The 72,089-nt window shown below is 42.0% G+C and overlaps 1 protein-coding gene across 1 annotated transcript; it reads right to left on the bottom strand.

Moving 5' to 3' along the window:
- Positions 1–10,483: 10,483 nt before the first annotated feature.
- Positions 10,484–48,155, bottom strand: GPR63 (G protein-coupled receptor 63). The gene is made up of 2 exons (XM_075862184.1): positions 47,884–48,155; positions 10,484–12,673 (listed from the first exon to the last, which is right to left on the bottom strand). The coding sequence occupies exon 2, from the start codon at positions 12,539–12,541 to the stop codon at positions 11,282–11,284; it is 1,260 nt and encodes a 419-aa protein (XP_075718299.1). The 5' UTR covers positions 12,542–12,673; positions 47,884–48,155; the 3' UTR covers positions 10,484–11,281.
- Positions 48,156–72,089: the final 23,934 nt, after the last annotated feature.

The following is a 72,089-nucleotide window of genomic DNA, read 5'->3' on the forward strand; positions in this document are numbered from 1 at the left end:
CCCATGTTTTATACCACAGCTCTGCTTATTGAGTAAAGCTGCTGCATAGACGTAAAAGCCCACTGTTGCACCACAAAATCAAGGTCAGCAGTTAGTGAATGCCATGCTGACTTCCATAACAGGAAGGACATAAAAATATACCGTAACCAACTAAACCACAAGGACGAAAAAGATTTATCCAGGTATATACGAAGGCGTTTGAACATTACTAGGCAGGGACCCAATATAGGACAAACTACACTGCTCATATCAATAAAGGGGTTTTCTATGATATAAAACATTGATGACCAATCCTTAGGATAGGCCATCGATGCATGATCAAAGCTCCTCGCCACCAATCAGCAAAACAACGGGGCAACGGAGGCCCCTTCACAGCAGTACCTGGCACAGCAACATCCATACGAGTGTGGCTGTGCCTAGTACTTCAGTTCCGCTCATTCAAGTTACTGGAGCCGAGCACGGTTGACTTTGGTTATGCCGATTATGTTGGTCCCAGAGGTATGACCGCAACTGATCATACATTAAAGTCGTATCCTAACCCTGGGAAACCCCTTTAATGCAGTCTAAATAATTTATTTGAATACACTTTTTTTGTAAATATTGGCCATATCCAGAAGAGATTAACCCCTTAATGACCGAGCCTGAAAAGGTCTCAATGACCAGCTACATTTTTCAGCTTTTCCCTCGCTTCATTACAGCAGCCATAACTTTTTTTATTGACGTGGCTGTATGAGGCCTTGTTTTATGCGGGAGAAATTGTATTATTTTTTTTTCATAGTTTCAAGGTAGAAAAAAATATATATTTTTACGATGTGAATATAAGAAAAAGCGATTCTCTGCATAGTTTTTTCTTGTTTCATTTTTATCCCGTTCACGTTAAATAACCTGTTAGATTAATTCTTCAGGTTATTATGGTCGCTTAGATACCTAATATGTTTAGGTTTTTTGTTTTTATTTAGTGTAGGGGCAGGGCTGACAACAGAGGGATTCCCCGGTGTTTGATCACGTCACTGGTTTTCCGATGACGAGATCAAAGCACGGAGTTCCCTTTGATCTTGCCACAGTCACGGACCGCAGCGATCCAAGAGTTAAACAGCTGGGGTTGGAATGTTTTCCAACCCCAGCTGTATTCAGCAGGCTGCTCGTAGATCAGGAGCTGTTTGTTACAGCTCCTGCTTAAAGGATGAGAGCTCACAGGAGCGCTTATCAGCCTCTTCTACAGCGACGCCAAAAGACATCACTGGAGACTAAATACATGCACCGCCTACCATCAATAGACGGTGGGCGGCCGTTAATATTAATTATTAATAAACAACTAGTAAGATTTTCAAATCAAAAGGCACCAGAATAATGTTGCAAATTGTGCCAAAATCGTGAAATACATTGCAGGCACCAAATCTATTATGATTATTAATATTCTTATTATACACTTTATTAAAGCCTACCTTAGCAGTGTCTAGAAAAGTGTCTTTAAAAAGGAAGTGGACAGGAGACTAAAGACTCGCTAAAAAAAAAAAGTCAATTGTTTTTTATTTTTTGGGTGAAAAGCATTGGTGTTAACGTATGCCAGCCATGAGGTGGAATAAGGAAAAGCATCTAACATTCCTTGCGACTTGCACGGTTTTCACTGAATTGTAGATCAATAGAAAAGTATCGATGAATCTGCCCTCAATGTTCAAATCTGTAACGAGTTAGTTCTATCACAGCATCAAGCAAAGTGAGCACTGGAGGAATCCAGATTGCGACACCAAACAGTGTAACAGAAAAGACCTTAGGCTTCGTTTACATCTTCGTCGGGGGCTCCATCAGGGGACTCCATCAAGGATCCGGCAGAGATTACCGGAGATTATAGCACAGCATGATGCACTATTGTGTCCCATAAGATCACAGACACCCCGACGCAACCTATTAAAGTCAATGGGTTCCATCGGCAACTGGCAGTGTTCATTGTACAATGGAACCGTTGGTTCCATTATTCCCTTGTTCTGCTCCCCTGTCTGAGCAGAAAAACGGAATGGCACAAGGCAGATGTGAGTCAGTAAAGTAAATACAGTAGATTGTAGACAAGGAGGAAGGGAATGACTATGCGGTTTCTTGGCCACAGCCTTTGTGTGAGACTACATGTTGTGAGAGGGGAGGATGAGCAGCAGGGTGGTGACATCTGATTGGAAAGAGCACACAAAACAGCACTGACTGGCATCACACCAGAAAGTCATTGCCTGCTCAGCATCAGCATAGAAAGAAAAATATTTACAGACATGACAGCTGCCTTAGGAGTGATTATGATTTTTTGTCATTTATTTAATGTGAACATAGGAATGCTTTCAATCAGTATTGCACTTGTATATTCTGATATGTTCATAAACTTACTGCCAGGAAGTCTATTACAAATGGGCAGAAGAAAGTAATATTAAAAAGGTGAGTACATTTATTGTTAACTAAATTCTTCAAACTGTTCTGGCACGGGTGCTTGGAGAGTATCCAGCGCCACGCATAGAGGCTTGGATCGACAAGCAGAAGTAAAAGCCTATCTTCATTTTCTACAGAATATTCGCCAAAAACCTCCCTTACAGTACAGAAACTGCAATCTTTATTACTTTCCCATTTTCTTTTACTTCTCATCCTACATGTTTTCTCATGCAATACATAGAAACATGTTCACAGAGAAAAATAAAATATTGACGTCAAAAAGAAAATACCAATAGCGACTCCCTAGGTAGATATCAATTTTTCTTAAGTATTTCACTTCGTCCCAGACACGCAAGGCAGCATGGCTGCTACTACTACTACTACTCTCATACGGCTTGGGTTACATGTATGCTCTATTGCTGGCAGCTACTACCATGCATTTCTATCTTTTTGCTTGGAATACAGTGCATATTACGGTGTATACAAAGAAAATCTCACTTGAATGGATGGAAGCTTAAAGGGGTTGCCTCACAAAAATAACTTATCCATATGCCCGATAAGATCGGACTAGAGCCATCGATTTATTAGATGGTTGGTTATTTGAGTGGCTTGCATGATTAGCATATAATGAAAATTGGATGATGCAGTGCTGTATGGAAATGTGAAGGCTTTTTTTCCCCTTTAGTTTTATTAGCAGTTTCGTTTATCAAGATATATTAAAGAACAAACAAGAAATTAATAAAGCACATTGGCGGTTCTGGTCAGGTTTAGACATTTTGGTTTTGAAAGAATTGCTTCACAATTACTGACCTGTGTGGTGTTCTAGGTTTGTTAGTGTACCTTGGCTCCAGGTTCTAAGATTTATAGGAACTGTAGGACAGGTCTGCCGCGGCTGCTCTTTGTATTGTTAAATCCGAGGAGTATTTTTAAACTTCTTTCATTACCGGCTCTGCAGGCTGCTCACAAAGAAATGCCTTTACAGTCATGTACTCCTAACAATACCCAGCGTTTCTCTTCTTCCCTAGATATTTCAATTTTATATTCTCTATGCTAGAGGTCTTGGCAGAAACATAATTTCGATTAACTGATAAGTTCTTTGAGGTCATGGTATATGGATTGTTATTGGTCCATATGTTCATATCACCCAGGCCTTAACTGGAAGATTTGTAGGACATTGTGGTCCATTAATTCTTCTTTATATCCTTATGGATCCAGGTGAAAACATCAAAACTATACAGTGGATAATTTATGCTGCAGTGTTGTTGTTAAAAGTGGATTTGCCATAAAACCTTGGAAATCTATAAGAAAATCTTTTAGGCTGGGACTACACAGACTTTTGCTGCACAAATTCTGTGTGACGGCTTTAATAGCAACTTATGGTGGGCGACTTGTACATGCATGTATTCCTATGGACGTCCGCAGTGGCACTACTTTAGGCCGGATTCACACGAGCGTGTGCGTTTTATGCGCGCAAAAAAACGCTGCAAAAGGTCCGTGTCATCAGTATATGGTGCGCGGCTGCGTGATGACACTCTGTTTTTGTGCTTACATACAGATGGTGCTTTTCTGTTTTCATAGTTTTTACCACTGTAGCGCGCATCACCCGGAAGTGTTTCCGTGTGCCGAGCGCGATTTGCACGCACCCATTGACTTCAATGGGTGGGTGCATCGCGAAACACGGGCAAATATAGGACATGTTATGAGTTTCACGCAGCGCACATACGCTGACAGTCTGAACGGCCCCATTCATTAACATAGGTCCGTGCGACGAGCGTGAAAATCATTATACGTTCGTGTGAATAAGGCCTTAGAGCGTAAAAAAAACACAAAAAAAAAAAAACCATGTTTCCGCCTACTCAATAAATCAGTCAGCTGTGCACTCAGTGGGAAGGGATCCCTGTCTATCTCCATGACCTAAGATATTTAGCATTCATACAGTTCGTTAGTCCTGATGTTTTAAAAGGATTGCCCATTTCGGACAATCCTTTTTTGCCCCATTACTAAAAATCTCTGATAGCAAATGTTTAGTCCCCCTGCTGGGCTACCACTGTGGACATCAAAGACTAATAGGTTTTGCAAACTGGGAAATCCCTTTAACCAAAAATCTGATTTAGGTGTTATAGATATACAAAAAGAATACAACACTGGTTCATAAATTTATATTTTACAGAAGTGTCAGAAAAGACCTATACATGCAATATTCACATGAAAATCAACAGAAACTGAAATCATTACAGCAGCGCAATATTTGCCCTTTTTTGTATGAGCATTTAAAGTTGAAATAACAAAATAACATTCATTCCATACACTCTTAATGAAAATTAATAAAATAAGGTAACATGGTGAATCCTTTTTTTTCTCTGTACAATAAATCTAGGTTGTAAACAACATTGTTATAAGAAAGTTATCCTTCTCACAAAAAACAACAACACAACCAGAATTGAAATAAAAGTAAAGTTTCACATTCTCAATAATATTTAAAAAAAAAGGTAAATTCTGCATATCAAGCAGAAACAATTTTGGCAGAGTGGAATAAGGGAAATGTTAGAAACATTAACACTTTCAGAGCTGGAATATGAATTTAAAGTTACCAAAACTTTGACAATATGAGGGGTGGAGGTTACCAATTTCAAAGTGAAGCTCAAAGATTTGTAAGCCAAGGGAGCAGCAAGTGGGTGCTCAACAAATTGATAACCCTAGAAAATGCATTAAGAAACTACAGTTTTCACATACTTGCTGCAATAAATAATAGTACACAATCTAATTCTGAAACACACACTGGTGGCTCAGAATTGGCAATTGTGCTAGAATTGGCATACGTCTGGGCATAAATGGCAGTATCAATGCTGGCTATCACAAACTCTTATAGTAGGGACGGACAAATATGACCGTTTGTTGGAGACAGCCGGGATCTTCTAAATATTTTACAGCATGTCTTATTTCAGAAGTTCACTATCAGATGGTAGATGTCTTTTACATCACATATGGGAGATCCGTTCTCCAGTACGTCTTTAAAAAAAATATATATGAGAATCGGAGTTCAGCACAAGGAGAATAGAAAATTATTTGAAATGACATGAAAGGGGAACTTAGAGATTTATGTGGGGCAATATAAACAGTTTTCCAATAGTTTTCTCTAGTTCTTCGTGTAATTATTCAAGTTTACATATCTACCATAGATCCATGACTTCTTAAGATCACAATCTACATTATCATGAGCCGTATAAGAAAATAAAAAATCTCCATCGGCTTTACTGACAATATAAAGTGCAAATCCCACAGAAGTATAAATTTCCAAAATGTATAACCAATCACAAGACTCCAGTAGAAGATTTTTATTGTTACAGTGCATGGAAGAATAGGCAGTGAGTCAAGAATAATGCTGTCCTTATGACTTTATGTTTAATCAATATAATGATGAAAACTGCTACAACCAAATCCCAGAAGAAGAACGGTCTAATTTCTGTATGAAAACCCTTTAATATGGTGCTCAAAGTTGTCAACGCAATGTAGATAACTTCACTATGCACATCCTAACCACTGCTAGAAAAATTCCAGCAAAAACGTCAGCTATTAATTAAGTATCACAGGGCCTAGCTTAAAGAAACATTCCCATAAAATGTCTTATTCTCTGGCCCGTTGGAAAGGCACATTATGTAAATTGTGGTGAAGGTAATTTTCTTACCGGTGGCCGTATTTGTGAGTTATCCACTCCCTTCTGGTCCTTAGATGTGTCATGTGACCAGCAATGGGACTCTACAACTGTCACAGCGTCTCATGTGTGGACAGGAAGTCAGTTTATCAATTCATTCCTATAAGACTCGCATCAAGGCTGTGATATTAATGAATAGAGAAACTGACTTCTTGTCCAGCAATGGGACTCTGACTGCCACAGCGTCTCATGTGTGGTCACATGACACAGCGGAGGACCAGAAGGGAGTGAATAACTCACAAATACAGCCACAAGTAAAATTACCTTCACCACAATGTACCTCTCTAATGGGCCAGAGAATAAAAAAAAGTGTGGGAGTGCTCCTTTAAAAAAATAAATAAATATATATATCAGTTGAATCCTCACCAATTTTTTTTTTTGCCTGAACTGATCACAAATTAAGTATGTCCACAGCAAGACTTTCCAGCTCAGGAATACATCTAGAATCAAAACTAATGGTATCCCATAGGAAACTATGGGATAAGTTTTGTGATCAGTTTTCATCTAGCGTTTTTGTGGTGGGAAATAGGGCAGGTTGGGCATACATAAGTGAACAGGCTTCTTACCGCCAGATTTTTAAATCCCTATCAACGATAGCATCGTAATGATATTTTACAAGAGTGTGACCAATGTTAAATTACAAGATGACTGGAACTTTTCTTAGTAATCAGGGTTCGACAGTGCTGCAAAGAATTATCAAGTTGTATATGAAGTAATGTTGCAAATGCTTAAAGCGAATGTCTACCTTTAAACACCATTTTAGAGATGATATATTGATAATATCTACGTAAAGGGTAACATTGTAAATACATTGTATTAGGTTGTTGTTCAGGAATTACACCCTGTATAATAGTACAGAGCTGCATTCACAATTCTGCTGGCTTTTATTGGAAGCCCTTAACAGCAGTCTTGTCAGATACACCCAAAACAGCTCAGCTGTATAGTGGGATGGTTTACTTCTCCTATATCACAATGCCTGGTGTAAAGACTACTCTTTCAATAATGTAATTTACCAGAGAAAACTCTGCACAGAGTTTGAGTCAACAATAAATGCTTGGCGATTTCAGCTCTGAGGACTAAAACTGTGAATGCACCACTGGACTATAGTAAAGGCTTTAACTTCGGATCAGTACAAGATAAATAATGCAATGTATTTACAGAGTTTACTCATTTTATATGTAGTTTAGATTCATTGTACTTCATTCATCAAATTACTTATCGTGAAAAAACATTAGACTTTAGAGTGTAATAGATAATTTTGGGACTTCCTGTATGTACGTTGAGGCTACTGCGCTTAAAGCCAGCCATATGTGGATTTAATAACCTAAATTTTTCAAGTTTAAAATCATCCCTTTTAGAAAATGAGATATCCTGAGATAACTGGCTTTAGTTTTTGCACGTTGATTCCAATGTACAGGTCTGACAAAGTGAACAGTGCAATCAAGTAATCTATATTGTATGTATGTGAGAACACAACAATCATCCACAGGTCATACAAAAAATAAGCAGAAAATACAAAATAAATTCCAGTGACACACAAAAAGAAAATTTGGCCAGTACTGGCTCTATAGCACAGGCCATGGTGTATGTCAGGAAAGAGTTGTGCTTTAACAAGATATAACAGGTCTCTAAAAAAGCAGTTCTGATAAAATGGATTTACTTAAATCTATCATTTACAACATTCATGGCAGTAGAAGAGTCTCATGCTTGTCCAGCAGTTATTCATAATCCAGAAGTACAAATGCCATTACTTCACTAGAAATCAAACAGAAAATAATAAAACATTACACTTTCTTGTATAATATAGAAGATTATAATCGGGGCACAAACCCAGACTATGTTGTTTCAGGGAAGGCCAATAAAACAGCTCATATGTTCTTCTACTTTCTGGTAACTAATATGGTAATACATTTTATATGAATACGTTTGTCTTTGATTTGTTTTCAAGGAATTGTGATACTTGGAATATGTTCACATCCGCAAACAAAGGCTCCCGTACTATTTTTCCTGTCAAAATGATTAACACCATAGTGGAACCCCATTATATGTCAATGGGTCCATTGGGCGCTACTGGTATTCGTCCTGCGACGGACTCGGCACTGCATCGTGGCTTTCGTTATAAACTGAAAGGTATGTATACTTTATAACTTTTTTTATTGCAACACTGCATCTAAAATAAAAATGAAGCAGCTTTGCAAATAGTCTTAAATTACTAATAACCCACTGTTTTGTGTCTACAGTTCTTATGCAGAACTTTGTGTCTCCATGGTTGCAGCATATAAACAAACACTGTGTAGTCTTATTCTGCAGTTATGTCCTAGCCTTTTTCATCTGTCCCCTCTTCTACTGTCCGGGAAGGAGGAGGAATAAGGGTATGCTCACACGGCAAACCAAAAACAAGCAAAAACTCCCCCTGATTTTCAGCCGTTTTTTAATCAAACTAGCGTTTTTTGCGGCCGTTTTGGGAGTGTTTTTTCTATTGAGTCCATGGAAAACCGTTTCAAAAACTGCTTAAGAAGTGACATGCACTTCTTCTTATGGGGTGTCTTTTTACGCACCGTTATTTGAAAATGAGGCATAAAATAACGCCCTGTTGGAACAGAACCCCATATTTCCCATTGAAATCAATGGGCAGATGTTTGTAGGCGTTCTGCTTCCGATTTTTCAGCCGTTTTACGGGACGTTTACGACCTGAAAAACGGCTGAAAATAGCCCGTGTGAACATACGCTAAGGAGTGGATTGACACATAACTGCAGACAGACTACGCAGTTTTATTGTAGTCTGTAACGATGGAAGCACATAGGTCTGCATCGGAGCTGTAGACATAAAAATAGTGAATTATTAGTAATTAAGACTATTTGCAAAGTTGCTTCATTTCTTTTTATTATTATTTTAGATGCAATGCAGCAATAAAAAAAATGGTTGCAAAAGTATACACAATAATAAATTATGGTCAAGAGATTCAATAGATTTCAGTAAATATGGTACACTAAAGGGGGTTTTACACTGCTCGAATATCGGGCAGACGAGCGTTCATAGAACGCTCGTTGCCGATAATTGCCCTGGGTAAACAGGAGAACGATCAGCAGATGAACGAGCAAATGCTCGATCATCCGCTGGTCATATCGTTTTCAAAAAGTTCAATGTTATCGTTGTCGGCAGCACATCTCCCTGTGTAAAGAGGGAGACGCGCTGCCGACATGATAATATGTGGGGACGAGCGATCGGAGTAACGACCGCTTGTCCCCATCCATAGCTCCGTGTGACAGGAGCAAACGAGCACCGATCAAAGATGTCTCGTTCATCGGCGCTCGCTGCACCGGCCGACTGATGCAAAAGGCCCTTTTCTGTGCACATGTAGTCCTTTATGTTTCTAATATAGACTGCAATAAAATTTGGTCCCCCAAGTGCTGATCTCAGGGGCTGTGGTTGTAGTGTAGGTAGTGACTGTTTACATATGAAAGCCCACACAGTCTATATGGAGATAACCGAAGTATTGATGACCCACTATCACTGTTCTTGAAAAAAAGGAAGCGACAAGGAACCAACAGTTAGCAACCTTGCATCTTTCACCTCCCAATCTTAGTGGCAATCTCTTTACACAGGCAGATTCCTGTCCATAAGGAGCACTGATCGACGATATAATAAGTTGATTACTTTACTGTATGGGGTTGAACGATTGTTGATACGACAGTTTGGTTCCGATCAGTTTGCATTACTGTCGGCAGCACATCCTCTGTTTAAAGTGGGAGATGTGCTGCCGAGAACGATTATTTTATAGCTTGCATCAATGTGATCAGGTGTTGAACGAGCAATTGCTTGTTGGTCAGCTAAACGCTGCCCTTTTTATACAGGCCAATAATCGGGAACTAGCGTTTGTAAGAACACTCATTCAGTCAATTGTTGGCCCGTGGCCTTTAGAATATAGCGGTGGAGTTCTCTCTGGCAACTAAATGCAAGGTTTCTGGTAGGAGCTCAATTCAACTTTCGTCTAGTGCAATATAACTTACCTTTGTAGAGGATTGCAAACTGACCTATTTTACAGAGTAGCTTAGATACTTGTAGGTAAAGATCGCCAGGTTAAAACTCAATAGGACTGTAGTTTTCACACACTGGCCACTCCTTATACAACAAAATTGCAACTAAAATTCGCTACACACAGAAATTTGGATTAGATTAGAACTTAACAATAAGCCTCTAGGTATAAGTGGCAGGATCAATTCAAGCTTTAGCAATGATATGTTCAGTTCAGTACAGTGCAGTACCAACGATAGCTTGTCAACTGCTGTAGTAATAATTTTACAATATATCCAATTTGAGTGGATCAGTATTAGACATTCGAATTACTTGGGAGTCACATACACTGTTTATACATCTGTATTCTCTTGCATTTAAATCCACAGTAGGAGCTCCACTTATGAACTGCACCATAGATTATATAAAGGAAAACATTGTATCCTGTCAAAAACAACAAATATTGACCAATTTATAATTTCGGCATTCGGTTAGCTATATGTTTTTCAATTTTACAGTATTGAAACCCTGATTATTATGTTTACCATTATAACTGACGACCTACCTAGTGTGTTCAGGCACTTTACATTAAAAGTAAATATATTCTGTTACAAAAAATATTTACGGCCTTAATATTTTCACTTCTAAACACCATAGGGACAGAGGGGTGAGTTAAATTCTAATAAAGTGCACAAACGTCAATCTGCAAGGGGAACATGGAAAGATTAAGTCTGTCCCTTATACAGCAGTCATTAAAGGAAATGGGTGAAAGATATTCAAATACACTACTGATATTGGGGAAACGTATGTTCCAACAACTAAAGATATCCTGCAAAATTCAGCTACAGAACATTTTTTGGCTCAAATCTAATAGCAAAAGCAGCAACATTTGTTTCAGAAAAAATTACACATCCACTGATTGTAGCAGCATACAAGGTGCCCGCAATAACACCAACTGCAGGCCTGGTAAGCATTAACCTGACAGAGTACTTCTCAAATATGGATTTACCATAAATCCTAGAGGTAACATGTTTTTTCATGTACATTGCTTCCTGGCAGAGAACAGAATGCATCACTTTTTGCACAGGGGAAATAGTTGAAAACACATAACAAAATATTTATGGCAGTCACTCTAAGAAATAATTTCACACTACAGATCTGTGTTCCCCGCACACATATATGGCGCTAGGCCGGATTCGTCTTCTTGTGTGTCCAGGTAACTGGGGTAAAAATTTGAAGTACTTGGGCATTAGATCTAAACAAGCATCCCGGAATTTCTTAATCCTCCAGTAGTAGATTATTGGGTTTAGTGCAGACTTGAGGTAGCATAGCCAAAGAAGCCACGTGCTTATCTCAAAAAAGTTGCTCTTGTTGTAGAAGTCACTGTTGAATGTGGCAACAAGGCTATAAGTAGCGAATGGTGCCCAGCAAACTATAAAGACAATGAATAAAATCAATATGGTAGTGAAGGCACGAGTTTTAAAGCTGATGTCTATATTCATTTGGAAAGGCCTTTGAAGGCTCATGAGACCTAGCTTGCTTGCCTGGCTAAGACATATGCTGTCCGGATGGCTATGTATACGGACTGCATTGTGCCGCACAGTGTTCAATATGCCCATAAAAGCATAAAGCATCACCATAAAAGGAATAAAAAAGAAAATCAGAACCACAAGTATCACATATGCTTTATAACCAGCATTTGTAGTGTAGCCAAACACGCACTGTGGAGCTCTAGAGGGTACTTGCAGGTGTGGGTTCCCAACAGCAAGAGGAAAAGCCACACAAAAAGAAGTTGCCCATGAAATCACAATGAGAATCTTAGCCCGGTAGGGATTTAGTTTGTCTTGTTTCTGTACAATAATTAGAAACCGGTCTATGCTTATTATAAGCAGGATGGCAACTCCTTCTATTACAACCAGCCAAAAAAACATGGCAGATACTCTACAGAACACTTCTCCAAAAATCCACTCCGTTATAATGATTGTTATCAAAGCAAAGGGCATGTTGAGAATGGAAAGCAGTAAGTCAGCAAATGCCAGGCTTGCTAGAAGAATGTTAATAGCAGATCGCATGGCAGCTTTTTGGTAGACCATGAGACAAACTACAAAGTTTCCAAGAAATGATAGTAAAAGAATAATAATCATCACGGCAGAGAGTATTATCTGAAGGGGTAAATTCAAGGTCTCATAAAGATCTTTAGTTGCCTGTGTGGTAGAAGAAGTGGTGTTCAGCGGTAAGGTACCAGTTGTGGTCATGGCAACTGGAATGTATTTTGGTGGGAGATCCAAGTTGCCACGAAATAAAGGCTGAGGCGTTGTTAAGTTTGTATAGCCATTTACATATATGATGTGTGTACTATAAGATGTCACGAGATGAGCAGGTGTAAGCATTGCAGAGAAAACCATAATTGTTCAGTCCAGTTGAATCAATGTACATTAGCAATTCTGGAGAATTGTCGCCTTCCATGAGTCTTATTCCACAGGTAATGGTGGAGGAAATGTATATCCATGGCCAATTCCTAGGGTATCTTCTGCACACTGGAAATCAAACAGAAAAGCACATATTTTAATGATACAATATATGCAAGGGCCCTCACAGTAGGCATATAATGTGTATGTTGGCTGTCATTTAGAGTACATGTTAACATGCTAATGCAAATTAAATATTTAAGTGTAAGATTTGTTATAAACAATACAATATAAACATTATTTGTGATTTCATATAGAGAACAATATGAAATGTTAAATACTTTTGTGCCAAAAAAGACAAAAGTATAATAGGTATATAGAAAACAAAAAACACAATTTTCACATTCGGCTGCCAAATGAATAAAACAGACATCATAAATGCAAATGTATTGGATTACCTACCTACAGGCATATGTGCTACGTCTTTCTATAGGTAATCTTGGAAATAAATTAAGTGATAACCCTTACTAGATGGATGTCCCAATAAATAGTCACAAGGACATTGGTCTGCGCACAGATTCGTTGTTAGAATGGCAACAGGAAAAACTGTATAGATCCTCACAAAATATGCCTTGCTATTCCCTATGACAGGTTTTCACCTCCGATCACCAGTTACAAGCTTCTATGACAGTGATCATAGTAATTATACAGTGATCCAAGGCTCCAGTATGAATGTTGAAAAATGGTGGTTACAGCAATAGAGTGCAATATGTGTAAATTCAGGACATCAAACATGATGTTTTTCTATGTTCTTGATCTTCAATCCCTTTTATTTATGCTCTACAAAAATATAAATCAGGCTTGGACAAAGCCCAGGAGTACAGTAACCAATGCGTTTTAAAAAAGCATCAACGTGTAACCTCACTTATTGGATGTTTCTCCACTAAGGTTTATAAAACCCCTAATTGGTGGGTCACTAAAAAGTCAAATTGACTACTAGAATGATCGAATTGGCTACTAAAGTCCATAGTATTTTGTTCATACCTAATAAACAAAAATTATTTGTTTTATACTTATTATTTTACAGTAGATTTTATATTTTCTGTACTGTCTGTACTTAAAGAGGACTTGTCACTAGGTCTTATAAGCGGAACTGGTTAACTGACCTGAATAGTGTGATCTCCCTTATTCCAGCACTGTTTTTTTTTTTTCTTGGACCACCCTCCCCGAGACATGGCCCACTGTTGTGTTGGCTCCTTATATGATCATTTGCTATAGTTAGCCAAATGGGGTGGAGCTAGCTTCCCTGCTTCTGATGCTGACCAATCAGCGCGAGGCAGCTCAAGTGTAGTTCACGCCCTGTTGGCTAACTACAGCAGATTAGAATATAGAGAGCCAACACAATAGGGAGCCATATGTCTGGAACAGGGGAAGCCTAAAAAACCATGCTGAAATTAGAAAGACAGCACTTTTCAGGTCAGTAAATTAGTTCAACTTATATGATCTAGTGAAAGGTCCACTTTAAGAAGGATCTGTCAAATTTATGCTGCCCTGTGATTTATTAGGTTAGGCGCCGTAGTTTAGGAGAACTTACATTTAATAGTTGCAGCACGGTGGGCACGATACATGGCTTGAATTCAAAGATATTTATATATTCATGCTTCCCCGTCCCCCCTTTACAAAGAAATAATATGAAAATATTCCTATTCCTTTAGTCTAGAGGTGTATGAGCAGAAATCCTATCTGTAGAGTCTATACTTCTACTACTTTTATTAAGATAATGCACACATTAAATCTAAAGGACATATATAAAAGGCAAGTTCAATTTATGTAGTTTAGGCTTCATTCACATCTGCGTCACGGCTCCGTTCTGACGTTCCGTTGGAGCTTTCCGTCGGGATGGAACCCTGACTGACACAAACGGAAACCATAGGTTTCTGTTTCCATCGTAGTCGACTACGCTATTGATTCCGTCAAAACAACGGAACCCTTGCACAATGGAGACAAACGGCAAACTGAGACATTGGCACCGGATCAGTCACCATTGAAATCAATGGTGATGGAAACGGAAACCTATGATTTTCGTTTGTGTCAGTCAGGGCTCCGTTCCGACGGAAAGCTCAGACGGAACTTCGGAACGGAGCCCTGACACAGATGTGAACGAAGCCTTCCTTGTTAAAGTACAGATGCTATACAAATCTGCAATGATATTAGTGACTACCCTATCCAACCTATATGAGCAAGTAAATTGCACTCAACCTAATAACGATTACATCTGGATTATCTAGAAGGGGTTAAGCTTCAAAAGAGCTCTTCGAAATGATAGAGACCCCTCAGCTGGGGCCTCATTTGTGGCCCAACCATCTCCATGGCAACCATATAATCCATCTGGCAGGAGTATCCTAAATTCCAGTCATTTCTATCTGTAATAGATGCCCATCAGAAAAAATATAGCAAAAGATTAAGGGAAAAAGCATTTGTACATTTTTTTGAAGTCAAAAGCTGTAGAAAACATTCTGCCGATGAATGAAATCCCCACAGATAATTGAACACTAAGGGCAAGAGAGATAAACAGAGCACAAAGCCAGAAGTGAACACTGCAATATGGCCAATTAATCAAGATAACTCCAGGCAGCATCAGCATAGCATTACCCCAGCATAATAAAACAGTCCAAAACAAAATGCGTGTACGGATAAAGGATAAACACAGCTATAGCAGGACGCACAATGTTAACAGTAATATGAAAACTTTTATGGTTTTGCTAAGGATAGCAGTTGGTCTCCTTTGACCAGTTTCGTCTCACAGGAAGGTAAGCGTGGGTCTAATTTGTTGACAACTAAGGATTTCCTCTAGCGTACAAGTCCCAAGGCATATACGCATTACTATTCCCTCCTTACAGTTCAGTATTGGTATGTTTGGGCTAATGGTCTGATAAACGCCATATACCGTGAAGTGCAGTTACACAAGAACGTTTATAATACTCCAATTTGGGAAAGCCTTCAAATGCCTTTATGTGCCATGTCTAATGCAGATATTAACTTGACTTCTGGTTAAATTCTGACTCCGTAAATACGATAAACCAGGGGCGTATTGCTTATCGCCACCTTTTAACACCATGTTATTTTCAGGTCCACTATTATATGCAGATGAATTTATTAATAAACCCCTTGCATAGACACAAAGTTAAATAATACAACTTTGGCTGCCCTCAGCCACCACTAGAAGGAGTGCATACTTATGTTAATATTTAATTTAATGTATTAACCCTGTGCCGCTGTAGCCATTTTTCAGTTTTTTTTTTTTTTCTTCTTTAATTTCAAAAGTCATAACTTTTTTATTTTGCCATCGATATAGCGGTTTGAGGGCTTGTTTTTTGCAGGACAAGTTCTAGTTTTTAAAATTTATTATACCTTATAAAGTACTGGGAAACTAAAAAAAAAAAATTCCATGTGGGCAGAAATGGGGAAAAACAGCAATTACTCCATTGTTTTTTTTGGGGGGTTTCATTTTACGGCATTCACTGTGTGGTAAAAATGACTAGTTAACTTTAATCTGTGGGTCAATTCGATTACGGCATTACTAATTTCTATATTTTTTTTTTTCATGCCTTACTACTTTGACAAAAAAAAATTAAATTAAAAAAATGTAAAAATGTAAAACAATGTGTCTAGGAGCCAGAACTTTTTTATTTTTCAGTCACTTAAACAGTGTGAGGGCTTGTTTTTTTCAAGGCGACATGTCGTTTTTATTGGTACCATTTTGTGGGAGGAACAGTGAACAAAAAACAGCAATTCTGACGTTGTAAATTTTTTATGGTATATTGTAATCAATCAGATCCCCCCTTTTTATAATGGCTTAGATGTCGCAGTCTCTATTGACGGCAGCATCTAAGTGGAAAACGGCTGGGATCTAACTTTTCTCCGGTTCTGGCCATTGCAGTCAGGTGTTGGCTGTACACCAGTTGAGTATGGAGCAAGCTGGGCCCGTAATGCCGCTCTATACTTCCCCTTTCCGGCTATGGCGTATCTGTAGGTCAAATGTCGGCAAGGGGTCAACAGTATGCTGTAAATGTCAAAGCTCCCCTTACAGCAGATCTGACGTCCTACTATGCTGCCCTGTATAATAGTATGGCAAGAGAGCCAACTTACTATTAGCCCATAGGGAACACAACAATATTATGATGTTTGGCTAAGGCCCCATGCACACGACAGCAAAAAAACTCAGTTTTTGCGGACCGCAATTGCGGTCCGCAAAAACGGAGCCATTCACTTTCATTGAACACTGACACCTTTCCGTAGCACTACGGAAGGGTGTCAGTGCCGTGGAAATGTTCCGGGAATTATGGAACATGTCCGTTCTTTCGCATTTTGCGGGCCGTGCTCCCATACTTTGTATGCGGCTGTCAGTCAGCGGCCTCCCGTGCCCGCATTATCTTAACAATAATTGATGGCATTCTTATCAGTATTTCTTAAAAAAAATTATTAAATCTTAAATAAAAAACTGTATAACAATAAGACATAAAAAGGATGTGCAAAGTTCGTATATACCACATACGTCTACAGTACATCAAGAGTTTGTGCTCTCAAAAATGCTGAACTAGAGGCCATGCAATATTTGTCATTCATACACAAATTTGATAAAAATATATACTGTACACCCCAATCAGCTACTATGCTACCAAAATATAATGTTTTTGAGAATGTACAGGCGCATGTAAAAAATACAATGTAACAATTTATATACACAATCAGCTTCACACAACTTTGTATAAAACAACAATTATTAGCAGAAACTGTATGAAATCTGAAATTTGGGACTAAAACGCTTACTCAAGCAGACTCCTTATGCAATGAAAATGTAGCGAAAAAAAACCCAAAAACCTGTCAGATGTGAGCAGTTCATACATACCACACATGTCTATGTTCACTGTTGTGTGTGATAAAGAAACGCCAAAACTGCAGTAATGCACAAACAGATTTTTTGATTGCATATTAAATTGGGGATTATAAATGTACATACTTTGTCATCACCTATAAGAAGACTAATTCGAATACATAATCAAAAATCCCTAAACCTAATCTAATGCATATGTAATATTGTTTTTTTTTTTTTTTAACTAGTCGGATACAATTGTTTATGGTGACAGTGGGGGAAAACATCATTTCTGACGGACAGAAATTTGTTCCATTAATCAGAAAAGTATTAGATATTCTTCTCTAGTGATAATAGTTATCAATATGATTGTACCATGTTAGGAGTATCACTAGAGAAGTGGTCAGAGGATTTTGCGCTAAAGATCAGGTATGGAAGGGATAAGGACAGTATACACACCCTGCTTTGTTGCGGGTTTAAGCACCCTATTGAATTCAATGGATAGACCCGCAACAGAAGAGATGCGTGTCCACAGCATTAATTGACATGCTGTGGTTGAAGAAACCGCACGTCAATTTATACATTTATAAATGGACGTGCAGTTTTTACGGCAGCATTTTTCCGCAGTGTGGGGACGAGATTTCTTGGAATCCCACCCACACTGCTGCTACTGTAATATGCTACAGATTTTCCGCAATTAATCCGTTACGGAAAATCCGCAGTGTTTATGCTGGGTGTGTTCGTACCCTAAAGGGGCTGTGACACCATTAAATATAAAAAATTTTGTTAGATCAGGAAAAAAAAAACGCTCCTATGTCAAGATATTGCTGTTACATAATTGTTATTGCACCCACTGGTATCTTTTGATTGCCTTCTCAGAACAGCTACCATTAAAGGGGTTGTCCACTACCGGACAACTGATTACCTATCCACCGAATAAGTCATCAGTACATGATCTGCGGGGTCCGACACCCGGACCACGCATCGATCAGCCACTCCGGCTGCCTCCGGACGTCCATGCCGGAAGCAGTTGGGCTCTGGTCATGGAATAGTGGCAGAGCTGCCATACTGCAGCTCTGCTCCTATTCAAGTGAATAGGAGTAGAGCTGCACTTCGGCAGCACGGCCGCTATGCAATGTATGGAGCCAACTGCTTTCAGCCCCGCACATTGCATACTGTGCAATGACATCCGATTCCCGCAGGCAGCTGGAGAAACTGATCGGTGTGGGGTTCGGGTGTCGGACCCGCACCGATGATATACTGATGACCTTTTCGGAGGATAAGTCATCAGTTGTCCAGTAGCGGACAACCCCTTTAACAAGTATCGTGTGTAACAATATTTAGACACACAAGCATTTATTTTTAATATTTTTGACGATTCCAGTTCAAAAATGTTTATGATTTGTATGAGCTAACAGAAAACGTAATATTTAAATCGTGGGACAACGGTTTGAAGGTTTTGGAAACAGTGCTTCTGTTACCTTCATAGCAATGAAGCAGAAGATCACACCAATTACCCAGTTCAGAAGAGAAGTATGGTGAGCCATGTGTTGATTTACAATGACTTTAATTTCTACTCTTAAATAAGCAATTATTCACATGAATGCATTGGCTTAATGCATACCATAGAGCCCCTCATTGTCTTACACAGTCATTGTGAATAGAAATTACAATAAAACAGCTCATTCCAAGCTGCTTTATTGAAGTAACATTTCTCGAAAAAGAAAGAGCTGAATTTGCATTAGTTAGTGGCGAAGGACATCAGTTATGTCAACACTACCCTATATTACACAGCCCGATATGAGCTGTGAAAACAAGCGCCGATCAACACGACAGCTCGTTGATCGGCGCTTGTTTTCACGGCTCATATCGGGCTGTGTAATATCGGGTAGTGTTGACATAACGGACGTCCTTCATCGCTAACTAATGCAAATTCTAATTTCACAAGGAGCAATGATTGCGCATGTATGGGGACGAGCACTCGTTATTACGATCGTTCGTCCCCATACATTTTCATCAGGTAGGCAGCACATCTCCCTGGATTCAGAGGGTGCTGTGCTGCAGACGATTATTTTTAATGCTGCATAAAAAAAAACAGATCAGCCAATGAACGGGAATCTGCTCGGTCATCGGCTGATCGTTGCCTCGTTTACACAGGGCAATGTATAAGAACGAGTGTTCATATGAACGCTCGTTTGCCCGATCATTGGCCCGTGTAGTAGGGCATTTATTCTTTAACATGGTAAAAAAAAAGCTATGGACACCAAGCGCAGATAGAGACATGCCAAGTGCTTATACAATTATTTTACATAATTTACTTACAAAATATATACCACCATGTGCAGTTCTCATATTCATGCCTGTACAGCTACTATAAACAGCCAAATAAATATTCTAAATGTAGCTTTTGCCCATTATTTTCACAATGGAAAATATGGTAAAAGTATTACATTGAAGGCCCTGTTCACATTGAGTTTTTTGCAGGCATAAAAAATTCTGCCACAGAATTCCTTCTGCCACAGAATTTTGAGGCAGATATTGAACTGCCTGTGCTTCTCCCCCCCTCCCCATTTTCGTAAAAATTTTTTGCCCGCGGTCATTGAAGCTAATGCAAGTACCGCGGGCAAAAAACTACACGAAAAAAAACGCTCAGAAACAAGCATTGCGGGAAAGGACATGCCGCTTTTTTTCCCCAGCGAACAGCCAAAAACCACCCAAGAAAAACGCCTCTACCTCCCATTGATTCAGATGTGGTTTTTGTCAAAATCAGCGCCAAAAAACTGTGTGAACTAACCATTATACTGCTCCCCTGCTACCCTCTCCCACACCTCCTAACGCTTCCAGTTCCAATAGCAGCCATCTTCTACTGCAAAGTACTGAAGTACTAGCGGAAAATAAGAATGCAGGATATTTGGATATGCTCAGTAACATTAGCCTCCCCATAATACCCCCCCCCCACCACCACCACTGATCTATATCTCTCTTCTTGAAGTAAACATACTAGCAGTGCTGGAGTATGACTAGCCGCTTCTCTAATCAAGTCAACGTCTGTAAAAGAGGCAGGAGTAGGTCCACTGCAAATAGGACACATGGCAGCTGTGCTGAGAAATAAGGGGGGGGGAATGATGTTTATGATATGTGCCGTGTGTGTTTTAAGGTGCTAGTGGCATTTTAGCCATATTTATTGCTGACACACACACACACACACACACACACACACACACAATAGTAGTATAAGTGTGTGATGTTTAGATTTCAAAAACACACATTAAGCCCCATCTATTGTTTCTTTTGATTAATATAACTTACATTTTATATATGATAATGCCTTTATTTTATTTTTAAATAAACTTTTGCCAGTTTGATTTCTACGTATAAACCCGGACCGACCCCTTTCCCTACTTCCTAGGTAATCCTGTGATCATCGTGGGTGTCTTCAGCATCCCTATTGACACATGAAATTCATCTGCCTCCAAACTCCTATCACTAAGGCTGTGTTCACATCAGCGTTGCTTTCCGTTGAGGGATTCCGTCTGGGTATCCCCTCAACGGAAACCTTACCTTTCATTTGCATCACCATTGATCTCAATGGTGACGGAAACCTTGCTAACGGTTTCCGTTTGTCACCGTCGTGAAAGGGTTCCGTTATTTTGACGGAATCAATAGCACAGTCGACTGCGCTATATGATTCCGTCAAAACAACAGAAACCATTCACAATGCACACACACACACACACACACAGACACACACACGCGATGAGTCAATAAGCAGCCCTGGCACACCAATCTGACAAAAAAGAATGAAGCAAGCTTCCTGGGTTGCAGATCGATGTCAGAAGAAAAACCAATCCAAGCAAAACTTCACACTTTTTCAAATCCACACTCACTTCTACTAAACAGAACTACTTCTCTACTGTCATATCTTCTTTGTCCCAGAACCCCAAACAATTATTTAACACGTTAAACTCCCTACTCCATCCCCTGGTGCCCCCTCCCATATATCTGATCTCAACTGAGGACACTTATTTTAAACACAAGATTGACTATAGGTTGAAGCTTTCTCTAATGTTATCAAAGCAACCCCTCTCCATAAGAGCTCAATGATGTTACCCAATAACGTGCTTCTGAACCATTACTGATGGAAAGCTTTCTACCATACTCTCGAAATCCCATCTCACTGCCTGTGTACTTGACCCATTTCCATCCCTAACCTTACTGTTATGTTTATCCCAGTCCTAACCTACCTCTTCAACCTATCACTATCCACCGGTATTTTCCCTTCTTCTTTTAAACATGCAACCATCATACCCATCTGTAAGAAGCCATCCCTTGACCGGTCATCTTTGTCTAACTATCACCCCATCTCACTACTCCAGTTTGATCCAAAACTCCTTGAACAGGTCTACCTTGAACTTTCCTCCCACCTTTCATCCAACTCTCTTTTCAACCATCTACAATCTGGCTTCCGACCCCACCACTCTACTGAAACGGTCCTATCTAAAGGGACTAATGATCTTTTAACCCCTTAGTGACCAGCCTATTTTAGGCCATAATGACCAAGCTATTTTATTTATTTTTTTCATTTTTCTAGTCGCATTCAAAGAGTTATAACTTTTTTATTTTTCCGTCGACACAGCTGTATGAGGACTTGTTTTTGCAGGATTAGCTGTACTTTTTAATGGCACCATTTTGGAGTACATATAATTTTTTAATTAACTCTTACTAACTTTTTTTTTGGGGGGGGGGGGGAATAGAAAAAAACTGAAATTCCGCCATTGTTCTATGCGTTAAAGATTCATGCCGTTCACTGTGCAGCGTAAATAACACGTTACCTTTATTCTATGGCTCGTACGATTACGACGATACCACATACGTAGAGGTTTTTTATGTTTTACGGCTTTTGCACAATAAAAACACTTTTGAACTAAAATTATTTGAGCCATCATTTTTTTCAATGGCAATTTAGTCATATGAGGGCTTGTTTTTTGTGGGACAAGACGTAGTTTTGATCGGTACGGTTTTGGGATACATGGGACTTATTGATTAACTTTTATTATGACTTATTTGGGGGCATTGAAAAACAATAGCAATTTCGCCATTGTTTTTTTTTGCGTTTTTTGTTTTACGGTGTTCACCATGCAGTTTAAATTACATATTAACTTTATCGTTTGGGTCATTATGGTCGCGGCGATACCATATATGTCTACTTTTATTTATTTTTTACACTTTTACTAAATAAAACCACTTTTTATGGAAAAAAAACAATGGATTTTTTTACTGTCATTTTTATTAATAATTTTTATTTCACATTACTTACTTATTTTTTTAGTCCCACTAGGGGACTTTACTATGCGATCTTTAGATGGCTGCTATAATGCTTTAGTATACTTCGTATACCAGAGCATTATTGCCGGTCAGTGTAAATCTGACAATCTATTAGGACATGCCTCTGGCACGTCTTAATAGGCATATGCCCAGGGCAGACCTGGGGGTATTTATCAGGCCCCGGCTGCCGTGGCACCCCATCAGAGGCCCACGATTGCATTTGCGGGCCACCGATGGGTGACAGAGGGAGCTCCCTCCCTCCCTCTGTAAACAAGTTAAATTCCGCGGTCGCTATTGACCGCGGCATTTAACAGGTTAAACGGCCACGATCGAAGTAAACTTCAATCGCTACCGTTGGGGCAGGAGCCCGCCTCCAGACTGCACGGGACACCTGTGCAGGACTTAGACTGGGCCGCCGTGAAAAGGCGACGGCCTAGCCTAAGGCCCCTTAGTGACCGCCATGAAAAGGCGTATTTGTGGTCACTAAGGAGTTAAACTGCCAGAGCTACACAATCTCCTCATACCTAACTAATTGGACATTTAGTGTCTCTCACTCACACACAACCTACCTGTCTCGACTTCTCTGTTGGTGTCCCTCAAGGCTCTGACCATGGTTTTCATCACCACATCTATGCTGCCAACACACAAATTTACCGCTCTGGCCCAGATGTCACCTCTCTGCTTTCCAGAATTTTTGGGTGTCTAACAGCTATATCCTACTTCACCTCCCGTTTTCTTAAAACTAAACATGGAGAACACAGACTTCATCATTCCCCCCCCACCTCACTCAACCCCCTTACCAGAACTTTCAATCATAGCTAATGACTCCACGCTTTCCCCAGTCTCACAAGTCTGCTGCCTTGTGATAATTTTTCAAACCACACATCCAAAGCCCTTACCACCTCCACCTCCAAAAAAAATTTCAAACCCACTCTTTTCTGAACCTCGAATTAACTAAAATGCTAGCACATGCCCTCATCATCTCTGACCTAGACTATTGCAAAATCCTTCTCTGTGGCTTCCCCCACTCTTGCACCCCATACAATCCACCCTTAACTTTGCTGCCAGGTTAATCTACCTCTCCGCTTGTCTCACCTCTGCCTCTCCCCCCTGCCAATCCCTTCACTGGCTACCCATTTCCCAGCGAATTCAGTTCAAGATATTAACAATGACATATAAGTATGTCCACAACCTGTTCCATTCATACATCTTAGCCTAATCTCCCGATACCTCCCCACACGCAATTTCCAGTTCCCACGAGACCTTCTACTTTATTCTCCTCTACTCACATCATTGTCTCCAAGATTTCTCCAGTGCATCTCCCACACTCTGGAACTCTACTCCAACACAACAGACTTTCTCTCTCACCAACCAAACTTTCAAAAACAACCTGAAAACCCACCTTCTGAGAAAATCTTATAACCTACAATAACCCTGCTGCCACTACTCTAGCAGATGAACAGCTTCTACCCTAACCTTCTGTCTCCTCTCCCCTTTCCTTGTAGATTGTAGGCCCTCGCAGGAGGGTCCTCTCTTATTTTGTACCAGTCTGTCATTCATAAAATGGACATTAACTTTTCAAACGACAATGAAAATCTAATAGTATACCTGATATATATCAACTTTATAATTTCTTACTGTTATAATTTAGTTTAATCCATGAAAATTGTGTGAAGTTACTGCAACTAGGTGACTCCCTTCCCGTAAACTCCTGTGTCCCCCTGTCGTCAAGCAAAATTTGTATCTAGTTACAGAGCAGAGGAGACGGACTGCAGGAAGTGGGGGTGGGTCTCTTCACATGCTTGTCCATAGAAGTCTATGGAGAGGGGAGGAAGCAGGAGGAGGGAACAGAGTGAGGGACACAGACAGAGCCATTAAAAGTCTATAGAAAAAGACGGGGGTTTAGGAGGAGAGCAGGGAAAGAGGATAAATACAGACGCTGCCCATAAAAGTCTATGAAGAGGGGAGGGGGAACAGAAGAGAGCAGACACGCTGCTGGTAAGAGTTATATGCCACCCCAGTGCTGGATTCACAGCTACACTGCTCTTTACTGCTGTATTATCTCCTTCACGTTGCTGCAGCTTCTTTATATATCGGATAGGACAGCATAATTCTCCTTTTCTTCTGTGTGCAGTGTATAGAAGACATGATAGCTGCAAGGCTCCACCCACTAGCTCAGAGACAACTAATAATTATAGAAAGAGCCTGCAGAGGAGAAAACTGCTAAAAAAAAGTGCGGAATACAAGTCATATAATGGCCAGAAATAGTGTTATATTTCATTACACACATATGATAGCTTATTCTGAAAAGTCACCTGAAAAGTAAGGTACACGTTAAGCTAGTGTTTATTTTACTTGTTTTTATTGTCTCGTGCGGTTCTTAAACAATTTTTCATATGTACAGGGCCCTTGAATTAATAGCAGTTTAAAATAGACACTTACTATAAGTCATACGGTCATGAATTAAAGAGCTATTGCAATCAGGAATGACAAATCTCCTACATTTAGAGGTGCACAGTGGAGCAAGGTTGTAGTATTAGAACATAACGTGGAGTAATAGTATTCTATTTAGTTTGGCAAAACAATGGTTGAAGTTAATATCAATTGTAACTGGAATTGATCTTTAGTAGACAGGCTTTTAAAATACTCTTCTCATATTTAGAATTCTCTTTAATAATATGCATTAGTGATAAGTGAATTAAATGTCTTTTAAACTGGCACAGATTTCTGAAGAAATGAGCCAAGGCAAACTAGATAAAACTAGATAAAACACACACGCATTTGTGCCTCACATCTACATCACTTCAGCTTCTAAAACACCCGGCTAGTTTTTAAATTGAATCTTACAAACTGAATCAACTATTAGCCAAAAAGGTGATAAAGATACCGGTCTGCACACATTTCCTTCCCTCCAGACGCATTTCCAGCTCTGCAGGTATAATCGCATGAAGTCACCATTTTTACTACCATTTTCTTACATTTTGTAAATCTGGATGTCATAGATAATGTCAACACAGATCACACAGCTCAATATCTTTGCTTACAATGCACCAGAAGAAGCAAATGCTCTTACCGACAATTCAGATAATGGTACATCTTTAGACCGTAGTAGCAGTAGCAGAGATCCTTTTGTGTGAAGCGAACTAAAGTTACATTACAATATATCACATCCGTTCAGCAATATACATTAATGCTGGATGAACAATCACACCTTTGAGTCTTGATGCAGTTACTCTACAAATAAAAAACGGAATAACCATAACCGCCACACAAAATCTCGTCTTCATCTTTTTTACCCTCGTCACATTTTGCCTTCATCAACTTCAATGTGGATAAAACAGAAAATGTAAAAAAACAAGGTTTTTTTTAAGGAAGCAGTTAACCCCTTCCCGACATTTGCCATGTATATATATATATATGGCACTGTTGGGAAGTGGTTCCTGCAAACCGAGGTACAGTTACTTTGCGTTGATAGTGTGGGCTCTGAAGCTAAAGCCATACCATCACTGCTGGCTGTCAGCTGTACATTACAGCTGACACACTGCTGTAACGGCCGGGACCGGAGCTAGTCTCTGATCCGGCCGATTAACCCCTCAGATGCTGCGCTCAATAGCGAACGCAGCATCTGAGGGTTTTTTAGCCGACGGTCACCTCAGCGACAACGGCTGGGGTGACGATGGTTGGTATGGCAACTGAAGGCCTAACAATGACCTTGTGTCAATCTACCTTGTACGGAAGCCTCCGGCGGTTCCTCATAAGCTTTGTCAGTTTAAGTATGACTGACAGCTCTAATACGATGCACTATGTAGGTAGTGCAGTGTATTAGAAAAGGGATCAGTGTTGCAGATCTTCAAGTCCCATAGTGGGACAAAAAAAAAAAGTGAACAGAATGTTAATAAAAATGTTTAAAAAAAATATAAGTTTCAAGTTAAAAAAATCCAAATTTGCCTTTTTTCCCATAAGTCTTTTATTATTGCTAAAAATGAAAAAACAAACAAAACAATACATAATTGATATCTCCGCGTCCAGAACGACTCAAACTATAAAACTATTACATAATTTATCCCACATGGTGAACGCCGTAAAAAAACAAAAACAAAGCCAGTATCGCTGTTTTTTTAGTTATATCTAATCTCAAAAAATGAAATAAAAAGTGATCAAAAAGTCACATTTACCCCAAAATAGTACCAATAAAAATGACAGCCTGTCTCACAAAAGAAGAAGAAATCCCTGACACAGCTTTGTCCTCGCAAAAATAAAAAATAAAGTTATGGGTCTTAGAATATGGCGACACAGAAAACAAATTTATTGTTTATTTAAAAAAAAGTGATTTTATTGTGCAAAATTTGGTACGGTATCGACCCGCAGAATAAAGCGAACATATAATTCATGGAACACGGTTAATGCTGAAAAAACAAAACAAAGAAGAACAATCCCTGAATTGCTTGTTTCCTCTCCCAAAAAAATAAAATAAAAAGTGATCAAAAAGTTATGTGTCCCAAAATGGTACCAATAAAATATACAGCTTGTCTCGCAAAACAAAAGACCCCCACACCGCTCCATCAACCGAAAAAAAGTTATGGCACTAGTAATGCGGTGATGAAAAAACATCCCGATGTGCAGGCTGGAGGGAACATCAGGAAGTGGTTATCAAGGAACTAGTATTTAGGAACTAGGAAGGGAAGGGACATGGCACATCCGCTGAAAGCGAGGGCACCCATATTATATCAGGGCAACACTTTGCCAGCACAATTTCCTAAGCTACAAAGAGGGAAAAGTCCCCAAAAGGTGCAGAATGTTACAAAAGGGAGATAAGAAAGGACACAGTTTATCAGTGTGACACCAGCCTGTGCATAACTGATTGCTTCACGGGAACCACACATCTATGGTTAATTGTATAATTTGCCGCATTATTCTACCCACTTATTATGCCCTGATGTACTATATGCCCCCACACAAACTGAAATACCAGCAATACTCCAAACAAAACTATTACCAAGCAAACTCAATGCTCTAAATGGCACTCCATCCATTCTAAGCCCTACAGTGTGCCCAAACAGCAGTTTACGTCCACATGTATGGCATAGACATACCCGGGAGAACCCGCTTAACAATTTATAGGGTAAGATTCTCCAGTGGCACAAGCTGCACACAACATATTGTGCGGTGAAATAGCATATCGGTGAAAAAATTGCAATTTTCACTTTGCCTCATCCACTGCGTATTAATTTCTGAAAAACACCAGTTGGGTCTAAATGCTTACTACACCCCTTGATTAATGCCTTTTGGAGTGTAGTTTCAAAAATGGGGTCACTTTTTTTTTGGTACATCAAAAGTTTTGCAAAAGCGACATGGCGCCTGCAAACCATTCCAGCAAAATCTCACGCTTTAAAAGACAAAATACCACTCATTTTCTTCTGAACCCTCCCATAAGTCCAAATAGCAGTTTCTAAGCACATATGGGGTATCACCATACTTGGGAGACATTGCTTTACAAATGTTGGGGTGCGTTTTCTTCGTTATTCCTTGTGAAAGTGAAAAATTTTAATCCAAAACTACATTATTGGAAAAAATATATAATTTTAAATTTCCACGACTTATTTCTAATTAATTCAGAAAAAAATCATTTGTGGTTACAATTCTCACTATATCCCATGATGATTCCTTAAGGGGTATAGTTTCCCTAATGGAGTCACTTTTGGGGTGTTTCCATTGTATTATTACTACAGGGGCTCTGCAAATGCGACATGGCGCTGAGAAACGATTCCAAAAGCCAAATGGCGCTCCTTCCCGTTGGAGCCCTACCGTGTGTTCAAACAGCAGTTTTTTACCACTTATGGGGTATTGCTGTACTCAGGAGATATTGCTTTACAAATGTTGGGGTGCTTTTTTGTCCTTCAGTTCTTGTGGAAAAGAAAAAAAATAGTTAAACCCACATTTTGTTATAAACATTTTTTCGATTTTAAATTTTCACAGCCTACTTCCAATAATTTCTGCAAAAAAACCTGTGGGGTCAAAATGCTCAATATACCCCTAGATCATTTTCTTGAGGGGTGTAGTGTCCTAAATGGGGTCACTTGTAGGGGGTTTCCATTGTTTTGGCCCTCAGGGGCTTTGTAAATGTGACATGGCCTCCACAAACCATTCCAGCTAAATTAGATCTCCACAAGCCAAATAGCGCTCCTTCCCTTCCGAGACCTGCCGTGTGTCCAAACAGCCGTTTATTACCACATATGTGGTATTGCTGTACTTGGGAGAAATTTGTTTTACAAATGTAGGGGTGCTTTTTCTCCTTAAGTTCATGGGGAAATGAAAACAATTCTACCTTTTATTGGAAAAAATAATAATTTTTCATTTTCACAGTCCAAATTCTAATAAAATCTATGAAACTCCTGTTTGGTCAAAATGCTTACTACACAGCTAGATTAATTCCTTGTGGGGTGTAGTTTCCAAAATGGAGTTTTAATTAAAAATGAATTTCTGCAAATCAAATGAAATTTGTAAATTTCACCTCCAATTTGCTTTAATTCCTGTGAAACACCTAAAGGGTTAAGAAACTTTCTAAATGCCGTTTTGAATAAGTTGAGAGGTGATGTTTCTGAAATTGGGTGATTTATGGGGGTTTGTAAAGTATGGGCCCCTCAAAGCCACTTCAGAACTGAACTGGTCCCTGAAAAACTAGCCCTTTGAAATTTTCTTGAAAATGTGAGAAATTTCTGCTAAAGTTATAAGCCTTGTAACGTCCTAGAAAATTAAAAGGATGTTCAAAAAACGATGCCAATCCAAAGTAGACATTTGGGAAATATTACTTAGCAACTATTTTGTGTGGTATTACTATCTGTCTTATAAGTAGATACATTGAAATTTAGAAAAACGCTAATTTTTCTCTACATTTTGGTGTTTTTCACAACTAAATACTAAATGTAATCGACCAAATTTTACCACTAACATAGGCCAATGTGTCAAGAGAAAATCTCAGAATCGCTTGGATAGGCAAAAGCATTCCAAAGTTATTACCACATAAAATGACACGTCAGATTTGAAAAATAAGGCTGTCAGGAAGGTCAAAACTGGCTGCAGCGGAAAGGGGTGAGGGTATCTTCACACTCTAAAGTAAAAACAGCTGTAAAATACGGAGCCGTTTTCAAGGGAATCCTGACCCAATAAAAAACGGCTCAAGAAGTGACATGCATTTTTTATGGGGCGTTTTTTTACGCACCGTTTTTTCAGACGGCCGCGTAAAAAAAATACCGTCGGAACGAAATTTCATTTTTTCCATTGAAATCAATGGGCAAATGTTTAGAGGCTCATACACAAAAAGAACTCCTATTGCAATTCACGGTAGAGGGTTAGATGCTATTAATGTAGAGCATACTACCTAATATTAAGGCAACTCCTATATGAGCATTTATACACAGGAGAGAGAGAGAGGAGCATGGAAGCCATATGATAAAAAAGTGAAAAAACTTTATTGAACATAGATACATACACAAAAAAAGTTGTTTTAAAAAGGTACAAATGGACAGAGAAACTCTATGTAATTCCAGTGTAACAAGAATGGCAGACTTAATATGACAAGTATAGGGATACAATAACCAATCTAGAAAATAGAGTTGGGGAAAGAATGAAAGACAGTATGTAATAGACACTAGATGATATATCATGACATAAGTATGCAGTAATGAAGATGTAGGAAAAATTCACTGCCAGTGCAAGTATCAATTGTTCAAGAAGTGCCAATAAGAGATTCATTAACAATCAGTCAAAGACTGATACTTTAATAAGTTCCCCAATTGCTAGAAGGTCTTATCCATTTAAAGAGTGTATACGGGAGCCTGACAGACGTGCGGAAACCCCAACGCGGGTTTCGCGGTATGCTTCCTCAAGGGGTGACACCCATAGCAGTGCATGGAGGACATGCAGCTCTGTACCAAGGAACTATACAGCATCCATACACTGCTGTTTACACTTGGTGCCCGTGTGGAGAGCCCTAGGCAAATTTATTGCAGTAGGAGTCCTCTCTCTAACTTTTTGGTAGGCACTCCCTCACCTGGGTTCTATGAAAGACTTTTACAAGACCGTCTCTATTGCCTTTTATCATTAAAAACTGCAGCCATTGCCTACAAAACACCTGTGACAATAAGGCATGTATTACCAGTGCTATCATAACGCAAAGAGTAAATTTAGCCGAGGGCTACAGCTAAAAAGGATTCTGGATGCTGGCATTGGTCTATTTATTACAGCTGTAGCTTATTTTAAAGAGATCCATTTAAAAATTCTAAGCCTTTCCCTGCCAAGAATGTATCTCATACGTCCTGGCAGGAAGGCACTTTAGGGGTCAGCTCACACGTTACGTAAACACTGCGGTTTTTCCGCAACAGAATTTGTTTCCCCATTTAATTCAATGGGTAGGTAAATCCCACAACAAGTAGCAGTTGTTGCGTTTTTTTGCAGGGGGTTCGCAGCCATCCCGCCGCAAAAAACACAACTCAGAAAAAAAAACAACTTTATACTTACCCAGAAGTCTGTGTTCCTCCCTCCAGCGCGGCCTCCTAGGATGAGGCTTCATCCCCGGTCAACATAGTCATTTTACACAGCGGACATTCCGGCCGAAAAACTGCACCACAGTGCAGGGCTTATACGCTGCGTGTTTTTATGCATGTGAACACGGCCTAGAAGTACTTCTGATACGTAATTGCTTCTTACAGCCCTCAATCAGACTGTCACAGAGCTGCGATCCAGGTCTTTTTGAAAGCGAAGAATCTTAGCTCTAGTGGCATAAGTTAGAGCAGGTTGAAGTGGGAGATGCATATATTTACAGCCTTCACTTCAGCCTGTGTGGAGGAGAAGAGGCAGTAAAGGTGATGGGGGACGTGCTGGCAGCATGCAGGGAAAGGAGGAGAAACTGTGACCGGTCATCCTCCTGTCCCTGTGTGACTGTAGATGACCCCAGGGGGAGGGGTAACATAAACCTTACTTAATTGTATTACTTCCCCCTGTATCAGTGAGCATACTTGCTCTCGGACTGCCACATATGGGGGTCTTTTTTTTTCTAGAGCAGTAGCTCATCCATTCACCATTCATCCCTCTGCGCCTAATTAGGCTACTCATTTGCAGTGTCAAATAAGTCACACCAAGCACTTGCACCACACAAACATCAATAAAATTTGTACATTTTACACTGGCCCTACCCAATCTTTAGCGTAAAATCAGCTGACTGCTTCTTTAGCGACACCCATCACACACTACAGTCATAGCGATAATGATTATCACTAAAAACGAATGTCAAATACAATTCTGCAGGATGTAAAAGACTTCAGTCAGATAAGACATTTTAATTCAATGATGGTTGCCATAAACTATAGTTATCAACTAGTTTGTCTATAAAACAAAATGAAAAACAAAAAAAAACCATAGTTAACGCATTAGATTAAATTTAGGGAATTGCAAAAATGTATTAGGGTTAGGCCGTGTTCACATGTTGCAGTCAATTTGTGTTTTTTTGTGGCGATTCTCGTAAAATAGCAGAAAAATTGAGCCGTTTTGCTTCAAAAAATGTTTAAACAACATTGGGACAAAACTTGATTTGACTGCAAGGTGTGAATACAGTGTTGGAGTTTGTATAGTGGGATGGAAAATTATATACCTATACAGTACAGAGCCTTCGCCTTACTGTGCGTGCAGATGCACTGACACCTTCTTACTGCCATTCCTGAGCAAGCTCTGGACTGGTGTTGAACCTGTAACTGAATTGTCTTAAAGAGGCTCTGTCACCACATTATAAGTGGCCTATATTGTACATAATATGATCGGCGCTGTAATGTAGATTACAGAAGGGTTTTTTTATTTAGAAAAACGATCATTTTTTACGGAGTTATGACCTATATTAGCTTTATGCTAATGAGTTCCTTAATGAACAACTGGGCGTGTTCTACTTTTGGCCAAGTGGGCGTTGTACAGAGGAGTGTATGACGCTGACCAATCAGTGACCAATCAGCGTCATACACTTCTCTCCATTCATTTACACAGCACATAGCTATATCACTATGTGCAGCCACATAAACACACTATAACGTTACTGCAGTGTCCTGACAATGAATATACATTACTTCCAGCCAGGACGGGATGTGTATTCAGAATTCTGTCACTTCTGTAGCGTCTCTGTGAAATCCCATTTGCGATGTTGTATCCTGCAAAACTTTGTGTGGTCGCCTTGGGGGAAATGCACTTTTTTGAAAATTCTAAGGATGCGGTGAGGTGGCTGGTTCGCAGTGAGCGCCGTATTCGTGATGCAGATGGAGAGATGGTGGAACGGGCTTCGATCTATTTGCGGGGTTGTTCTCTCCAAGGAGCTCCGAAACACAAATGCCCCTTCGATGTTGATTTGATGGACTATCCCTTGAATCCAGGAGTGGTTACAGGATGCTGACGGTTACTTTGTTTGAAATATGTGGTTCAAGTTACAAGGAGGACTGGTGCCCTAACTTGCTTTGGCTAAAGCAAGTCTTTTGGCATGTGTGGGTTATGTTGGTGTGGGTGGTGGGGGTGATTTTTTTTGGGTTCTTACAGAGTATGCATCTTTGTTTTTAATATAATGTGGATATATACTGTAATTGTGTGAAAATCCTGCTTTAGTCCTGCTTCACTATTTTCTGTAAACCCTACGGGTCTTAATATCACGACTTTATCCTAAAACAAAGTACAAAAGACACAGCGCCACATAGTGCAGATGAGTAGGTAATATAGGAGAGCAAGAATCGAATACGTGCTCACCTTGTAGTTGTGAATACTGGCAGGTATTACACTTGTGGTATGGAGGTACACTATGTCATGAGGAGGAAAGCTGCTGCCCGGTCCCATACGCAACGACCATAAGGAGTTGCTGGTAATGATGAAGTCGAACAAGGGAAAAAAAGGACCACAATGGCACTGCTTAAGGCCAGATTCACACGAGCGTGTGCGTTTTGCGCGCGCAAAAAATGCAGCGTTTTGCGCGCGCAAAAGGTCTATAAAAGCTCCGTGTGTCAGCAGCATATGATGCGTGGCTGCGTGATTTTTGCGCAGCCGTCATCATTATGACACCCTGTTTTTATGTTTTTAAACAGAAAAGCACGTGGTGCTTTTCTGTTTTCATTCATAGTTTTGACTAATGTAGCGCGATGCGTCCGTGTGCCGTGCGTGGTTTTCATGCACCCATTGACTTCAATGGGTGCGTGATGCGCGAAAAACGGGCAAATATAGGACATGTCGTGAGTTTTACGCAGCGGACATGCGCTGCGTGAAAATCACGGACAGTCTGAACGGCCCCATTGACTAACATAGGTCCGTGCGACGCGCGTGAAAACCACGCGCATAGCACGGACGTATTATACGTTCGTCTGAATAAGCCCTAATAAGGAAATTAACCCAAGTTCATGTTTAATGGAAGGTCAAATAATAAGATAGATGCTACGTGTTTCAACACCGGACCGACTCGGATCGGCCGAGTATGGGACCGACAGATCGGCCGAGTATGGGACCGACAGATCGGCCGAGTATGGGACCGACAGATCGGCCGAGTATGGGACCGACGGATCGACTGAGTATGGGAACGACGGATCGGCCGAGTATGGGACCGACAGATCAGCCGAGTATGGGACCGACAGATCAGCCGAGTATGGGACCGACAGATCAGCCGAGTACAATGTATATTGTACTTGGCTGCTTCCATCATTTCCATAGAGTTTAAATGAAGCAGCAGCACGCATGCTCGACTGCCGCACCATTAAATGTCCTCCTCACTGCGGTCGATCAGTGAGGAGGAAGAGGGGTTTGGGACCCCATTCTCACGATTTGTGGGGGTCCCAGCAATTAGACACTTCTCCTCGATCCTGTGGATAAGGGATAATTGTTTAATATGGGAATACCCCTTTAAAAATTATTTCCCTACTGCACATGCCTAATCAATTTTCTAAATGCTTTGTTTCTTGGTAATAAGGAGCAATCCTGTGTGGCACTAAAAAAATAGATGTAATATGCATATTCACCCTCATAAAAAAATAAAGCACAATTCTAAAACCTACTTCCATTTCCAGTGCTGAATGTTTCATATAGATTGTATATCTCGGAATGTGTTAATTGGTTTGGCAATATGTTCTGAAAACTCGTCATCTAAAGTGATAATTGGCCGTATCGGTCACAGTATTCTTGGCAGGGAGTCTAATATAAGTTCCTTTGACTCCTGTGAAAGGTCAGTTTCATCTAAATCACACTGACAAGTATGCTATTGAAAGTGGCTCAGTGCAACACTATTAGGAGGCTGCAATTTCTATAGGTTCTGACAAGGGTTTAAGAATGTAAGATACAAGATGATGGGTATGAGTAACGCTCTACTGAAAATAGGACAGTCTCTTACCACAAATAAAATGACTGAGAATGGTCACGGTTAGGCTGGTTTCACACGAGCACATTACGTCCGTAATGGACGGAACGTATTTCGGCCGCAAGTCCCGGACTGAACACACTGCAGGGACCCGGGCTCCTAGCATCATAGTTATGTACGACGCTAGGAGTCCCTGCCTCTCCGTGGAACTACTGTCCCGTACTGAAAACATGATTACAGTACGGGACAGTTGTCCGGCAGCGAGGCAGGGACTGCTAGCATCGTAGATAACTATGATGCTAGGAGCCCGGCTCCCTGCAGTGTGTTCGGTCCGAGACTTGCGGCCGAAATACGTTCCGTCCATTACGGACGTAATGTGCTCGTGTGAATCCAGCATTTATGCCATATTCACAGGATGGTTTAGAAATGGGAAAGTGGTGGGATCCTTTGCCATAAATGTTAGTTGTTGGTATATATTTTACAAGTCAATTATAAGTAATTTACTCATACAAAAATGTATGCGGAAATCATCATGTTCAGTTATTCACATTTTTTCACCAATCTGGTGTTTAGTATGATCTGAGCGACTAGGGGCATGGATTGATTGTTGGTGGCAGACATCGTAGTTAGGCCCCATTCACACGACAGGGTCCGAGTGTCGGCCGATAAAAATCGGCCGTTTTGCATCCGTTCAGATTCCGTTCCGCGCCATGTTGCCGTTTTTAACCCGTTTTGCATCCGTTTTTTTCCCTGTCCGTTTTAAAAATCGATTCAATTTCATTTAAATTTGTTGCCACACACAGCCCTCTGTAGATAATGCCACCCAGCCCCCTGCAGGTAATGCCACCCAGCCCCCTGCATGTAATGCCACCCTGCCCCCTGTAGGTAATGCCACCCAGCCCCCTGCAGGTAATGCCACCCAGCCCCCTGCAGGTAATGCCACCCTGCCCCCTGTAGGTAATGCCACCCTGCCCCCTGTAGGTAATGCCACCCAGCCTCCTGAAGGTAATGCCACCCAGCTCCCTGTATAAAATGCCACCAAGTCCCCTGTAGGTAATGCCACCCTGCCCCTTGTAGTTAATGCCACCCAGCTCCCTGTAGGTAATGCCACCAAGTCCCCTGTAGGTAATGCCACACAGCCCCCTGTAGGTTGCACCCCCCCCCCCCTTCCAGGAGAAGTCACTGACTTCAATGACCATATATGGACTGTGTAGTCACTCACTTCTCCTGTAGCGGAATCGGGTCGGGGATTCCGCTTCAGAAGTGAGTGACGTCGCTGTGTCCATATATCGACAGTGTAGTCACTCACTTCTCCTGGAGAGGAATCCCCGACCCTATGGCCCGGGATTCCGCTACAGGAGAAGTGAGTGACGTCACTGTATCCATATATGGACAGTGTAGTCACTCACTTCTCCTGGAGAGGAATCCCCGACCCTATGGCCCGATTTTCCGCTACAGGAGAAGTGAGTGACGTCACTGTATCCATATATGGACAGTGTAGTCACTGACTTCTCCTGTAGCGGAATCCCCGGCCATAGGGTCGGGGATTCCGCTTCAGAAGTGAGTGACGTCACTGTGTCCATATATGGACAGTGTAGTCACTCACTTCTCCTGTAGCGGAATCACCGGCCATAGGGAGCAAAAAAAGACCCTCCTCCTCCTCACATGCACTCTGCACTGTGAGGAGGAGGAGGAGAGCGAGTGCGAGCGACGGAATACATGGCCATCACTCGGGACACATTCCGGTAATGGCCGTGTATTACACGGCCCCATAGACTTCTATGGGAGCCGAGCGGCCAGGTAAACGGCTGAAAATAGGGTATGTCCCATTTTTTGACGGCCAGGTTTCCCGGGCCGTCAAAAAATCGGTCGTGTGAATAGCCCCATTAGGGGTCTATTGTTCCTAATGCAGCCGGGTGACGGCCGATTTATGAACGGCCGTCACCAGGCCGGGAAACCCTGTCGTGTGAATAAGGGCTTAGAGTTAGGCCTTATTCAGACGAGTGTATTTTACGTCCGTATGCTGTCCGTTGCAATAACCGACAGCACACTGATCCATTCAAATTAATGGGGCTATTCACACTTTCAAACTCACTGCATGTCCTATTTCGGTCCGTTTTTGCGGACCACGTCACCCTTTGAAGTTTATGGGTGCATGAAAAACACGGACAGCACACAGACGACATCCGTGTGCTGTCCGTGTTTCACGCATCAGTTGCTAAAGAAATGCTGAGAAAAAAAAACAGGAGGTGCTTGCAGATGAGAAACGCGAATGCGAAAAACTGATGACACACGGAACACACACTAACGCAACACAGAACTGAAATGCATGAAATACGGTCTGTTTTTTGTGGACGCAAAACAGACACGCTCGTCTGAATAAGGCCTAAAACTGCTGATCTCCCGGAAATTTCATGCATTGTGCCACAGCCTCTTGTTTATTTTGCTTATATAGCAAATTCTGCATCACTGTACAGAGATTGTAATCACTCGCATCAGCCCTATCCCTAATGGGGTAAACAATCTAGTTTCCCTAGCTCCCAGAGCACATACATCGTTCAGTCTGAACATTAAAACCACCTGCCTAAAGGTGGTTTTACACGGCCGGAAAAACGAGTGCCAATTGATGCTACAGCTACAATGTTGATTGACACTGGTTAGCTTCATTCACAAGGAGCAATGATCGTTAATGTGCGTGGAAGAACGATTGTTAATGCGATCCCATGCATTATGTCGTCAGCACATCTCCCTGTTTACATCCTACCTGAGTATTGCTGCTCATCATGTGCAGCTCTTTATGGCCCTCACCATACACCAGGTCACAAAGGAAACGTAATGTCAATCTGGTACTTTAAACATGACAATTTGATCAGTGTACTCCAAGGGCCTGCTCAGTGACCAGCTGTAAATCCAACAAAGCACCATGAGGCTCAATGCACACGATGCGTATTATGTGCGGTTTTGCGTGTGGCAAATCCGCAGCATAATACAGTACCAGCAGAGTCAATGTGATTCCAGGAAATCTGGCTACATGCACACGCTGCAGAATTTTATGTGGAAAATCCACATCAAAACCGCAGATAAATCCGCACTTAGTGTGTTTTTGACTGCGGCTTTTATATTTTGATGCGTAAACAGGTGCAGTTTTATGCTGCGGATTATGGTGCATTTTTTCTAAACTTGACAGATACAATTCTGAGGCAGAAATGCAAGATATATTGATAAATTGGTTTGGCCCATATTAAAGAGGCTCTGTCACCACATTATAAGTGGCCTATATTGTACATGATGTAGATTACAGCAGTGTTTTTTATATAGAAAAACAATCATTTTTGACAGAGTTATGACCTATATTAGCATTATGCTAATGAGTTACTATATGACCAAGTGGGCGTTGTACAGAGGAGTGTATGACGCTGACCAATCAGTGACCAATCAGCATCATACACTTCTCTCCATTCATTTACACTGCAGATAGCGATATATCTATATCACTATTTGCAGTCACATAAACACTCTATAACGCTACTAGTGTCATGACAATGAATATATATTACCTCCAGCCAGGATGTGATGTGTATTCATTCTCCTGACCACTTCTGTAGCGTCGCTGTGAGTTACAGCACAGCAGGCTTAGTCTCGCGAGATTACGCTGTAAACTGTCATTCACAGCGAGATCTCGCTGTGCTGTGCTGTAAATCACAGAGACACTACAGAAATGGTCAGGAGAATGAATACACATGACGTCCTGGCTGGAGGTAATGTATATTCATTGTCATGACACATGAGTAGCGTTATAATGTGTTTATGTGGCTACACATAGTGATATAGATATATCGCTATCTGAAGTGTAAGTGAATTGGGAGAAGTGTATGACGCTGATTGGTCAGCGTCATACACTCCTCTGTACAACGCCCACTTGGTCATATAGTAACTCATTAGCATAAAGCTAATATAGGTCATAACTCCGTCAAAAATGATTGTTTTTCTAAATAAAAAAACACTGCTGTAATCTACACTATAGCGCTGATCACATTATGTACAATATAGGCCACTTATAATGTGGTGACAGAGCCTCTTTAAACTTTGTTGCAGTGAGAGACTACATTGTGGAGCAGAAGCATTCGGGGAGACTGGTTTTTGATCTGAACGAAGCAAACACTGAAAGGAGGTTTGGCCTGAAAATCATATTTCTCTGCACTGCTAGAGTAAGATCACTTATACCATTACTACAAGCTGGAGTTGAAGGGAGTACAGTCCCTAAGGTGGATCGTTCTGCGGTGTATTGGTGGAGTGTGAGCGGAGGACCTCTTTTGCTTTTGAAATTTACATGCTGCCAATTTAGAAATACGTACCGCAGGTCAATTTACACTCTGAAAAATTCTAAAACGTTTAGATGAGATTACGTGAAACCACATTTACTTTGATGGTACTGTATAAGGCCAAATTCACATGAACGTGGGGAAAATCTCACGTCAAAAACTGACTTTTTCACATCCGAAATGCCCCCTTGTGGGTTCCGTTTTCATGGATCGCGAATAGACTTGAGTCTATGGAGGGATCTGTGAACACGAAAGAAAATAGGAATTAGACCTACCGGTAATTGTATTTCCAGGAATCCATCATGACAGCACCAAAGGAGGTTGCCCTATTGACCTCTGTAGGGACAGGAAGACAGAGAGGTTAAAAGGCCCCTCCCACCACCCACTTGCCAGTGTTTTTCAATTACTACACCAGGATTGATGCAACCCTATTTTATTTCTAGGGATAATAACTGACATGTTAATTGCACAAATCAGAATTCAATAAGGGAGGGAATGTAAGGGTTCTGTCATGATGGATTCCTGGAAATACAATTACCGGTAGGTCTAATTCCTATTTTCCAGTACATCCCTCATGACAGCACCACAGGAACAATACCAGATTATAATGCTCAGGGCGGGACTACGGATTGGAGGACTTTCCGTCCAAAACTTAAATCCGTATCGGACAGAACATCGAGCCTATAATGTTTGCAAAACGTATGATGGCTTGACCAAGTGGCAGCTCTGCAGATTTGGTCCACAGAGGCTTCTCTTCTTTCTGCCCAGGATGCCGAAACTGCCCTCGTTGAATGGGCTCTGATGCCTTGTGGGGCACATAGTCCTTGGGACTTGTATGGTAGTTTTTACCCATCTTGCTAGAGAGCCTTTTGAGGCTTTCTTTCCTCTATTCTTTCCCCCAAACAGGACAAATAGATTTTTATCTTGTCTCCATCAGGTGGTTCTATCCAGATACTGAAGAATTGTTCGCCTGACATCCAGGCAATGGAATTTTTCTTCTTGTTGGTTTTTTGGATCTGGATAAAAGGAAGGTAGAATTATTTCTTGTTCTCGATGGAAAGCAGTAGAAACCTTTGGAATAAAGGAAGGAGCCAGCATTAGAATGATCTTATTCTCTTGTACTTTTAGGTACGGTTCTATGACCGACAGAGATTGGATTTCTCCAATCCTTCTTGCTGAAGTAATAGAGACTAAGAATGCAGCTTTTAGAGTTAAAAAATGCATACTAATCGTGTCGAGCGGCTCAAAGGGGGGCTCACAAAGAGTCGTTAACACTACATTCAAATCCCAGGTAGGAACTGATTTCTTTAGGGAAGGTTTCAGTTTAGAGACTGCTTGAGTGAATCTTCTGATCCACCGATGTTCAGCCAGGGGAGTGTTAAAAAAAATGACCTAAGGCTGAAATCTGTACTTTTAAGGTACTAAGGCTAAGCCCTTTTTTGAATCCCGATTGTAAAAAAATCTAGGATTTTCACGATGTTGGGAGAAAAGGGGTCTGGTCCTGGGTCTCCATACCAGGAACAGAATTTCTTCCAAATTTTTTGATAGATTGAGGTAACTTCTTTATGACTTGATAAGATAGTTGAAATTACCTCATCTGACAGACCGTGGTTTCTCAAGATCTGCCTTTCAGGATCCAGGCTGACAACTTCAGAGTTTCTAATCCCTGAAAGAATAAGGGACCATGGGAGAGAAGATTCTCCTTGACTGGGAGCATGATAGGGTCTTCCAACACTAGGTATTTTACGATTGGAAACCAACTTCTTTTTGGCCAATAGGGAAGAATAATGATGAGCTTTGTTAAATCTTCCTGGATTTTTCTTAATACCATTGGTATTAGAGGAAACGGAGGAAAGGCATAGGCCAGATCCATGCCCCAGGGTTGGGACAATGCATCTACTCCCAATGGATTGTCTCTGAGATTTAGGGAGAAGAATGTCTCTACTTGGGAGTTTTTCCTCGTGGCAAACAAGTCTATTTGTGGATAACCCCATCTTCGGGTTAAGGACAGAAAGACTTCCCTGTTTAGGGACCATTCTCCAGGGTCTACTTTTTCCCGACTCAGGAAATCTGCTGATAGGTTCTCTGAGCCTTTTAGGTGGACTGCAGAGACTGATAGGACATTTTCTTCTGCCCAACTGAAAATTTGTGTAGAGAGGGCCTGAAGAAGAGTGTGTCTTGTTCCCCCTTGATGGCGAAGAAAGGACACCCTTTTATAATGGATGAAGCTCTTATAAGTGTCTCCCATACGGCTTTTAGTTCTCTGAAGTTTGAGAACATCATCTTCATTTGAACAGGCCATGTGCCCTGAAAGTGCTTGTCTTGGATTACCGACCCCCAGCCGTGTTTGCTGGCATCTGTGGTAATCACCACATAAGTAGAAGTTCTCCAGGGGACTCCCTTGTCTATGTTGTTTGTGCAGAGCCACCACAGGAGGGATGATTTCACAGTCTCGGAAATTTGAATTCTTGAATTCAGGGAGTTCTGTTTTCGATCCCACTGGGATAAGATCAGATTCTGTAAGGGTCTGGAGTGAAATTGACTCCATGGAATAGATTGGATGCAAGACGTCATCATTCCCAACATCCGCATACATTCACTTATGGAACAGGCGTCTTTCCCCCAAAATTTCTTTACATCTGCCAGTAGGAGTAGGGAGGAGTCCAGCAGTACTCCTAAGAAGACCTTCTGTTTTTGGGGAGGAAGACTTGACTTCTGAAAGTTGATTATCCATCCCAATTCCTGTAGTAGGGAAAGAACCTGTGACCGATGACTGTCTAAGATAGATGGAGTATCTGCCGTCAACAAGAAGTCGTCTAGATATGGGATAATTACTATGCCCTGACTTTACGAATGCCATGATCTCTGCCATAATTTTTTGTAAAAATTCTGGGGGCGGAGGAAATGCAGAAAGGGAGGCAGACAAACTGGAAGTGGAGAATGGAAGGACCGTTCTGAATCGCGAATCTGAGGAATCTCTGGTAAGCGGGGTGAATAGGAACGTGATAATACGCATCCTTTAAATCGATCGTACACATTGATGTCTCTTCCCTTATTAGAGGAATAGTCGATCTGATAGACTCCATCTTGAATTTTCGATATTTCACCCACTTGTTTAGGACCTTCAGGTTGATTATTGTCCTGTAGGAACCGTTTGGTTTTTTGACTAAGAAGATTTTTGAATAGTGGCCTTTGAATTTTTCGTTGTGGGGAACTGGAGTAATGGCTCTCAATTTGAGTAATTTCTGAACGTCCCGGATAAGGATCTGATGAAGGTCTTTTGCTTGGTACTGGGTTATTAGAAATTTCTCTGGAGGAATGGAGGAAAATTCTATTTTGTACCCTTCTTCTATGATCTTTAGAACCCAGGGGTTCTGGGTTATTCCCGACCATTTGGGATAAAATTGTAGGAGTCTTCCTCTCACGCTCTTGGCGTCATTGCTTTGAGGGCTGAAATGAATTATTGGGGTGAAGGAGATATCTTCGACCCCTTCTTCCTTTGGGGTAACTCCAGCGACGGGACTTCCCTTTCCCGCTGTAGTTCTGTAAGGTAGGTTCCCTCTGTTGGCGAAACCTCCCAAACTGAGGGGGTTTTTTTGGTTTCTCTTCGGGAAACCCCTTTTTCCTATCTGCTGCATTCTCCAGCATGTTATCCAGGAGAGGACCGAACATCAGAGACCCTGTAAACGGGATAGAACATAATTTGTTCTTGGACTTCGTATCTCCTGACCACATTTTGAGCCATAATGCTCTTCTAGCAGCATTCGACAGAGCCCCATTCCTGGCAACAAATATAATAGATTCCGCTGAAGCGTCTACCAAGAATCCGGTTGCCATCTTTAGTAAGGGTAGAGATTCTACTAGGTCTTGTCGTGATGTCTTCATCATCAAATGGGTCTCCAGCTGGTTTAACCATATAAACATTGCTCTTGCTACTGATGTGGCCACGATATTAGTCGGTATCAAAGCAGAGGAAGATTCCCACACTCTTTTCAGTAGCCCGTCTGCCTTTCGGTCCATGGCGTCCTTCAACTGAGAGGAATCTTCAAATGGGATTGCGTTTTTTTTTAGCAACCCTGGCTACTGGGACATCTACTTTTGGGATCTCATCCCAAGGTTTAGTGTCTTCTGGATCAAAGAGAAGTCTGTTTTAAAATCTCTTGAAACGAAGAGCCTTTTTTCTGAATCTTCCCATTCAGTTGTCACCATTCTTTTGAGATTTTCGTTTACCGGAAAAACCTTCGTTTTCTTTTCCGTTAGACCTCCAAACATCTCATCCTGGATGGTATGTGGTTGGTCTTCTTCGGGAATATCCATGGTTTCCCGTATTGCCTGAATTGGAAGAAGTTGAGTGGAAGAAGTTGAAGGCAAGAGTTCCTCTCCTTCTTCTAACTCACCCTCCGATAGGTAATAACACTCCTGCTCCGAGTCAGACCCCTGAGAGGGAGGACAATATTTTTGATCCACTTCCATCCGTGGTCTTTTTGCCCGGGAGTGTGAGGGAGTTTCTTGAGGAGGGGCGAGGGAGGCTACTGACTGACTCACTTCTTCACGAATCATAGCCCTAAGTTCTGACATAAACGTTGGTTGATCCTCTTTTAGTATTTTTGCAATACAATCCTGACACAATTGTTTCCTATGTGACTCTGGCAATTTTTTTTGCACAAGTCGCACATTTTTTAACCTTCTTTTTATGAGTTTGTCTCTGAGAGGAATCTTTATCCTAGAGAAAACAGAAGGTAGGTAAAGTATGGTGTGCATACATAAGGAGTCATAACCCTTACCCCAAGGGTGAGACTCACGTGACCCTGGGACATATCTGGAGTTCCGTCAGGACGAGGAAGTTCCATACCGCGACAGGTAACAGGCAATGCAATATGCAATCCACAAAATCAATCCAAGTTAGAGGTATCAGCTCTAACTACATACCTGTGCGTGTCCCTTTAAATGCGGGCGTTTTGAATTTCCCGCCTTCCAAGATGGCCGCGGACCGGAAGTAGCCCGACATCATTTCCGGTCGGCTATTCGTTGAGGTGCAGCCGCTCATAGCCGGCGACTGAGGCTTGCTATGCGGCGCAGCGAGGATCCCTGCCGGTGCGTCCAAACCTATGGAGCTGCCGGTCCCCGCCTGGTCACGCGGCCAGGTCGAAGCCTGCTTGGGAATCCCGAACCCCACACACTACCGGAACCCTGCCTAGGATTCCTCCGGTAGGTGTCTTAGGTTGGGAGCTAAGGGACCTCTCGTTCGAGGGGTGTTAGACTAGGCTTTAGGGAGAAGGGGGAGCGCACGTGCCCGGTGTTTGCGTCAGGTTTCCTCCCACATTCAAAAAAAAAAAAAAAAACAACAATAGGGAATTTAGATTGTGAGCCCCAATGGGGACAGTAAAAGATGACCTCTGTACAGCGCTGTGTAATAAGTTGGTGCTATATAAGTAACTGAAATAAATAATAATAAATAACTGTGTGATGCTATTGTGTCAACACTGACCAAAATCATTAACCACTTGCCGCTGCAGCCATTTTTAATTTAGTTTTCTTTTTGTCTCCCCACCTTTCAAAAGCAACACATTTTTTCGTTTTCTGTCGCTATAGCCGTATGTGGGCTTGTTTTTCGTGGGACGAGTTGTAATTTTTCATGGAAACGTTCATTGTAATATATATTGACGTGGAAAGCTGGAAATAAAATTCTTTGTGGGGTGGAATAGGAAAACAACAGTGATTCCGCTTTTGTTTTTTGGGTTACATTTTTACGGCATTCACCGTGAGAAAAAAAAAATTAAACTTAACTCTATTCTGGGGGTCAATACGATTATGGCTATACCAAATTTATATAATTTTTTTGTTGTTTTTCTACTTTTACAGAGGAAACATTAATTGTTAAAAAACCAAAAATTTGTTTTGGGTTCCCATAACTTTTATATTTTTCCATCAACTGAGCAGTGTGAGGGCTTGTTTTTTTGCGGGGTGTGCTGTAGTTTTTAGTGGTACAATTTTGCATACATACGGCTTTTTGATCACATTTTTTGTGGACGCCAGGCGGCCAAAAAAACAGCAATTCTGGCAGTTACAATTCCTTTTTTTACGACGTTCATCGTGAGGGTTAAATAATGTTATATTGTAATAGTTCGGACTTTTACGGACGTGGTGATACCAATTAATTTTTTTACATTTACTTTTGGGGGAAAATGGGAGAAGGGTCGTTTTTGTTTTTTTACTTTTAATTAATTTTTTGGGAAATGTATAAAAAAAAACAACGATTTAACAGTTTAACATTTAAATTAGTCCCCCTAAGGAACTTGAAGCAGCAATAGTTGGATCGCTTGCGCCATATGTTTTTTTTACCGGCTACTATGATGTCCTCCCAGGCTGCTATGACAATCATCAGCACCCCGTGATCGCTATTAACTGCGGCACCTAAGTGCTTAAACGGTCGGGATCGGAATTCTCTTTAATCCTGGCCATTTCAGTGAAGTGACGGCTGTAACATATATCATCCCATGAGCCTGCTCCATACTTCCTCTTGCTGTCTACGACGTAACTCTACATCAAAATTCGGCAAGGACATGAATAGGATTTCCAGCCCAAAAAGTCAAAAGGGGCCAATTAGTGTAGTAATTATGGTTTCTGTTTTGTTGTGGTGGCTATTTTTGCAAGGGACCACGAGATATGCAGCCATATTGGTTGTTTACTTTACATTTTTGGTGCAAAGGGTAGGTGATAAATGGATGATCCCTGGACCGACTGCTGGAACTTCCACCGATCATAAGTCCTCTGCTCCTCCTCACTGCGCGACCATGGCGAGGAGGAGATTGAACGGAACGGCAGTCAAGCATGCGTCTATAGGACTGATGGACATTGGTTGTTGCCCATAGCAACAAATAACAGCTGTCATTTTTGACGAGCACTATAAGAAATGGAATCTGTACGGTGATTGGTTGCTATGCACCATAAAAACAGGTTTTCTGTTAGACAGTTTTTATGAATCTCCCACAATATGTTGTCTAAATTTGCAAACCTTTTTTTTTTTCAATATTCTTGGTGCACAGGCAATCCCAGATGCAGCATATGAGGATAAAACTTTGACCATCATGGTTCTACATAGCAGGTAGGGTGTTAGAAGGGGCCCACATACCAGCCTGGGCACCTTAAAGCCAGAAGCGCTCAGGTCAGCGGAAGCCGTAGGGAGGTCATATTTATTAAAACATACAATAGAAAAGTCCTCTTCTTTTTCAAGAGATGTGACCCGCATCTATCAGACACGGGATACGCCATAAATGTCTAAGTTGGGAATAACCCTTTAGTCCCCGTACTAGAACAGTTGGCAAGGACTGATACGAATGGCTAAATTCCCAGTCCAATAACGCACAGGATAGTAATAAGGGTATGTTCACACATCTGTGAGTGGGGTTGTTTCCGCAGCATGAGTATTTCGATTTATGGGACAGTTTTACAAAAATAGAATAGTTTGCTACCAAAACGACTCATGTAAACACACTCATCCTTCATACCCAAGTTTTTAGTAAAATGGTACATGCGGTTTTTTATGGCTTTTTTTGCAAATAGCAAGTTTTACTTTTTTTAGGTGCCGTTTTTCACATTACAAATCATGTGATTAAAAGATCACAGGATGCAAATTAGAAATTGCGAAATCACAGACGCATGAAATCGCACTTACACGTGCGACGTGATGCGCCCCATTGACTTACGCTAGATCTGATATTACACAATACGGCACTGCGTCCTAACATGAAAATGTTTGTGCGATTATCGGAAGCGATGCGTCTGTGCTGTGGGGCCCTGGCCTAAAATACATATTCAGCCCCTAGATACAGTCACTGAAATTGTATCAAAATTATTTTATTTTCTAATCATTCCAATACACAGCAGTAAATATCTCTACAAGTATGTGGAATAAAGACTGAATGTTCCGATAATGTACGGTTTGCCTGACTGGGGCCGCAGATGTAAGGTCTTTGCCCAATTCAATCAGTATTTTGATATATTCCATTATCCGGACAGTCATCGAGAAACATATAGTACCAATTGTTCCCATTATTGAAAGTATTCCATGCATAGCAAATTCTCAACCATACTGGCAGTGCCCATCACCGGTGTACTGAATGATGGCGCTGACTCCGATGTTGCAATACCATCATTTTATGTACCAGTGACGGATGACCGTTAACGACTATTATAGTGGGATCGCTAACAAAATCGTTAGGTCTATGGCCACAGAGTTACTGCAAGAGAGGAGTCATGTCATCTGGTAGAAAGGGGGAGCAGAACATTAACCCTTCCATCCCCTGTGCAAATTCTGCAGCTGAAGCACAGACATCACCAGTGCTACAGAATGAATGACTATAGAGCCAGCCCAGCAGACGAATGGTTAAAGAGGGGGTGTCAATAGCCCAGCCAGACCTGGAATAGGAATGCAGCTATTGTGCGGGAAGGTACTGACCTGCGGTCCCCTCTCCCTCAGGCAGGAGGATCTAGAGTGGTGTCTCCGGCGTCCTCCCTACAGCAGCCGTCGCTTCATGCTGTATGGCTCCATTCACTCTCCATTCAGTATCCTGGCCGATAGCACCGCACGGCCGCTGCATCCCCGTTCTCGCTTTACGTTACCGTGCAGCTTCATGCTGCATTATAGCCGCGCACTGTAGACATCCATTGTTAATAATAACCGTGTACAGACACGGAGCTACAGGAGCGCTCCCTGTCAGCAGCTGCACTGAGGGACGGGCCCGGCGCACACCACGCCCGCCACCTCGCCATTGGCTCCTCTGTAACAGAAAGTGAAGGCACAGCTGGATGGGAAGGAAAAGTTCTCCAGCAGCTGTTAGAAATACTTCTGCGGTTATTTTACCTCAGTTGCTTACGGTGCTCTGCCGGTTTATCATTATTATTGTACGTCAAGCAGTCATTAACGGAGGAGAGGGCTACAGTGATAACGCATGATGCGGTATAACAGGGAGCTGGTAGAAATATGCCCAATTGTCCATATCCTACAGCACCACCTCCCCACAGACACCTTTCCTGATGTTATTTAGAATCTTTTGACGCCAGGATTATACATTTTAGGCCCCCCATGCACATCACGTTATTGCCCTACGTGTTTATCGTATACGTCGTGAAATATCCCGACGTACACAATAAACGTGTTCATACAGCTCCTATCCTAACGGAGACCAAAAGGCTGTCCTTTTGGTGTGCATCGGGCTGGTACAAGGCTTCGTTCATATCTCAGTCAGGGTCCCATTCTGACGTTCCTTCGAAGCTTCCCGTCAGAACGGGACCCTGACTGAAACAAACGGAAACCGTACGCAGGTTTCCGTTTGGCATCACTGGATCCGGTGCCAATGGTTACCGTTTGTCTCAGTTGTGCAAGGGTACTGCACTACGCTATTGATTCCGTCAAACGACGGAACCTTTGAACAACTGAGACGAACGGAATCCATTGGCACAAGATCCGTCACCACAAACGGAAACCTATGGTTTCCGTTTGTTTCAGTCAGGGTCCCGTTCTGACGGGAAGCTCCGACGGAACGTTAGAACGGACCCTGTAGATCAAATCTTTGGCACTCTGCAGTATGGTCTGGATGCTGTAGGTAGGGTTCCCACCTCGTCAATAAGATAAAACTCAAGCACTCCTCTGCAAAGAAAATATTTAATATTCGGATCAGGCAATGTAATAGAGAAATATGTAATGTTTCGGCCACAATCCGGCCTTTGTCAAAACTCTATTGCCGCTGGTCAATAGAAAAAGTTGCTGGAGCGCTATAGGAAAACGTAGCGTGTACCATGGAGAAATGGGTCCCAATAGAACGGGACCCTGATGTGAACGAAGCCTAATTTGGTATACCTTTTTTTGAAGGAAGGAAGGAAGAGCATAGTGCTTTTCCAAGCTGAGGGATCCCACAAAAAACAGTATACCACACGATATATGTATTTTAAGGGCATGTTCACACGGCATACGAAAAACAGCTGTAAAATACGGAGCTGTTTTCAAGGGAAAACAGCCTCTGATTTTCAGCCATTTTATATGCATCAAGCGTTTTTTGATGCGTTTTTTCTACGGCCGTATTTGGAGCTGTTTCTCTGTTGAGATAATGAAAAACTCATGTGACATGCACTTTTTTACGCGGCATTTTTTTACAAATGCCCCATGGAAACGAAACGCTGATTTTCCCATTGAAATCAATGGGCAGATGTTTGAAGGCGTTCTACCTCCATGTTTTCAGCCATTTTTCGGGGCGTTTACGGCTCGAAAAACTGCTGAAAATAGGCCCTGTGAACATACCCTAACATGGGAGCTTATGGGTAATGGATGCCACTGTATGGCATCAGTTACAGGTATATGTTAAACGTATACTTTGGGGAGATCCCGACATCACTGTTCATATATGGATAGTGACGTCAGGGGATTCTCCAGGGCCAGAATCCCTGGGCAGAACGCTAGTAGATGTTCTGCCCCAGGATTCCGGCCCTGGGAAAGCTGTTTTTTTTTGTTTTTATTTTATTGTAAACAATTTCTATTAATAATAAACTTTATTAAACTTTAACAGTTTTTTTAGTCACACTAGGGGAGCATTAAAATGCAATCTACTGATCGCTTACATAATGCTTTGTTATACTCAGTATACCAAAGCATTTTTGCCTGTCAGTGAATCTATTAGGTTATGTTCACACGCACTGTTTTCAGACGTAATTCGGGTGTTTTACCCCTCGAATTACGCCTGAAAAAATGGCTCCATTACGCCTACAAACATCTGCCCATTGCTTTCAATGGGTTTTACAGTGTTCTGTTCCCACGAGGTGTTATTTTACGCGTCGCTGTCAAAATACGGCGCGTAAAAAGACGCCCTCGAAAAAGAAGTGCATGTCACTTCTTGGGCCGTTTTTGGAGCCGTTTTTCATTGACTCCTTTGAAAAACAGCCCCAATAACGTCCGTAAAATACGCCGCGAAAAACGCGAGTTGCTACAAAAATGTCTGAAAATCAGGAGCTGTTTTCAGCTGAAGTAGCTCCGTATTTTCAGATGTATTTTGCTAAGCCGTGTGAACATACCCTTAGGCTGTGAGCCGGGGGCCTTTGTTAGGCGGCCGATTACCATAGCAATCTATTGACGCCATGCAATTGTTTTGCGGTACAACGATAGGGGGACAGATGGAGCCACTTAGATGCCATGTTCGCCATTGATCGTGGCATCTAGGGGGATAAACAGCCGGGATCGGAGATAACCGATCCCAGGCGTTGCGGCGGGATGTTGGCTGTGTATTACAGCTCCCGTGTCTGCCATCTACTGGGCATACCATTACACCCTATTACAGTCAATAGACTACAATTAGGACGTAATGGTTCGCCAATTTATGCGAACGGGTAAAAAGGTATGTCCGCCTTTGCAACCGTTATTATTGCAACAATGTATTCAAAATAAAAGAAATTAAACTTTGCAAATTAATTATTTTTTAATTAAGTCTACTAGTATATAAAAAGTTGCTTCATTTTTGTATTATTTTGAAGCTTTGAAGCAATAAAAATAATGTTGCAATGATGGATACACCCTTCAAAAATAATTGAGCAGTGGCCCATGGTAACCAATCAAATTCTGGCTCTCATTTATCAAAGACCCTTTTATAAATTAAATCAGATCCCTCATTGGTAACTATGGGCCTGCAACGTCCGCGGTCGCAGACTGCAGACTCCTATCATCCTGCAGACGTCTTCCTCCCCAGATGCCAGCAGATGGGGCCGTCCTGTCCTGTAGTAACCACTAGGGTGCACGCTCGAGCTCCTACCCGGCCTTAAAGGGCCAGAGCACACACATGTTTTAGATTTAACTGATTGCTCCCAGGCCACCCTGGACTATAAGAAGGGCCCTGCCCCTTCCTTCATTACCTGAGTGTTGTTGTGTTTACCCGTGTTAGTCTTTGCAAATGGTCCCTTAGTGTTTTCCAGTTCCCAGTGTTCCCGTACCTGCTACCTGTATCCCGTGCTACCTTGTTCCTGTGTCCTAGAGAGTCGTGTGGTGCCATTTACTACGCCTGCTGTGTTACACCGCGCTAGGCGTCTGCCTGCTGCCAGGGTCCCATCCGAGCGTAACCATCGCTACTGTCTGAATTACCACGGGTACCCATATTCGAACTATTGACATTGACTTGGTATCCTGTTGGCCAGTTGCTATGCCGCTATGGCCCAGTGGGTCCACATACCCACAGATCGTGACAGTATGCTCAGTCCATGGACCCCACTGGTCAATCCAAGACCATGACGACATCACAAACCATGCGAGCAGATATGCTAGTTTGCCAGTTATGACAGGACCAACTCCGCCAGGCGGTGAACGCCATCACGCATCGGCTGGACGTACGAGCTGCAGCCGTCTCAGCATCCGTTCCTGTTGCTCCGATTGTTCCTCCTACTACACCTCCTGGCAGTGTTGATCCTTGATTCTCGTTGCCACTACTTCCTCGCTTTGACGCAGATGCGAGTACCTGCAGGGGATTTCTGAACCAGTGCCAGATCCACTTCAGTCTCCACACCAGTGCACTTTCTACGGAGAGTGCAAGGATCGCATTTATCATATCACTCCTTACTGGCAGGGGCCTAGCATGGGCAAACCTTATCTGGGAACGTCAGGGACCAGAGACCCGCGACTTCCAGGGTTTCCTACAGTCTTTTCGCACAATGTTCGAGGAACTTGGCTGAGTCTCCTCAGCAGCTGCATCTCCCTTGACCCTTCACCAGTAGGATACCTCTGTCAGCGAGTACGCCATTCAGTTCCGCACCCTGGCGGCAGAGCTGTCCTGGAACGACGAGGCCTTGGTGGCTACATTCTGGCAGGGACTGTCTCCAAAAATTAAGGACGAACTTGTTGCTCGTGATCTGCCACCTACCCTGGATGACCTCATACGTTTGGCCACTCGTATTGACATGAGGATCCGGGAGCGATCCCAAAAGGTTCGTCAGGAGGGAGGATCCACACCAGGGGAGCTTATACAGGTGGACCTGCTTAAACTGTCGGTCCAGGAGAAACTCCGCAGATGCACTTCTGAACTTTGTATTGCGGCCTCGGAGGCCATATTGTGCGTGCATGTCCTCAGAAACAAAAGAGACTCCAATGCCTAGGATTGGTTGAAGAGACAACACTAGGGGGAACGGCACTAGATAAGAAGTTCTCCTCCAAACTGTCCATTCCCGTGACCATTGGCTCTGGGGAGAAGACGCACCGGGTCTCGGCATACCTAGACTCTGGGTCCGCAGCAAAACTCATTGTAAAAGATCTAGTGGAACTCCTCCAGTTGCCCACAGTCCCTCTGGAGACATCTTTGGCTGTGGCATCAGTGAATGGACTACCTCGGCCTGACCCGATCGTGTCTGAGACCAAGCCACTGAGACTCCAAGTTGGAGCCCTTCATTCAGAACTAATTTCCTTTCTTGTCTTGCCTGAAGCCGTCAATTTTGTCCTGCTGGGCCTGCCTTTGCTTCGACTACATGCCCCAGTTCTGGAATGGAATTCCAGGGAAGTTCTCCAATGGGGCTCTAAATGACGCAGCCGCTGTCTGTTACAGATTCATCCTGCCCTGTCTCCTCTGCCCTGGTCATTGGCAGGATTTCCCTCCCACTTCTCTAAATTTGCAGATATCTTCAGTAAAAAGGAGGCTGAGACGCTTCCTCCACACCGTGCTTATGACTGCCCCATTGAACTGGTTCCAGATGCTTCCCACCCCATGGCCAGCTATACCCTCTCTCCTTGCCAGAGACTCAGTCCATGTCGACCTACATCAAGGAGAATCTGGAGAAGGGTTTCATACAAAAATCCTCCTCCGGGGCCGGGTTCTTCTTTGTTAAGTAAAAAGACGGATCTCATCGACCTTGCATCGACTACCATGGTCTCAATCACGTCACGGTAAAAAATAAATATCCGTTGTCACTTTTTTCCGAACTATTTGACCGCATACGAGAAGCCAAGATCTTCTCCAAACTAGACTTGTGTGGGGCTTACAATTTAATTTGAATCCGTTGAAGTGATGAGTGGAAAATGCGTTTAACACTCGAGACGTGCACTACGAATACCTGGTGATGCCCTTCGGTCTCTGAATAATCTTCCGAGATCTCTATGTTTGTGTTGTGGTCTATCTCAATGACATTTTGATTTTTTCCACAGATCCGACATCTCATCGGAGAGATGTCCCTCAAGTTCTGCTGCGACTAAGGGAGAATCGTCTGTATGCCAAGCTGGAGAAGTGCAGGTTTGAGAGGAATTCTCTACCCTTCCTGGGCTATATCATCTCGGATCAAGGCTTCAAGATGGATCCTGAGAAGGTAAAGGCCGTCCTGGAATGGCCACGTCCTCAAGGCTTGAGATCCTTACAGCGTTTTTTGGGATTCGCCAACTTTTACGGGCAGTTTATCCCTCACTCGTCCTCACTGACGGCCCCCATCCCTACCCTCACCAAGAAAGGTATGAACGCGAAGGTGTGGACTCCAGAGGCAGAAGCTGCATTTAATAGCCTTAAGAGTGCCTTCACGTCAGCCTCAACCCTCCATCATCCTGATGTATCGCTACAGTTTTCATTGGAGGTGGACGCCTCCTCTGTTGGTGCAGGCTCACATCTGTTCCAGAGAGGTTCTAAAAAGGAAGGCAGTGGTATGTGGCTATTATTCTAGACTTTTTTCATCCGCAGAACGCAATTACTCGATTGGAGAATTACTGGCCATCAAGTTGGCTCTGGAGGGGTGGAGACATCTATTAGAGGGCGCAGCTAACCCAATCCTGATATATACAGACCACAAGAACCTCACCTATCTTCAGTCGGCCTAACGACTGAACCCCTGTCAAGCCAGGTGGTCGGTTTTCTTTTCTCGGTTCTAGTTTGTGCTCCACTACCACCCTGCCGACGAAAATGTGAGGGCCAATGCCTTGTCCAGGTCATTCGAGCCAGTGGACACCGTGGACTCTCCACAAAATATTATTGATCCGTCCTGTATTATCTCGGTTTATCCTGTGAAAGTTAGAGACATCCCTCCGGGGACGACTTTTGTGCGTTTGGCAGACAGGAGGAGAGTCCTTCGCTAGGGACACAGCTCCAAACTTGCGGGGCACGCGGGTGCCCGTAAGAAATTTGATCACCTGTCATTTCTGGTGGCCCACGCTGCCCAGACATTGTGGACTTTGTCTAGTCCTGCACGGTGTGCGCTGCAAATAAAGTTGCTCACTCCAAGCCTGCCGGTCTGCTCCAAACTCTGCCTGTGCCCAATGCTCCCTGGCAGCATATAGCAACAGACTTTGTCACATACCTTCCATCCTCTGCTGGATGCAATACAATCTGGGTGGTGCTGGACCGGTTCTCGAAAATAGCTCACTTTGTTCCACTGACCGGCCTACCTTCTACTTCTCGTCTGGTCAACCTCTTCATCCAACACATCTTCCGCTTGCATGGCTTACCTCTGCATATCGTGTCTGATCGGGGGGTTCAGTTTACCCCAAAATTCTAGGGAGCCCTCTGTAAACTCCTTGATGTAAAGTTGGACTTTTCCTCAGCCTACCATCCCCAGTCCAATGGCCAAGTCGAGAGGATCAATCAGATCATGGAAAACCATCTACGACATTTCATCTCCAGGCAGCATGATGACTGGGTGCAGCTTTTTCCTTGGGCCGAGTTCTCTTACAACAACCATACAAGCAAGTCCACAAGAACCACACCATTCTTCATTGTTTACAGCCAACACCCACGAATCCCTCTCCCGGAGTCAGTTATGTCACAGGTGCCCGCAGCTGACTCTGCATTCAGGGACTTCCTACAGATCTGGCAGCAAACCCGATCCTCAATTCTGCTGGTGGTCGACCGCATAAAGCGAAAGGCAAAAACAAGGAGAAGAGAGCCTCTCTAGTTTCTTCCGGGTACCAAGGTCTGCCTGTCCTCAAGAAATATCCGGCTGAGGCTGCCGTCGTGCAAATTCGCTCCCAGGTTTCTCGGACCTTTGAGATCCTCCAGCGGATCAACCCGGTCTCTTATAAGCTTCGGCTGCCCACTACCCTCAGAATCCCCAACTCCTTTCACGTGTCTCTTCTGAAGCCTGTGGTCCGGAAACGCTACTCTACGACTCTTAGTCCTGCAGTTGCCCCCAGCGGTTCTGCCGATGTATTCGAGGTCAAGGAGATCTTGGACTTCAAGAGGATAAGAGGAAAAGCCTTTTACTTGGTGGATTGGAAGGGGTTTGGCCCAGAAGAGAGGTCCTTGGAGCCAGAGGAGAACGTCAAGGCGCCTTCCCTCATTAAGAAGTTCCTCTATCGTTCTGGCCCCAAGAGGGGGGAGACTTTAACGTCCGCGGTCGCAGACCGCAGACTCCTATCATCCTGCAGACGTCTTCCTTCCAAGAGATACCAGCAGATGCGGCCGTCCTGTCCTGCAGTGACCACTAGGGTGTGCACTCAAGCTCATTCCCGGCCTTAAAGGGCCAGAGCACACACATATTTTAGATTTGACTGATTGCTCCCTGATCACCCTGGACTATAAGAAGGGCCCTGCCCCCTCCTTCATTGCCTGAGTGTTGTTGTGTTTACCCGTGTTAGTCTTTGCTAATGGTCCCTTAGTATTTTCCAGTTCCCAGTGTTCCCGTACCTGTAACCTGTATCCTGTGCTACCTTGTTCCTGTGTCGTAGAGAGTTGGAGTCATGTGGTGCCATTTACTATGCCTGCTGTGTTACACCGCACCTGGTGTCTGCCTGCTGCCAGGGTCCCATCCGAGCCTAACCATCGCTGTCTGAATTACAACAGGTACCCATATTCGAACTATTGACATTGACTTGGTATTCTGTTGGCCAGCTGCTATACGGCTATGGCGGTACGGCCCAGTGGGTCCACATACCCACAGATCGTGACAGGGCCTTTGCGCCACCTTTTTCTTGTACTAGTTTTGGAAAATCTCTCTCATTTCTGTACACAAATAATGGATAGTAAATAAACTCTTCTACAGACACGGATTGATCTCTGTATGTCTTGTCAATGGACAAGATGCAAATGAACAGATCAGCGTCTATAGCTGTGGTCTCCCAAGATCTATGCTTGAAGTCTGAACAGAGACTTAAAGGGGCTTTCCCATCAGAGACGTTTATGACATATCCACAGGAAATGTCATAAATGTCAGATAGATGCGGGTCCCACCTCTGCTTACTTACTGATTACATGGTCGGAAGTTACGAAAACAGCGGAACTCACTAAGCTTCTCTGTTTCCGTAACTCTCATAGAACTGAATAATAGTTACAGAAATACTACTTGCTTCCATAATTGGCATTCACTACTATGAGAGTTACGTAAACAGCGTAGCTCAGCGAATTACGCTGTTTTCGTAACTCCCGAACATGTAATCAGGAAGTGGCCGGGAGTGAGCGTGAGCAAAAAAGTTTAGGGGACCCCCTTCTAGAGATAGGTGTGGGTCACAGAGGTGGGACCCGCATCTGTCTGGATAACCACAGGATATGTCACAAATGTCAGAGATTAGAAGGAAAAAAAGCTGCACAGGTCCCGAGTTTAAGGGATGATAACACGCTGTCAAATTGGACGAGCCCAATCTGATGTTATAAATGCTAAAAAATGAAAAGTATAGACAGCAGCACACATCTCCAGAAGTAGCAGCAAAAAGGTGAAGTTTATTGTCAATGCTATGCTGATGCTTTGACAATAAACTTCACCTTTTTTCTGCTACTTCTGGAGATATGTGCTGTTGTCCATACTTTTCATTTTTTGTTATCCTGTAGATATGTCATAAATGTCGTTCATGGGAAAACTAAATCAGAAACTTTGGGATTGTTTGAGATTAGAGAAAAGTTTGCTGCTTTTTTTTTTCCAGAAACAGTGTCACCCTTGTCCATTGGTTGTGTCTGCACCTCAGCCCTATTCACTTTCAAGGGGTTATGCTATTAATCTTTTCCATAGCAAAAGCTCAGAAATGCTATTATTAGTTGTTTTAATGTGGAGCCAGACATGAGCACACGAGGTGGAAGTGGTGTAACCCGGCTGCTCCCGCTCGTGGAATATTGCTGCGGTATTCAAGCAGCCACGCCAGCTCCATGCTGGTTATTCGCACCCCAGACGCTACAGACCTATGAAAATAGCAGATTCACTGTGCAAACTTTAGTGGAGACTCAGGGGTGTGAGACCCAGTAGTCAGTGCACTGCTGACTCTGACTGATTTACTGCCACTCTCTAGCTGGCTGTCTGTTTTGTAGGTCTGGGGCATACAGGGTTGAGATCTCAGATGCTAGGGGGGGACTGGTAAAATTTCTGGGGAGGACATTGTGCAGGCCCCTTTTTCTCCCTTATACTATTGCCCAAAAGCTAACTCCTGGGCTAGGCATTTGCTGAATGGTTCCTGTGCTGTCGCCATGTCTGTCTCTTCAGGGGAAGGATGTCCAATACCACTGAGCATCTACTGAACGGACTGTCAAGAGTTTCTCTTAGGGGTAGGATCCCCAATGCCAACAAGCAATCTGCTAGGGGCTGATTGCAAAGGGTGTCTCTTTAGGGAAAGGATCCCCAATGCCACTGTTAAAGGGTATTATTGTCCCGTTCCAGGAACACAGTGAAACTAATCATACCATCAAAGAGTCCTATGGGCCATCATCTTCAGGACTGTTGACTATAAAATTCTTTCTATTTTTTTTTCATCTCTCTACTTGCCTCAGCATGCTGTTTTGAACCCTATTTAGTGTTCTCTACTGCTGAGAGTACCTCCGCTACATTAGATTAAAGCTCCATTAGAATATATCTGCCTACGGTGGGAGAGCCCAGTGAGGAGATGTTCTTAAGCTATAAACCTCTGTATGTCCAACTAAATGATCTTACACAGCAAACTTGCAGCATAAAATGGATGTTTCCCTTGTAAGGGCTGATATCAGTAAATTTAACCCCTTAATGACCGCCGATAAGCCTTTTCACGGCGGTCATTAGTGGGCTTTATTCTACAGCACCGCCATTCCACGGCGCTGCATTAGAATAAAGTAAACAGAGCAGGGAGCCGTCAAATCTCCCTGCTCTCAGCTGCCAGAGGTAGCTGAGGGCATCCCTGCTTGACCGGGTGAGATCGATATTAGTATCGATCTCACCCGTTTAACCCTTCAGATGCGGTGCTGAATAGCGTGCACAGCATCTGAGTGGTTTTGGAGATAGGGAGACAGCTCCCTCTCTCTCCCACTGACACCCGGCGATAAGATCGCCAAGTGTCTGTGTCTCCGATGGCAGCCAGGGGCCTAATAAAGGCCCCAAGGTCTGCCCGTAGTAAATGCCTGTTAGGTCATGCCGGAGGCATGTCCTAGCAGATGCCTGTCCGTTTTAAACGGACAGGCAGTAATACACTGCAATACGAAGTATTGTAGTGTATTATAATAGCGATCGGACTATCGCATAGTGAAGTCCCCTAGTTGGACTAGTATAAAAGTAAAAAAAAGTTGAATAAAGTTAATAAAAAAAAAGTATAAAAAATGAAAGACCCACTTTTTCCCCTTACAAAATGCTTTACTATTAAAAAAAATGCAATAAAGCAAAAAAAGTTACACATATTTGGTATTGCCACGTCTGTAATGACCCCAACTATAAAGCTGTTACATTATTTAACCCGCATGGTGAACGCCGTAAAAAAGAAAATAAAAAACAATGGAAAAACTTCTGTTTTCTGTTAATCCTGACTTTAAAAAAATGTGATAAAAAGTGATAAAAAAGTCGCATCTACTCCAAAATGGTACCAATAAAAACTACAAGTTGTCCCGCAAAAAAAAAGCTCTCATACAACTGCATCGGCGGAACAATAAAAAAAGTTATGACTCTTCAAATATGGAGACGCAAGAACAAATAATTTTGAAAAAGAAGTGTTTTTACTGTGTAAGTAGTAAAACATACAAAATCGAAACAAATTTGGTATCTTTGCAATCGTAACAACCCGTTGAATAAAGTTGTGTTGTTATTTATACCACACGGTAAACTATGTAGATTTAGGGCGCAAAAAAAAGAGTGGTGAAATTTCAGGTTTTCTTCTATCCACCCCCCAAAAAAGTTAATAAAAGTTAATGAATAAATTATATGTACCCCAAAATGGTGCTATTAAAAAGTACAACTTGTCCCGCAAAAAACAAGACCTTATACAGCTGTGTTGACGCAAAAATAAAAAAGTTATAGCTCTTCGAATGTGACAATGGAAAAATGTAAAAAATGGCCCAGAATGCAAGCAGGGGGAAGGGGTTAAAGAGAGATGGACTGAACTACAAACCAGGCTTGGAGATAATGAAGACAAGACAGTTGCTTTTACAAAGAAGTGGCTGTGATCTCAAAAACCAACAAAACTATACTGGATAAAGTAACCAACTGGGAGAATAGATATAAAAATCTAATCTCAGAATATTTGGATTCCGGAGAAATGTTAGGGGGATGCTCTAGTGAAATTTATATAGGAGTGGAGTATCTATCTGAATTTTTTGGCATAGAATGAACGCGCAGGGTTCCGCTCCTTGTAACCCTGCTCGGTAGCAGACCAAGGGCTTTCTTAATTAAGCTAATTTGCTCCAGCAATCGTGACATAATCCTGAGGTCCCTCAGAACCAATTCTCTTACCATTGATGGTCACCAGATCATGGTTTTTTTCGGACAATGCTTTGAGAATTCAAAAAATATTTATTGAGGTGATGAAAAGGCTGAAGAGTGCAGACATCAAATATTCGTTGTTATATCCTGCAAAACTCCAAATAATACATAATGGAAGGAGTGTCTTTTTTTATTCATTCGTGAAAGCTACTGCGTGGCTAGCTTCTAATGTGGGAATGTAGGAATTAGCTTCCTGGTGGTTTCCTATGCTGTGGCTACATTTTTAAGAAAGGTAGGAGAGGGGAAGAAGAGAGGAAAAATGGACCAGGTTGTCCAGTAGATGAAAAATAGGTATTTATTATCAACCCAAAACTGACTAAAATATATTATAACACTAGGGGTAAATGTGAAGTTGTAAATTTTGGTCTTAGGGATTAAATTGTTTATATGCTACATATACATCAGCAACAATATATATTGGGTAATACTGTTTTTCTTTACAAGCGGGAGTGTGCTTGGGTGTATGAATCTGTTTAGGAAGTATTTCACTTTTTTTGTACGCCCTGAATGGATTACTTTCGGTTTGGAGGATTTGTGGGTGGTGGGGATATGTGAAATCGAGGGGTCTTCTTTTCTTTTTTCTCTATTTTTTTTCCCATTTGTGAATATCAATTAAAATATTGTATTGGAACGTGAGGGGACTAGCAGACAAATTTAAACGTTTGGCTGTCTTTAATCCAATCTTAACCCACCAGCTACAAGAAGCGCATCTGTCAGAGGACACATTGCATTATATTTTTTAAAAAAGTACAAAATATTCACATTAATCTAGGGGTGTTTGTATCCTGATCCATAGGGGATATTCAGTTTGAGCTATTTTCACAAAAAATTGTTACATGTAATGGTTGTGAGTCCAGGAGAGACAACGCAGACGCACTTCGGGACTATGTATTGTGGCCTCAAAGGCCATTTTGTGCGTTTGTGTCCCCAGAGGCCAAAAAACTCCAGCGCCTAGGATTGGTTGGAGAGACATCTCTAGATGGAACGGCGCTGAGTAATAAATTCTTTCCCAAACTGTCCATTCCCATGACCATATTGTCCGGCGAGAAGACGCACCGGGTCTCTGACTACCTGGCAAACTTTATCCAGCAGGACCTAGTGGATCATCTCCAGTTGCCAACAGTCCCTCTGGAGACACCTCTGGCTGTTGCCTCAGTGAATGGATTTCCTCTGCCCGATCCGACTAAGCCACTGAAGCTACAAGTTGGAGCCCTTCACACAGATTGCATCCTGTTTTGCTAGGTCTGCCTTGGCTCTGGCTACATGCCACAGTCCTTGACTGGAATTCCTGAGAAGTTCTCCAATGGGGCTCCAAATGTCTCCACCCTGTCCAGCCTCCTCTGTCCCAGTCATTAACAGGATTACCCACTCATTGTTCTCAGTTTGCAGACGTCTTCAGCAAGAAGGAGGCCAAGATGCTTCCTCCACACTAGCCTTACAACTGTCCAAAAGAACTAGTCCCAGATACTTCACCTCCCATGGATGGGTATATCGTCTCTCCTTGACAGAAACCAGTCCATGTCAGCCTATGTCAAGGAGAAGGGGCTTTGTACGAAAATCCTCCCTGGCCGGAGCCAGGTTCCTCTACGTTAAAAAGAAAGACGGATCTCTTCAACCCTGCATTGACTACCGTGGTGTCAACCAGATCAGCGTCAAGAATAAATATCCATTGCCACTGATCCCCGAATTATTTGACAGTATGCGAGGAGCCAAGATTTTCTCTAAACTAGACTTGCGTGGGGCTTACAACTTGATCCAAATCTGTCGAGGTGATGAGTGGAAGACTGCATTCAACACTCGAGACGGGCACTACGAATACCTGTGATGCCCTTCGGTCTGTGTAACACTCCCGCTGTCTTCCAAGAATTCGTGAATGACATCTTCAGAGATCTCCTCTATGTCTGTGTGGTGGTCTATCTAGATGATTTTTTAATCTTCTCCTCAGATCTGACGACACATCGGAGGCATGTCCGTCAAGTCCTGTTACTTTTAAGGGAGAATCGCCTGTATGCCATGCTGGAGAAATTGATTTTTTGGGAAAAAATTCACTGCCCTTCTTGGGCTACTTCATCTCTGACCAAGGCCTCAAGATGTATCCTGAGAAAGTAAAGTCCGTCCCCGACTGGCCACGTCCTCAGGGCCTGTGATCCATACAGTGTTTTCAGTGATTCGCTAACTTCTACCGGCAGTTTATCCTAAATTTCTCGTTTCTGACGGCTCCTATCTCTACCCTTACCAAGAAAGGTGGGAACGCCAAGGTTCAGAGGCAGAATCAGCATTTAATAGCTTCAAGAGTGCCTTTACTTCAGCCTCGATCCTCCATCTTCCTGATGTATCTCGATAGTTCTCGTTGGAGGTGGACGCTTCCTCTGTTGGTGCTGGTGCACATCTGTTCCAGAGAGGCTTCAAGGGAAAGGCAGTAGTGTGTGGCTATTACTCAAGTCTTTTTTCTTCTGCAGAGCGCAATTACTCTATTGGGGATCGGGAGTTACTGGCCATCAATTTGGCACTGGAGGAGTGGAGACATCTGCTATAAGGCGCAGTTCAAAACATTCTGAAATACACCGACCACAACAATCTCACCTATCTCCAGTCGGCTCAACAGCTAAACCCCCGTAAACCCTGGTGGTCGCTGTTCTTTACCCGTTTTCAGTTTGTTCTCCACTTCTGTCCCACTGTCAAAAATGTGAGGGCCAATGCCCTGTCCAGGTCATTTGAAACAGAGGACACTGGAGAACCCTCAATATATCATAGACCCACCCTGCATTATTACTGCTAATCCCCTGCAAGTTAGAGACATCCTTCCGGGGAAGACTTTTATTTGTTTGGCATTATTCACTGGACACAGTTCCAAACTGGCTGGGCACGCTGGTGTTCATAAGACTCGAGACCTGATAGCTCGTCATTTGTGGCGGCCCCACTGCCCAAAGATATTGTGGACTATGTCTCTTCCTGCACTGTCTGTGCTTCTACTAAAGTTGCCCACTCCAGACCTGCTAGCCTGCTCCAACCTCGGACTGTGCCCAACGCTCCCTGGCAGCATATTGCAATGGACTTTGTCACAGATCTTCCTTCCTCAGCATGATGCAATACTGTCTTTGTGGTGGTGGATCGGTTCTCTAAGATGGCACATTTTATCCCGCTAACCGGCCTATCTTCTGCTCCTCGACTGGCAAATGTCTTCATTCTACATATCTTCCGCCTGCATGGTTTACCTCTTCATATCATGTCTGATCAGGGGGTCCAGTCCACCTAAAAATTCTAGAGAGCCCTCTGTAAACTCCTCGATGTGAAATTCAACTTTTCCTCGGCCTCCCATCCTCAGTCTAATAGTCAAGTCGAGAGGATTAACCAAATCTTGGAAAATTATCTTTGTCACTTTATCTCCATGCAGCATGACTGGGTACAGCTTCTTCCATTGGTCGAATTGTCTTATAACAACCACACAAGTGAGTCCACTACTTCCACAATATGTATTAAAAAGCATCATCACACACTACAAGAACATATTATAAAGTGCAATAGCTTTTGGCATAAAAGATCTTTTAAAACGTTCTTTCCTACATCTAAATTGTAGCAATCGATCACTAAAACAGCTTTGTTTATCGATTAAAATGCTATGCAACAGATGCAATTCCTCTAATTTAATTGCACTAATCTTCCTTAATAACCTTTTATTTAATACCTCCTCAAATAAAGGCACCTCACTAACCATGATCGCTTTTCCCTTTTTGATCACCTTATTCAATTTATTCTTTTCAGCTTCTCTAATATTACCTCCCCAACAGACAGCACCATAAAATATAACGCTAGCGACCACATAGTTATAAAACATTAATATAATTTTATCACACACATTAAACGAGCGCAAATAAACGTAAAAAATACAACCGGCTCATTGCCTTTTTGTTCACCTTTTCTGTATTCTCGATCCAATACAAATTCTGGTCCAAATATATACCCAAATATTTGGATGATCTGACTCTCTCCACTTCCTGATTTAGAATAGACACCAGCACCACTGTCTCTTTTTTCCTGCGTAAATCAATAATCATTTCTTTTGTTTTCCCAATATTTCATTCCAACTCATTATCCACACTCCATTTAACAAATTCAGATATCACATCCCTATATTCATGATCACATCCTCCCTTTACTGCCCCCATAATTACGGAATCATCAGAGAATTTCTGCAGATGACAACTTCCAGTATTGTACCTAAAATCTGCCGTATATAGCGCAAATAAAAACGGCGATAAAACAGTACCCTGGGGTGCACCAATATCGCTTATTTCTATCCTCGATGTACATTCCCCACTCCGCACACACTGGGGGCGTCCCCTTAAATAATCAAATATCCAATTAGACACTTTAGGGTTAATTTGCATTCCTTCCAATTTATTTTTCATTAGATCCGGCCTTATCAAGTTTTAAAGCACTGGAAAAATCAAAAAACATGACTTTCACTATCACCCCCTGCGCCTCCAAAAAAGAGTACGCCCTATGTAAAAAATATAATACTGCTTACTCCACCCCAATTCTCAGTTTATAGGCAAACTGTAAAGGATCCTCGTAATCTACCACAGCTGATTTAAGGTACCCCAACATCAGCCTTTCAAACAACTTCATCATATGAGAAGTTAATATCACCGGTCGATAATCACCCACCCTCAACGGTTTCGCTATTTTAGGAATTGGGACTATGCAAGAGGTTTTCCATACCTTCGGCACTTTTTCCATCATCAAACTCCAATTATATAAATCCGCTGTAATTTCACACAATGCATCAGCACAAGTTTTTAGTACCCTAGTACTAACCCTATCCGGGCCTGGCGCCTTCCTTACACTTAGTTTTTTTAACTGTTCTCTCACATCGTCTGCTGACACAATAAAAATCCCTGTACCACATCCATCTCTATTAATTGCATCATCTTTTCCCATCACATTAGATTTAATCATAGGATCCACTATACCACCCCCAACATTTGAAAATCTGTTAAAATAAACATTCAGTACATTTAATTTTTCCTCATCCATGTCGACTATCCTTTGTTTGTTCTCCATCCCTGTTATGGCCTTCATTCCTGACCAGACCTCCCTCACATTATTTTAGGCCAGTTTGAGCTCCAGTTTCCTTTTGTACTCCTCCTTACCTTCTTTTATTTTATACTTTAACTCACTTTTCACTATTCTGAACGCTTCATCATCCCGATCTCTATAGGCTTTTTTCTTTCTGTTTAATAACTCCTTGAGATCCTTTCCTACCCATGGTTTGTTGTTTCCAAAACACTTCACTTGCACCTGCGATACGATCATATCAGTGCAAAAATTAATATAATCTGTTATATGTTCTGTAACCTCATTAAAATCACTTCTATCTACCCCGATGCCAAAAATGCCCCAATCTGTTACTTCAAAACAAGCATTTAACCTCTCCTCTCTTTCCTTAGTCCATTTTCTTACATGTTTAATTTCAACCGGGATTGCTTTTACAATTGGGCAATATACAGGCCGAACTAATACCAAGTTATGGTCCGAACGACCCAACGGAGGTAGTATATCGGTACGATATGCATTCCTCACGTTGGCATACAAGTCCAGCATTCTATTCTTGTTGCACCTTCCACATACTTCATAAAATTTGGTAAGACTCCACTCAATGACACATGATTAAAATCCCCTGTTAATACAAAAAAACAGTCAGGATATTCAGTCATGATACCTGATATTACAGATGATAATACATCACACGCTACTTTAGGGTCTCCAGACGGCGGAATATACACCACACCCACCATCACAACATTAAATTCCCTCGGCAAGTAATATGGTCTAATTCCCACCACAAGCAATTCGATATCGATACTACAATATGTCTTTTTCACAGTGATATGCCCTGGATGACACCATTTGCTATTAATGTACAGTACCACTCCTCCACCTCTTTTCTTCCCTGTACCCTCAAAGTCTCTATCTGCTCTTACTAATTAGAACCCTGGAACTTCAATACTCGCATTGGTTATATCACTGTGGAGCCACGGCTCGGTAAAAGCCAAAATACTACACCTCCTCACATCATGAAAAAAGAACCCCATTTCTACCAGCTTGTCTATTTTACTTCCAAGAGACCCCACATTCCCCATTAGAACAGATGGAACCACCGGTTTATACCTCCTTCTTTTTGCCCGTACCTTATGGTCCGCCCTGCACCCCCTAAACGGCTTCCACACATCCCTAGGAATCCTCTCAAGTTTAGTAATATCTTTCGGCATATCCTTACGAATCTGTATTAACTCTCTCCTTGAATATTTAATCACAACAATGGTACCCCTGTTAAAAACCACAGAAAAACAATTCAATTCCTGTTTAGAATCCGCAAAGAGTTATTCCTTTATTCCTCCAGAATACCGAGGTCCCTTTGAACTTCCAAAGTCCTGAGTGTCAGCTATCTCCATGGAATAACCAGATGATTTAAGGCACGATGACAAATCAGATTCCCCTAACTGCATCCTCAATAACGATAATATTTGAAGTATGGAAAAAATGGAAAACAGCATTTGGCAAAAAAGCCCTCCTAATCCCTCCATCCTTGTTCGCACTGGTTGCCTCATCAATCCGGCATGTCCATGCTGGCAATGAATGTCAAGTAATGGCGGACAAGCACCTCTCCAGCAGGCCTCCAGTAGTTTACCAGCAGGTTCTCACCTCTCCAGCAGGAATTCAAAGTCACTGCTGGTCCGTGCTCTTTCACAGCCGGACCAGCACTTCCTCCAACTTCACTCCTCCAACTTCCCACCAAACACCCAGCAGTCTTTCACTGCAGGCCCCTGCGGTTTAGGTCAATGCACCATGCGGTCCTGCTCTCTCACAGCTGGTCCAACACCGCGCCTCCTTCTCTCCAGGCACCCCACAGAATGTCTCAGCTGTTCACCAGCACATGTCGGTTTGTGTACCATACGGTCAGGCTCTCTCACAGCCAGACCAACACCACCTGGAGAACACGTACCTGGAGGTCTGGCTCTCTCACAGCCAGAACACAGCTTCCTACTACCCCTTTGCTGGAGCGCTGGTTCACCGAGACGTCCCCCTAGAACTCGTCACGACTCCTCTCCTTTCATCATCCAGTGCCAAGTTACTCACCGCCGGCTCATTCACGGCTACAAAGCCGCACCGGCGTGGTCGTGGCGCTCTGCTGCCGACTCAAACACCCACTCCAAGCTCCCGGGGGCTACCACCCTCGATGGACTGCCTCTCCTCCTAGATCCTCCGACCCGCTCATCCTCTACACCAAGAACGAGACACTTACAGCAGGTACAAAGACAGACACACACTGACATGTTCTGAAACGGGAGCTGCTCCTGCTTGCTGCCACTCACACAGCGCACCTCTCTCTCTTGGGCTGACCACTAGACACTGATAGGGAAACATGGGAGGGTCTTTAGAAAGCATATAATAATTTAATCATAGAAAAAGTACAAAATGTATGTATGTATAGGATACAGAATTGTAATATATTTATGGAGGAGGCACGATCGGGAAAATTTTTATCCAATCTAATCAAGAACCAGACAAAATCATCTTTTATAACTAGTATTCAGGCTGTAGATGGAAGAATGCTGTAGGATAGTTCGGACATCCTCCAAGAATTTGTAGCATACTATGATTCACTCTATACCTCAAGGGCGATGGCGGTGGATTACTTAAAGGGAATGTGTCGCTAGAAAAATATATTTTTTTTAGTTAAACTGTTAGTCAACTAACACAATGTTCTAATTTTTTAAATTTTTTTCACAAGTCAGGAAATATTATAAATTAGATTCTAATTTATAACATTTCCATGTGCTGGTCACTAGAGGGAGCAATTCCCAAAATTGCAGCATTGCAATATGGTAAAGCAACCTCATTGCTTTATGCTGCAAATTTTGTGTTGACACACACGCTCTAGTGTGCTCACACAATGCCCCCTCCTTTATCCTGGCTAGTGCCAGGAGAAAGGAGGGGGTTGAATGTTCAAACCTCCTACACTGTGTGCCGCCATTTTTTAAGCAAATGCACAGTGTAGGAGGATTAGATACAGTGTAATCACACAGTATAACACGCACAAACATAGCTTACCTGCTCCTGCCGCCGCCGCTGCTTCCGCTCCGTCCGCTACCTCCACTCCTAGTCCTTGCTTCTGAACATATGGACGGAAGCCGCGACCGGAAGTAGTCATCTTACTGTCTGGCCGCGGCTTCCGATCCACATGAAAATGGTGCCGGATGTCGCTTGGCCGAAGACCTTCCTTTTGGACTGTGTGGGAGCGGCGCATGCTCCCGTTCGCATTCACTATGGGGATGTACGTGCTGTATTCCATCTCTGTATGTGTCGTTAATCGACACATACAGAGATGAAAAAAAAAATGCCAGCCCCCATAGAGAAGTAAAAGAAATATAAAATAAAAAAGTAAAACACAAAAACACGAATAAATAAAATTTATTTTAATAACATACTAAAAGCAAAAACATAAAAAAAATTTTTTAGCGACACCTGTCCTTTAAAAATGGTTCAGTTACCATCTCTCCATCAAAGAGAATTGATGGATTACCTCATTTCATTGGAGCAGTTGAAAAATTTATTAAAAGCAATGCCGATAAACAACTGGTATTGATTACTAATATGCAAACACCAATAGCATTTACATCTAGGGCTAGGAAATATTCCAAAATATAGCCTACCATCATAAGTCAATTGACCACATCAGAAATATTCGAATCACATTAGAAAAAAAGGAGCATATAGCCAACATATATATATATATATATATATATATATATATATATATATATATATATATATATAAAAAGTAATTTTATTACACATCCACGACAAACAAAGTTTAATAAATTGTATTTCAAGGTGATAAAGACTCTAGTAAATGGTATAGCAGGATAGACTATAAATGCTTATTAGTACAACTCAACACTCTATATGATGGAACATATCCACTCATAGAAAAATAGCATTTAATATATGGATGACTGTTAGCAAAGTACATAAAACAACCTTATTTTTTTATATATACGTTGACTATATGCTCCTTTCTTTCTGATGTGATTTGGTATTGATTACTGGCTAAGGTAAGTTATCGTTTCACTGGTGCCATCATGACCAATATGGCTTTATGTTGGGTAAATCGGTTAATGATAGCTTAATAAATTTATTCTTGAACTTAGAAATAGACTGTTCTAATATGGGAGATCGCTCTATACTATCACTCAAAGCATTTGACTCTATTAAATGGAACATTTTGTGGGCTGTGTTGGGAAAATTTGGCTTTGGTCATAAGTTTATTTCTTGGATAAAGTTGTTGTATGCAGATACAAGGGCTGAAGTGATTATAAATGGGGAAATATCCCTCCCCTTTAGGTTATCCAGGGGGTCATGATAGAGCTGTCCCCTATCCCCCTCTTTTTGCCTTAGCTGTTGAGCCTCTTGCATTAATTATTAGAAATAAGAGAGAGAGGGATTTAGAGATCTGACTGAGGCAAGGATCTCTTTACACACCAACAATTTGTTATTATTTGTTGGCAATATCATAAAAACAATCCTGATTATTATGAACATCTTTGATAAATTTGGTCAGTTTTCTGGTTTATTTATAAACTGGCAAAAGTCTCTCCGGTTACCAACTGACCTAGGTACATATTCTCTGGATACTCCTCTACGGGTTATTGAGCATAAGTCATCCATCAAATATTTGGGGTTTTGAGAAGGGTCCAGAACTTTATTGACCTAAATTGAATCCCTTTTATTCATATATTGAGAGCTAAAGTTAAAACCTAGAAGAGTCTTCCAATATCAATGGGTTCAAGTAACACTTGTTAAAATGGTGATGTTGCCTGAGGTAATTTGTATTATTACAAACAGTTCTATCTGGAGTCCCCTACAAATTTTTAAAACTCTTGATGCTTCGATTTCATAATTAATATGGAATGGGAAACGAGTAAAGATGAGCCTTTCCTATGTTCAATGTCCAAAAGAAAAAGGGGGACTCTCGCAAATATGATCTATTATTTTCTGGCCACACTAATTAAATACTTTGTGGGCTGGAAATCTAATAAGGTAAACCAGGGGCTTTAACAATTATATTTTACGTCCGATAATCTTAATTTGTATGAATTATTGGATGGAGGTATTTTTTTTCAAATTCCGATCAAGAATATACCAACATTTTATATGCAATAGAAAATATGAGTAATGCTTAAAAAAATATATCAGATTGTGGGATCCACTAGGGCAAGCCATTTTTGGGGCAATTTATGTTTGAAACATTTAAATAAGGATATTGGGATGGAGTATAACATTGGGATTTATAGATTATATTAAGTTATGGGGTCTACGGGTATCAAATTATTTTAAAAGAGATTTTGGCGTGCACCAATATTGTCTGCTAAGATTTTTTGATTAGAGACATGCATTGGATTCCCAGTCAAAGTCTGATTTATTGTCTATTGAAAGTTTTAATATATCGGAATATTTTTTGGATAAAAGTGGTAAAAAAAGCAAAACCTTTTCAATATAAATCCAAAAGGCAAGGGTAATGAATTTAAACGCTCTGAAAAAAAGTGGCATAGGCATATAGGGGGAATTATCAAGCTGGGAGTTTTTTTTCTCAATATTACTAGTCTCACTTTTAAAGCTAGTTGGCTTACAGTTCATAGTGTCTGCCGTAGCGGAGAGGCAGCTGGCCAAGTCACAGTCAATGCACAAGTCTATAGAATAAGTACGTAGCACGAAAGTACCTGAGATAGTCCAGACAATTGGCAGAGGCTTTAGCACGGATGGGGCTGGATGCGTCAGGTAGTGCCAGACGTGGTGGATGACGTTAGGTGCACAGGTTGCGCCAGATGCGGCGGATGACAGCAGGTTGTGCCAGACGTGGTGGATGACAGTAGGTACATCATGTTGCACCAGACGTGGCGGATGACAGCAAGTGCAGCAGGTTGCGCCAGACGTGGCGGATGACAGTAGGTGCGGCAGGTTGCCCCAGACGTGGCTGAGGACAGTAGGTGCAGTAGGACACGACTCCAATCACTAGACAGGCTCAGGAACAAAACACATAGCACGGGAAACAGGATACAGGTAGCAGGGCACGGGAATACAGGGAACAGGATACGGCTAAGGGACCATTTGCAAGGCTAACATGGGAATTACAAACAGCGCTCAGGCAAAGAATGAAAGGGCAGGGCCCTTTTTAATAGTTCAAGGTGATCTGGAGCATAATTAATTAATTAATTACATATGCGCGCACTGGCCCTTTAAGATCGGGAACCAGCACGCATGCGGCCTCTAGTGGACACTACGGGACAGAGCAGCCGCATGTGCTGACGTCTCCGGGGAGGGAGACGTCGGCAGGCAGAGGAAGATCTGCGGGCGGCAGGTAAGTGTAGGTTGTTGTCCATGGCCGTAACACATAGATTGTATTATACCCCTAAATTTCTATACAGGCTTAACAAGAGAAAACCAGAAAACTGCCCTAAATGTGGTCACACATCTGTTGATTTAATACAACGCCTATGAAGATGTCCCAAGCTCCATCTGTACTCGAAGAAATTGATTTCTAGGTTATGTGTGGCGTATCGAAAGCAGATTTTACTATCTCCTTCGTTATGCCTATTAGGAGGTGAATCCAGCTTAAAAATCGCTAGACTTTTGTGTCAAGCTATAATAAGGGCACTTTTTGTTGCAAAATTGTTAATCTTAAAATTGCGGATTAGACTGCCAACTTGTATACCATGGAAAAACATGTTAAACAATATGATATTTAACCCGTTCCCGCTTTGGCCACTTTTGACCTTCCTGACAGAGCCTCATTTTTCAAATCTGACATGTTTAAGTTTATGTGGTAAGAACTTCGGAATGTTTTTACCTATTTAAGCGATTCTGAGATTGTTCTATCGTGACACATTGGACTTTATGTTACTGGCAAAATTTGATCGATACATTCAGTATGTAATTGTGAAAAACACCAAAATGTAGCTAAAAATT

The sequence above is a fragment of the Rhinoderma darwinii genome, chromosome 4 (assembly GCF_050947455.1).
Source record: "Rhinoderma darwinii isolate aRhiDar2 chromosome 4, aRhiDar2.hap1, whole genome shotgun sequence".
In the NCBI taxonomy this organism is placed as follows: Eukaryota; Metazoa; Chordata; class Amphibia; order Anura; family Rhinodermatidae; genus Rhinoderma; species Rhinoderma darwinii.

Coding starts and splice junctions, on each gene's coding strand:
- GPR63 (XM_075862184.1), bottom strand. CDS start 12,541: ATGGTTTTCTCTGCAATGCTTACACCTGCTCATCTCGTGACATCTTAT.